Source organism: Tamandua tetradactyla, chromosome 9, assembly GCF_023851605.1.
Source record: "Tamandua tetradactyla isolate mTamTet1 chromosome 9, mTamTet1.pri, whole genome shotgun sequence".
NCBI classification, from domain to species: Eukaryota; Metazoa; Chordata; class Mammalia; order Pilosa; family Myrmecophagidae; genus Tamandua; species Tamandua tetradactyla.
Genome location: NC_135335.1, coordinates 54,841,727 through 54,902,778, shown reverse-complemented (window position 1 = coordinate 54,902,778; position 61,052 = coordinate 54,841,727). Strand labels below are relative to the sequence as shown.

Below are 61,052 nucleotides of genomic sequence, written 5' to 3'. Positions count from 1 at the left end.
TGTCTCCCCAACACACACACCTGCACTCCATGCAAAGCTCTAGCTGCAATAGCTCCAGGACCTGCCAGGGGGCTGCGTTAGCTGGAGACAATCGATTCCACCAATGGTTCATACAAATTTTTATACATTACCTTATAAATTGCAAACACAGTTGCTTTGGTGGACCCTCCCTCCGTAATTACTGAATCAATGATAAAACAAATGAGACAAACGTATTATTTTTCCCCAAAATTGGTTTCATAAAACTGGCACCAGCCTTCTTTTTTGAGGGGGCTGGGGAGGTGGGGGAGGGGGTACTAGTTAGGCAAGGTAATGGGCTAAAGCATTGTCCTTATTAACAAAATTTGAAAATGTGGCAGCCACCCTTCTCCTTGAAAGAAAAGCACATATTCAAACCCAAACACAGAACTGGTTTCCAAAGTTTATTAAAAATCAAAGAATAGAAAAACTTTACATAAAAATATGTCAATTTTAGCTTCCACATTGTTGTCCACACAAAAAAAATCGAAACATGATCTCTTTTGTTGAGCCTGTAGCACGTGACCGCAGTGGTAGCCAGGCCAATTCATTTGGTTCACTGTGAGGGAAACGGGCACGCTGCCCGCTCAGGACGTGCGCTTGAACCCACGCCATGGGTGCGCCTTAGTGTAGGTTTACAGTCGATATTGCTAATGCGTAGAGATTAGTACAGGCCTACGTATCAGTTTTTATAAATATTTCTTTATCAATAGGTTCACAATTTAAATATTTTAAATATTTTTGATAACTTTCGATCATCAAGAACTGCAGACAAAATATGTGCTACTCTATTGTGGAATGCTTCCTGGAAACCCTGCAGTCGCTCGTGGCCGGCAGCTCCCGAGGGTCCCTCGGGCCAGTCCTGCTCTGGGGGCAGCGCCTGGCACTGGAGTTTCCCCTCGACAGGTGCCCGTCACATCCAAACATCACCTCTAAAAAGTCTCCACTTGTGCACACCAATTACATGTCGAGGGAATACACTTTTCACCTCAATATTCTCCACTAGTGGACCCCAAACACCGACCCACCTGTTGGGCCCCAGGCCCCTCGCTTTAACAACAGGAAGTCAGAGGCCCACAGATGCAGCCAGCTCCCAGGACAGCTGCAGCACGACCAGTACATGGGCGAGGCTGGATGGATGGGCTCTTGTTCAAGAAAAAGGTCACAAGGACAATAGCTGTCATGGCAGAACCCTTGCATAGTGTACCTGTACGCATCTGATGCTGGGCCAGCCGCTCGGGGCGCCGCGTGGGGGGGGGCGCTGCTCCCTGCGACATGCTCCCCACGGTGTAGGGAGCAGCTGCAGTACTTCTCCTAAGTTTGCTCTTAACAGAACGAACGCATACTGCTATACAGATTCCTGAATGGAATCAACATAATTCCTTTCTCCACATTCCTAAAACTGGGCACCATTTTCCGGAATGATATTCACCAGACCCCCATTACAGGTTATGTTACTAAAAATGACCGAAATTCTTCAAAGTTCACTTTTTTTTTTTTTTGAGATTTTATAATGTGACAACCTTTTCTCCCCTTAGAAAGTTATACTTCTGGCACTTTAAATGCTGGATTTGTTGTCTAGTTTAAAAGAACCAAAACCAAAAACATTAAAACTGTGGTCACAGCAAGACAGCAAAACCAGCCGGGCAGTTTGTCAACAGGTCGAGGAACCAAGCCCCCTTGTGACCCTGTGAGGCTGGCTCTGCTCCTTCGCCTTGAGCCGAGAAGCCACATGTTCGACCAAAAGAAAAGACATGAAAAACCGAAAACAAAAACCCCTTCTTATGATGTTCCTAGCGACGCGCATGAGACAACCAGCCAATGCGACGAACCCAACTTAGAAAATGCAACTTGGGAAAGGATCTAAGGTTGTTTAAAAAAAATTCCCTCCTCCCTTAAATATAACTTATGTGAAAATATGAAATTAAATAAAAAATATCTGAGTTATTGCACAAATCATATGTTTTCAATATTTACATAGGAAAAACACAGTTCTGAAATTCGAAACAAGAGTATGAGGGCAGTAAAACAATCAGGACTCCCAACCCCACCGTTGAGGAGAGAAGACCACAAAGGGTTCAATCTCCTCTGCCACGTTGACAAACATAGAACGAAAATACCAAAACCACAACGGAACAGCCTCAGCGACGGCAGCAACGCAAAAGCACTTCATGTCTTTGCAGTTCTTGACACAGAGCTGCTTCGGCACTGAACGGGACCATCCTGGGAAGGCAGAGAACGACGTCCACGGTGAGTGAGGCTTCACAAATGGGCACAGCGAGCTGTTCCTGAGCACGACGTGGCCACCAGCACACAAAGAACATGCAGAGTGATCGTCAGCAGGCACCTCAAGCCCCCACAGGCTGGCGTGCTGGGTGCTGGTCTCCGCTCCCTGTGAGGGTTCCCAGGCCGCTCGGCGTCCGGCGGTAAAATGGGAGGTGGGCGGGGCCGGAGGGACAGGAGCCCTTATCTGCTGAGACTGACAGGCAGACTGTCCCTCGTGTGTGTGTGTTTTTTCCTCCTCCAGCCAGTACGGTTGTACTGGTGGTGTCCCCTGTTGCCCGCGGGCGGCCGCACACCTCCACTGCCCACAGAGCTGTAGGTGCCGCCTTGGCTGTGTCCATGCGAGCCTTTCACGGACAGTTTCATGCCATTGTGCTGCTGGAGAGAAAGATGGGTGTAAGCACTGGGACCATCCCGGAAAACCAGAAACCACTCCCATGTGAGCATTGCATCGGTGGGCTCAAGCAAAGCCCATCCTAAAGGCAGAGTTGAGGCCACCTCAGGTTCAGCAAATCTCTAGCAAATGGACGTCGGAAACTAGTCAGAATGTGTGAATGCTGCACAAACCTGCTCAGCACTGGTACACTAAGTACTTCAGTCAACAGAAGGTGGCACTCTCTAAATTTCAAAGTAACCATTACGTTTGAGACACACAGCATTATTCCCACTCAGTGATGCACAAGTGAGAAACAGGAACCAATTCATGCTCAAACGCATTTAGGACTTCACTTCTAACTTGCCTTATTTGTCCATGAAAATAAGGAGGCCCCTCTTCCTCTCTGCAGTCAGCCCTACCATCTGCACTGACACTCTGCAAACACCTGCGTGAGTCTCTAGCTAGCTCTTCACTCTCAGCATCTGCCAATCTTCACATAAGGCTGCATGTGCCCAGGTCCATTCCTAAAGCATCTGTCCTATCATGCCAAATCCACAGGCACAAGCAGACCAGAAGAACATGCAAACTGGCTTCAGGAAGGTTTCACAGCAAAACAAACAGCAGAAGAGGGCAGAGAAAGGAAAGGCACAGGAGTACTGAAGGCTGCTTCTCCTTCCTGCACAGATGATCATTTTTCCCTGAGGATTTCTAACATAGGCTGGCAGGGAACAACTAGCCATGCAATGACAGCTTTTTCTGTGGCAAGGTGGGTAGATCCAAGGAGGAAAGTTCTATTTCTTCATTCTTAAAAAACAAAAAATAATCATTGGGAATTAATGACACAGGTCCAAGAGTCAACCCTCAGGCAGCCAAAATTCACTAGCCAATATGCTTAGACAAGCAAGAAGAGCCAACTAGAGGAATACACGCTGACAAGCAATGTAGCAAATACCATGAGCCCAAGGGGGGACACTGGCCTTCAGGCCCTTCAATCTGATCCCTGCTGGAAAAGTCCATGCCCCCAACCCACCAAGGGCAGAGTCGTACCTTATGATACAGGTGAGGGCTGGAAAGTGCGTTGGGAGATGCCGAGGGGATGGCCGGGGAAGACATGTGGTGAACGGCTTTCAAAGACGGAGTTCCTTCAAGCCCCACTTGTCTACACGGAACAGGGGCGACCCCGAGGGTGGGGGGAGGTATAGTGAACCTGGTCTAGGAAAGAAACCAGAAACATCCAGTAAGACAACATCAGGCAAAATTCAAACAATCTGGGTGATACAGAGAAGCACAGTGAAGTCAAGATGGTGGGACATTTTGTGAATAGTCCACTTGCTTACAGGCTCATTAGAGTAGTTGCTACAATCTAGTAACATGGTTTTAAACTGGAGACATGCATGCCCTGAAATAATGGCTACAATATGATGTACACACACTGACTCAATACAAATTAAAATTCATCAAAGACCAAAGCAAAGGTTCAAACAAGATTACAGTCTCCAGAATAACCAATGTTACTGGGTGTCTGAGAGCAGTGGGGAGATCTGCTGCCCAAGACCAAGCCCTTCACGGGGCCAGGCCGGTCCTGTCGGCTTCGGGGAGGGAGACCTCCCCACACACTGTCAGGCGGCTGGGATTCTCTCTTGGAACCTCATGCGTTTACCCCAAATACCCCTGGTGGGGGGGCAGAAGCCGGGGTCTCTGCCAACGGCACATCACAGCCTGGGTGACTCTGCACGGAGAGCAGGGCAAGCCCCTGGCAGAAGCCCCAACAGCCAGTCCCAAGGCCCCACCCCATGAGAGCCTCCCTGGGGGCACCAAGGGTCTTCCCTGGGCCAGGGGCAGGGCTGACTTGCACCCAGGAGTAACTGCGAGGACTGGCCAGGACCCAGGGAGGGCCAGTCCTCATTCCCCAGCCACTTCCTTGCCCAGAGAAGGATGGGAATGCCATCCAGCTCCAATGCACCGCTGTGTCTCCTCCCTGACCAGAAACAGCCCCAAGCACAGGGTTTCATCACCTGCAAACTGCACAGGTGAAACTGTACATAGGGTGCTTTCAAGTGGGATTTTACTAGACTTTTCCCATAGTGAGTAATTGTTTAAGTCAGGAAGGTCTTTGAACCTTGCTTGAACTTTGAATTTTCTTACTATTTCAGCCTCACTACTAGCACTCAGTCACTACAAGCCCAACTTCTCCTCATGGATAGTGCAAGTGCCTGCGCGCTTAGCTGAGGGCATGAATGAGGCTGCCAGCAACTGCACGTCCTGCTCCCACTCGCAGCCGCCGCAGAGAGCAAGGGGAAGTGGCAGCCAGGGACAGCCCGCGACGGCCCTGCCAGGGGCTGGCAGCAGGGTTGCCCCACGGCAGGGCTGAGTCTAACAGCGCTGTGATGTGATGTGGACGCTGCTTAGAGGCTGCAGGACATGCTCCATCTTGTGGCTGCTGTGGTGATGCCTTCGTGCCCTGTGCCACACGCCACGTGCGCAGCGACAAGACTTCTCCATGCGCTAACAAAGGACAGCCCACAACAGAACATATTTGTATCATTTTATGCTCAAATAATACCTTATGTTCTAGAAAGTAGTTTTACTTTGCTTTTAAGTAAATGTGTTGGGGGTTATTTTCACACGCATACATATTCAAATGACGTATACTTGAGACGTACATACAGTATTAAATAATCAAAGTTATTTTAGACTTTTCATCTTGTCTAAATAAAAAATTTAGTAAGCTTGTTCTAACAGAAAAAGTCCTAAAAATAATGGCTAACAAAATAAAATGATGAGGGCAGGCCACAGTGGCTCAGCAGGCAGAATTCTTGTCTGCCATGCCAGAGACCTGGGTTCAATTTCCAGTTCCTGTCCATGCAAATAAACAAACAAACAAAACAAAATGGTGAAAGTCAAAGTTTACATAAAAACTTTCAAAAAATCTAAATACAGGCATTACAAGATGAAAATAGGCATGAGTGTCTGTTTCTGCCCAGTGAGAGGGCAGGTGGACAGCACCTGAGCCCCTCTCTGACCAGCCCAGGCAGCGGCCTCAGGTTAGGGAGGGGGCTAACCTGCAGGAAGGAGGACCTTCCCCAAAAGCCACCCCAGTACTAGAGATCAAAGAACTTCCTCATCTCTACAAGCGGTACTACACGGACCTCAAAGACAGTTTTAGAAACTATTTTTTCTAGGAAAACAGGGATTACAGCCAATCCATAAATATTGAGAGAACTTCCTATATAACCAGACAGAAGTGCCCTTTAAAAGTTCTTGTCCTAATTCAAAAGAACCAGCAACCTCCTACAATGCATTCAAACCCCCAACACCGTACCTGGCTGTTGGCTGTCATTACCAACGTCCGAGAAGCTGTGGGCTGGGCTTTGCCGCTGGGCACAGGCAGCGCGGTGGGCAGGCTAGCCACCAGTGGAGTCGGGGCTTGCAGGCTAAACTGGTAAACGCTGGGTGTGGTGCAGGGAGGCGTGTCCGAATCCTTTAGCAGGAAAAATAGACAAGAAGCTACATCACAAGGGTCATGAGAGGAAGCTGTGCCCACGCCGAGGCTAGCTGTAAAAAGTTAGCACACGTCTACAACTGCTGGGCAATGGCAGCCCAAACTCTCCAAATTCCCTTCAAGTGACTAGGAAACTGAAAAAGCTTACTAAAGGAAATAAAGAAAAGACATCTGAACTTAAATTTTTTATCTCCAAATGGGATTTAAGAAAAAAAAATTCCAGAAAGCCCACTGTGGGCAGCTTGGGGGGCCACCTGTCGCGCTAGCCCCGGGACCAGGGTACAGCACTCCAAACCGCCCCAGGAGAAGGCACAGTGGGGAACCCTGGCGGCAGACTCCAGGTTTGCCTCACAAGAACTTCTTTGGCCTAATTTAAGAAGTGACAAAAGCTCAGGAGGAAACATAGGTCTTAAAGTCTACCAAGAAAATGGCGCACCCAGCAGAGGCCCGGGGCACACTCACGATGTCGCTTCCAGAGAGGGAGGACACAGACGAGGCAGAGGAGCCAGAGGAGAGCAGCTGGGGGCTGGAGAGGGACAGCGTCAGACGCTGGCTATAGGGCTCGGCGTCTCGGCTCTGGGGCTGCTCCCCGTTGCACACAGCGATCCGCTCTTTTATCTTAATCCTGGTGTCTGTGGGGGGAAGACAGTCTCGTTCCTAGCTCACCAGCTGGCACAGACCCCATGGCCCAGCAGGGCAGCTGCCAACCCCACGTGCTGCTGAGCCCTCGAAATGCCGCGGATGAGATGACAGCGGAACTTGAGATTTTGTTTAGACTTAAATTTTTAAAATGATAATTCAATTACTAGAAAACATTAAATATGCTGGGAACAACTTGGGTTTGTGGGTCCTTCTAACTATAAGTGTTATAAGTCTAAACGCATATCAAGGTTCCCAACAAATTGTGTTAAGTGTAAACACACTGGATCACAAATTAATTCCTAGTACCCAAAAGCCTGTAAAACTGCTCAGTGATAATTTCTTACAAGCTGAACTGTTAATGTCTTGCCTGTGTTGGGTTGAATAAAACATATTATAATGAAGTTAATTTCACTGCTTGGACCTCCACTAACACAGCACCTACAGACTAAGATCACAACACACACATCCTGCCACTACAGGACAGCATGGGTCCACGTCTCAGGGTTTTAAATCCAACTGAAAAGCTAGACAGTTTCTTAGTTTGAACTCTCTACCGTTTAGGGACAAAAGATGCTTCTGCATTAGTCCTCAAAAATCCAGAGCAATGTGCCGGAATTGGTTTTCTTACCAAGAGCAGGTGATGGGCTGATTTTGCTGCCCCATTTCTCCTTGATCCACCTTCGGTAGTCAATCACTTCCTGAGTGACTTTGATGATTCTTCCTAAAGTACTGCAAAATGATAAGGTTTGCAATAAATACCATTCGACAGACATCAGGGAGATGATAACGCCCTCCAATCAGCTACCACGTACTTCTGAAGAAATATCATCTTGTTCAGCAGAAGAAAAGCTAAAATAACTTCACAAAATACCCACAGCTTCTGAAGTTTAAACCTATTGCACTCTTGAGCTCATGGCAGAGAAAAAACAGGCCCGATTCTATCCAAGTCCTTGACCCTACATCCAGCCACGAGGGTCCCAAGCTAGGAAGCAACTGCCCTCTTGCCTACCAAAACCACCAGCGCCAGCTTCTGTCCCCACCACCTGGGTGCAAGTGCACAGAGCTTGCCCACAGACCCAAGTGTCTGTGATGGGGCCTGGCCACAGCCCAAGCACGCTGTGCGGGGAGTCCGTTGGACCCAGGGGCACCCCACCACAAGACATGCAGCCCTGCGGCATCCTCAGTGCACTGACAATGTGCACCGATCACAGCGCTTCTCTCCCCGCTTCCTGACCATGTCCCGGCCCTCAGCCCCTTAACCCCCAGCCTCTGCAACTGCATAATCTGGTGTCAGAATAAATAATTCTGGTTCCCAAAAGAGACAAAGAAAAATGTTCCAAAAGGGAGCATGCGGGGCAAATGCACATGAGAGCAGGGAGCACGGACCTGCATTCACGAGGAAGCTCAAGGCCCGCCTTCTAAAGGCTGCCTGGAGAAAAACCCACCATGCTCCAAAGTCCTAAAAGGCAGAAATCACCTCCCTAAGTAAAACGCCCTGAAGATAATGTTAACTCCCCAAATAAGACCAATTTTAACTTTTGACCAAAGGACCAAATATGGCTGTGTCCTGCTCCTCTGAAAGGTCGTCCTCACCATGAGTTTCAAATGCAACTTGAGCAAGGCACGCCCTTCAGGTAAGCCCCATGGGTGCAAGGGGCAGGCGCGGCGTGCTGACTCCCAGGGCAGGCCAGGTCCAGCACACCCAGCCCCACTCCACTCACCTCTCGGAGTCCCTGTTGGGGTAGGATCTCGCCAGCGGGGACACGGCATGACTGAGAACGATGTAGGCGTAGTCAAAAACCTGCTTCACCTGCATAGCCCCGTACGAGCTCCGGCCAACGTCATTTCCTGAAACGGAAGGGCAGCGGGCTTACTGGCCACACCAGGCACTTACCCGGACTTTCTGGATCTTCTCCACGAGCCATTCTGAAGTGGGCCTCACCCCTGAGAGTCTGTAGAGCCAGCTCAGCCAACGAGGGGCACAGCGGGCACCACCCGCAGGCGCGCTGCACACCCTCAGACCCGCCTCCACGACGAGGGACCTGCTCAGGCCGGGGCGCTCCCCACACGGAGGAATTTTTGTTAAAAATGCATAGAAGTGCAACAATAAAAAATACCAAATACAAGTGAAAAAGACAAACTGGGGGGTGGGGGTGGGGGAACAACTCGGATGACAAAAGTTTCCCTAACATGTGCAGGATTATCACAAAATCGACAAGAAAACAGACCTGCAGACAAACAGACAAAACACGTGGATTTGCACAAAGAGAAACACAGATGAGAGGTGTGGCCGCAGCTGCCGCTCAACCATTTCTGTGCCTATCTACGAATGACTTTATCTCCAACACTAAGAGAGACAGCTAACAGATGCTCAGTAAACATTGGTGGAACTGATAAATAATGTTATGTTTACTCCCACTCCTTGTGGAAAAAGTGTAAATTAGATGTAGATTTCCAGCGTGATCTATCAGGTGAAAGCCGCCAATAGGATCAAAACTGGATAACCTGGGGCCTGGCTCCGCATCCATCAATGCACCCCAGCCCAGCAGAAGGAAAAAAGCAAGCTGCAAATGCGGTTGTATTGTCTAATGCCACCTAATCAGTAAGATGGCAAGAAAAAATAACAACATCCTTGTAGGAAAAAATTGGAGAAATATTCACATCATAATGGGATGGGATTGTAGCATACTTCATTTTTCTATTATATGCCTCTGCAATGTGAATGCTTTACGAAGAACAAAATAATAAAAATACTTTCATAACTGGAATAAAAAAGTTCTTAATTCTTACTTCTGACCTTTTTCTGGTTGATTAGAGAATGCAAAGACAGTAAGTTAATTTGAAATAGTAAAGAATTCTGAGAAAGTGTCACCATTAACTCTTCCAGCACAGGCGGCAGACTCCAGACAGGATATGCTGTCCCTGACCCCCACAGGGCTGGCACTGCTGATGCCACTGGGCCCAGCCCCTTACCGGGTAGCAGGGGGTCCTCAATGCACAGCATGGATGGGCGGTAACCACTTGTCATGGCTTTCATGATCTCCTCTTTGGCGATGTAGGCACCTCCTTCTTTTATTCTAATACCAGTTTTCAAGTAATTAAAATTTCTCCCATATAGTTCAAAAAATTCTACGAGAAGCATTCCAAGGTTTTCATCAGCTCTCCGGGCATCAATTCTCGGATGCAACTGTAAAATCAACACATGGGGATTATCTTCTGGAAGCCTGGGGGTCTGCCCCATGGCCATTTCTCCACTGCCAAGGACATGTGCTCACCACTAGCATCCAGGAGCCGCAACAAAACCTGAGCAGCCTCTGCCAACCCAGAGAAACAAAACCTGAGCAGCCTCTGCCAACCCAACAAAACCTCCACACCTGAACTTCTTATAGGCTTCACTGAAACTGGTCATACAAAAGGCAATTTCCTACAAACACATATAGCTGATTAGCCACAGGTTACAATCTATTGACAGATAAGCTGGCCACAGTCGGCCAAACTTGGTCATCTGGAAGGTGGATGTAATTTTGCAGACTGTGGTCAACTTAATTTTGTTATTCTGAAATACAACCAACAGGGGGCAGTATTAGCTCGCCAGTATCGCAAGTATCATGTCAAACCATAACGGGAAATGATTAACTTAGCTGTGTGTAGGCAATTAGTATTAAATCATAATATTTCCAGCAATCCCACTTCCCTGCTCTTCATACTTCAGCAGGTAAGTAACTGAGCAGGTTAAGCCTCAGCCTATGCCAACCTGTGCGCCCCCTGATCTGAACTCATGACTCCCAGTGACTGAGACCCAACTGTCCACAACGGTGGCCTCTGGCCACAGGGGGCATTTCCTAAAGATAATTAAAATAAGGAATAAAATTTAAAATGAACAAAATAAAAGGTCCCCAGGTCAGTCACAGAGGCCACGTTGCAGGTGCTCACTGGCCACGGAGACATTTCCACTTGCTCGGAGAGCCCCAGGGCCAAGGCCCATCCGAGGCACGACACGACTGGTGGCAGAAGCCCTGGCAAAGGCCAGTGGCTGGCCACACCTGTGACACGGGGCTGTCTGGAAATGCTCCTTCTAAGGCCCACAAGGATGTCTCAGGTTCAGAAAACTTGGGCCTTCTGAGAACACTTCCCAGGCCTCAGCAAGATGAGCTCAGGGCTGCCAGGGGTGCGGCTCTGTGGCCTGAAGGACGCAGGGCACTCAGGGGTGGACACGGGTCCAGCGACCCCACCCATGCCACAGGTGAGGATGCCCCGAGCAGACGTCTGCACTGCTCAGGCCTGACAATGGTGGCAGGGGCGGACGCCACTGTGATGACGCCATTGGACAGCTTGCCTCATAAGGAACTGAAGCTGCTTTAGACAATGTCAGAAAATTGGGAAGAAGGACCGTAGAACATGGCGGAGGGGATGAAACTACAGTTGGAAAACAAGTGTGCCCGCCATTCTCACCACTTTTAAAGCACTTGTTCTAGGATCTACCTGAAAAAGGAGGCACAATAAAAGTAGCTTTCTCAGCGCTTCTACTGCACATTGGCAGTGATGACGAGAAAACCACTAAATTCTGGACATGAAACCCTCCCTAAGCACAGCCACAAGTACAGAAGTAATAGTAAGTAGGGAAGAATACGGCTATGTGGCCACAACAGAGAGGCAGGAGCCTATAAAGAACAGGGAATCCTTCATTAAAGAAAATGTAAATGGAATAATTAAGGTTGCAATTAACTTACAGGCTATTTTATGGGCCAAAAGAAAAAAAAAGCATAGATATGTTTGTCAATACATCACAGCATTTATCATTTAGGTAGGTTTCCTATTAAAAGGTTTTTCATCCTATTATTCAACAAAGTAAGGATGATCTAAAATTTAAGAGAAAATATTAATGTTTCATCAACCTGAGAAGGAAGCCTCTCTTTATTATCGTACATGGTGCTCAACTTTTTTCTAGGTCAAATTTTTCATGTAAGTCACAGCAAAAAAAAAAAAAAAATTTTTTTACACTCTATAAAAGTATGGCAGTTTTAAACATACAAAATATTCTCCCTTGAATTTGGATCAACCTATATTTGACTTACTGGAACCAGGGAAGCCCTCCCTACCCCAAGAGTGGGAGCAGCTAAGCCATGAATAAGCTCTGAAGGAGCAGTGGACAAGTGACTCCATCTATTAAAATCCCAAGCCAACTTGACCTATGATCCCCAACAGGGGCCCAAAAGCCAGTACTGGTGGAATTCCTGAAACCACTGCTCAGGGAATCCAACAAGAACCTGCTCTTACCCAACCTTCAGGTAAACGCTTCCCAAGAGAGAAAGCATACGCACCTGCAGAAAGCTAATGGCCATTAAAATCAGGCTGTACGAGCTAATTCCACCTGTAAAAACTTCATTCAGGTCCCTCTGCAGGAGGAACTGCTTTAATACTAAAATCAAATAAGGCAGCAACGAATATTTCTGTGAATTAAAACAAAAAGAGAAAGAAAATATGTACTAATTAATTAATATGCTTTTTTGTTTTGTTTTGCATGAGCAGGCACTGGGAATCGAACCCAGGTCTCTGGCATGGGCAGGCACCAGGAATCGAACCCGGGCCTCTGGCATGGGCAGGCACCAGGAATCGAACCCGGGCCTCTGGCATGGCAGGCACCAGGAATCGAACCGGGGTCTCTGGCATGGACAGGCACCAGGAATCGAACCCGAGTCTCCGGCATGGGCAGGCACCAGGAATCGAACCCGGGTCTCTGGCATGGCAGGCGAGAACTCTGCCTGCTGAGCCGAGCCACCATGGCCCAACCAATTTATGCTTTAAAGAAATTTCACATAGCAAATTTCACAAGGCAGGCAGGAAAGCTTACTCCCTCTGACTGCCCACCTGAAGGTCAGCTCCACCACTCCCAGCCGGGGTCTGGGAACCAGTGGGGGCCCTGAGCAGGGCCAGCAGGGTGAGGGGCCGCCCTACAGGCAGGGCCCAGGAGGCCAACACATCCAAGGTGCCTCACAGGCGACGCAGCTGCAGGTGAGGGCCCCCACCCCACACCCGGGGACTCCTAGGGGAGAGCAGCAGAGGGGAGCAGGAAGGAGCAGTTAGGAGGTAGGGCCAGCACACTGCCACTACATCTCCCAGAATAAGGGAGGGGGTGGGTCTTCCCGCGATGGAGGCAGAGCTTGGTGTGAAAGGCGGCAAGGAGGTGCAGGGCGGCCCAAGAAGGAGGAGGGGGTGGGGGGCTGCTGGGGTCTGTCCCATGTCCCACGTCCCTGGGTGAGGGACTGCTGGGTCTGTCCCATATCCTTGGGTGAGGGACCTGCCAGGGTATGACGATGGCCGTGGCCCACTGGGGTGGGCTCGAAGGAATACCGACGCAGAGGAAAGGGCACACGTGAGCACGTGGTCCCCTGAGGCCATGAGAAGTCGGGGTCCAGGTCACAGTGGTGCTGTGCTTGTGTAGAGAACCCCTCCATCCATTTGAGAGGAGGAAGGGCTCACCATCCCTCTGGGCAGCGGACTGGCCAGGGCTCACAACGCATCTGCTCGGGAGGTGGTGTGGGATGCCCCCCTGCTCGCAGCCACGGGCCCTGACTGGGGCGTGGACAAGCTCGCCGATGTCACATGTGCCCTTCCTGAGCAAGAGCTCAGCAGACACTTCTGACAGAGCCCCCTGACATAAGGTAGCAGGCAGTTTGGGGACCTGCAGCATCTCTATAAACGGCAGGTAGGTGGGTACCCAGCTGCACGGTCCGTTATCAAGGGCTACACGAGGACACTGCACAACAGCCAGGCCAAGTCCCAGCCAAGGGGTGACACACCTTCATGTAGTTCTTGATGAACTCGGCTGCCCGCACGCCCGTCTCCATGTTGAAGCTGATGTCCACTTTAACTTCAGTCTCCTGGTCGGTGAGCTTTATTATGGGCACCTGCAGAGGTGCAACGTAAGACTTGTGCTTTACCCCATGATTCCCCACTCAGGCCTCAAAACGTTTCAAGAAAACAAACAGAAGGGGTCTAGGGCCCGTTCACCCTGGAACCCCCAGCCCTGGAGCCAGCTGCCCCACACCACCTGGCCCTGCAGCCTGGTGCAGACCCAGGGCTGGTGACCCAAGCTCCCTGTGGCCATCTTGGGGAGGGGCAGGAGTGGGGGGAGGCGGGGAGGGGAGGGGGAAGGGCGGGAAGGGGCAGGGCGGGAAGGGGCGAGGCGGGGAAGGGAGGGGGCCAGGAAGAACCTGGCACTGGCAGCCAACACGGGGTCCCCATGCTCACCTTTGCTATGATTTCTGGACACATTCCAACTGACCTCAAAGCTATTTCAGAAACTAAGTTTTGAACTACTAACTAGCATTGTCCTAACAAGATACTCTGGGTTTTCATTCTCAGGACAATTTTAACCAAAAAACTTTTTTTTAATTTTTGTTTTTAAGATGAGAGAATAGTTTGGAAATACTTCCATCAAGAATTACCCCCAAAAGGCATGTGAAGCCCACTTCATGAAGGGTGCCCAGGCCATGCCTCCTCCACCCCCTACCATATACCTGTAAAGTGCTCCTCAAGAAGGAAAGGAATGCTTTGCTTCCTTCAGTCCATAACAAATAAAAATTGATGTTCTCTTCACCAAAACAACCAGGGACTAAAGCTTTTTAAAACTCTAGTGTGGGAAGTCAGTGTAAAAATACTTCCTTTGGTACACACCTGGACTGGGGCCCAAACCACAAACCTTGGCCCCACCCCAATCAAGACTGAGTGAGACACCCCCCCCACCCCTCCAAGCTCTGCATAACCAGAAAGTACTGGCAGGAACATGCTTCTCTAAGCTTGAGGAAACAGTGAAAGGATGCAGCCACAGGCAGGCGCAATCAAGAAAGAGCTACGTGAAAGCAGGGGAACTCGGGGGCCCGACCGGCAGCCCCCCTCAGCAGCTCGGCACAGGACTGGGTCCCAGTGCCAGAGGGTGCAGAGCGGCCTCCTAGGCCTGGGCCGATCTGACCAGTGGAGGCCTGAGTGGCTTGTCCTGCAGAAGGCCGGGGACAGCGGGTGAGCCTGCTGCAGGAACCAAGAGGAACCTGCTTCCCAGGGAAATGGACACAGAACCGTGCCAACGGGGCCATTCCCAGGCCACACGTGCATGTCTAAGACAAGAGGCCCGAGACACAACCGTAATGTACCACCAAGGACCAGGGAGTCCCAAGCTCTGGCCTGGAGCCACTCTCCAACCTCTTCGTACGCTCCTCGTACAGGTGGGTCCTGAAGGACAGTACGTACAGACTCTGAAAGGTGGTGTTTTTGTTTGTTTGGTTTTTGTTAGCTCCAGGCATTCAAGGAAAGTGCTGTCATGATACTAAGTAGATACGAGCTTAAGGAGCAGATCCCTCAGAGTACAAACTCCAGTGATAACATATGGACAGATAAAAATGTCCAGGTCTCAACAAAAGGTTACAAAGCATACAGGGAAACAGGACGCGACGGCCCAGGCAAAGAGAAGATGAAAGCATCAGAAACCATCAAAGAAGAGGATTGACCTGGGAAGTAGCAAAGACCTTAAAAAATGGTCCTAAACAAGCTCTGAGAGCTAATGGAAATATGGACAAAGAACTAAAGGAAATCATGAAAAACAGAGATGATCACAAAGAGAAAGTCAACAGACAGGTGGAAGTGATGAAAAGAAACCAAGCAGAGCTGAAGACCCACTGGGGCGAAGATTCAGTGGAAACAAAGACAGGACCACTGCAATCTTTCATTCTGATCAGCAGAAAGAGGGAATGAAGAAAGTGAGAAGACAGAGGTGGGCTCTTTCTCTCAGACAACACAAGAAGCAAACTCACTGCCCTCCCCCTCTCTACATGGGACGTGACTCCCAGGGGTGTGGACCTTCCTGGCAACATGGGACAGAAATCCGAGAATGAGCTGGGACTCAGCATCAAGGGATTGAGAAAACCTTCTCAACTAAAAAGGGGAAGAGAGAAATGAGACAAAATTAAGTGTCAATGGCTGAGAGCTTCCAAACAGAGTCGAGAGGTTATCCTGGAGGTTATTCTTACACATTAGATAGATATCACCTTTATAGTTAAGGCATAACAGAGAGGCTGGAGGGAACTGCCTGAAAATGTAGAGCTGAGTTCCAGTAACCATGTTTCTTGAAGATGATAGTATAATGACACAGCTTTCGCAATGTGACTGTGTGATTGTGAAAACCTTGTGTCAGATGCTCCTTTTATCTACGTATGGTACAGACAGATGAGTAAAACATAGGAATTAATAATAATGGGGGAACAAATGTTAAAATAAATTTAGTAGACAAATGTTACTGATCAATGAAAAGGAGTAATAAGGGGTATAGAAAAAAAATAGGGGAAATAAAGGCTAAAACATATCGGATAGATGGAAATACTAGCAATCAATGCGAGGGAGGGGTGAAGGGCATGGTATGTATGAGTTTTTTTCTTTTTTTCCTCTCTATTTCTTTTTCTAAATTGAAGCAAATGTTCTAAGAAATGATCATGGTGATGAACATACAACTATGTGATGATATTGTGAGTTACTGATTATATACCAAGAATGGAATGATCAAATGGTAAGAATGTTTGTGTTTGTATGTTGTTATGTTTAAAAAAATAAAATTACAAAAAAAAAAGGAAGTGAGCAGAGCCTGAGGAGTTTTGGGACTCCATCGAGCATGCCAAAATCTGCATTATGGGGGTCCCAGAAGGAGAAGAGAAAGAAAATTCAAAGAAATAATGGCTGAAAGCTTCCCAAATTTAACGAAATACATGAACATACATCCAACATGCTCAAGGAACTCGAAACAGGATAAGCCCAAACAGACCTAAACATGCCACATTCTAATTAAACCGTCGGATGCCGAAGACACAGAGAGAATTCTGAAAGCCACAGGACAGAAACAATGAGTCACCTACACGGGAGCTAAGGAAGACTGAGTGATCTCTCATCAGAAACCACGGGGACAAGAAGGCAGTAGGTGGTGTACTTAAAGTTCTGAAAGCAAGAAAGTGCCCAAGAAAAATGGGGCAGAGATTAAGATAGTCCCAATTACACAGAGGTGGGAGTTCACCACCACCAGACCAGTGCAACAGGAGATGCTAAGGAGAGTTCTGTCCGCTGAAAAGGACAAGAGATCGAAACTGCATGAGGAAATAAAGATTTCCGCTGGGAGTGACGTCACAGGTAAATCAATACCAGTCCTATTGTATTTTGGGTATGTAACTCCATTTTTCACTTCCTTCAGGATCTAAAAGCCAAATGCATAAAGTGTAATTTACTATAAGAACTACATGACCGCGGGGCTGGGGAGCAGAGGAGCATGAGAACACAGCATATTTACAGTACTGAGCTTAAGCTGGCATCAAAACAGGCGAGCTGTTACACATCTGGGGTGGAACACTGAGGACACATGCTAACTACAAAGAAAACAGCAGAGAATATGCAAGCTCAAAGAGACAGAAAGAGTTCAGAATGCCACAGGTGGGAATCAGGGGGCCTGGGGAAGCTACTGCCTCCAGGTGTAGGTGTCGGCTTCCGGAGATGGGGCTGATTGACGGATGGAAGGTGGTGAGGGCACCACAAACTGCAAATGTGATTAAGGCCATCCAAGGGGAGCCTGGAAGTGGCTGAGACGAGGAAGTTTATGTTGAACACGTTTTCACAAAATAAAAAAAAAAGGACAACTAAAGAAACAATGACAATTAAATGCAATACACGATTCCGGGTGGGATCCAGCAAAGGGGAAAAAGGGTCAAAGAGACATTATTGGGGCAAATGAAAAAACTGGAATATGAAACATGCTTTATATCAATGTTAAATTTCCTGAACTTGACAACTGCACTTAAGATGGTTACATAAGTGAAATATCCACATCCTTAAGAAACGTGTATGGCAGTATTAAGTGTTCAAGAAGCACAATGTAAACAATTTATACTCAAGTTCTCAGAAAATGGATAGGCAGGCACACAAATGAAAGGAGACAGGTGGACTGGCACAGCAAATGTAGCAAAACGTTAAAACTGAGGGATGGGGGGCAGGGGTGTGCTGGAGTTCTCTGGGTAGGTTTGCATTAATTGCCGGGTGCAGTGGTACCAGAGAGGGGCCAACCAACCCACCCTGATCCTGAGTTTGAAATCACTGAGATCAACAAGGTAAGTATGTCCCAAGAACACAGAAAAATAACAGGTTTTCCAAAATGATTCATCACAAATTGTTTCAAAAGAAGCCCAAGGCCCAATGCCTAAGCCTCAGTGTTGTAACACCACCACCGCTAAGAGGAGCTCTGCATGTCCCCACAAGCACCTTTCCCACATGCCTGGGCCACCTCTTTCCCAAAATCACTCCTGGTACTTACCTGCCTTATACCCACTCTTTCTCACAGGGTAAAGCCCCCAATACTGAAAATTAATAAATTTAAAAAACGCTTTTTTGGTCATTGTTCAAACTACACAAGCTCTCGATTTAAACCGGCTTTCTCCCCAACTGCTGCACCCATGCTGAAGAGAGCACTGAAAGACCGCAGACAGAAAGGAGCAACAGTGGACAAGCAGGGTTTGCCTTGTGTGGTCTGCACTGACCCCTAGCAACAGAGCAGGTCTACTGAACACCGGCTAAGGACTAAACCAAGTCAACCCAAAAGGCACGGTCAGGCCCAACCCCTGTCCTGAGGGTGTGAGCCCAGAGGTAAGGAGGCTCTTTGAAGGTGTTATTAGTTAAAGGGCTCAAGTTGAACAAAAGTGGGCTTTAATCCCACAGGGCTGACGTCCTGTAAGCAGAGGAAACTGGACATGGAGAGAGAACCTACAGGGAGCGACCAGAAGCCAGAAGCTGGAAGTCAAGGGAACCCAGAAGGGAAGGGAGAAGATCCTGCCAGGTGCATGGCTGTGGGACAGAAAAGTCAAGGAGCCCCAAAGGCTGCGGGTCAGCCAGAAGATGCCAATCCCGGGAGGGAGCATCTGGCCTCTGAAGCCCTGAGCCAATCAATTCCTGTTGAAAGTAACCCACGGTGTGATATTTGTCTTTAGTAGCCAGGAAACTGAAACAGTATGGCATGATGAGGCACCCATCGTAATTTCTGACAATCAGCTCAAAAATGAAAAGGACATTAATAACACTTCATAAAAGCTGGGACACTAGTTTAAAAATGAAATGCTATGCCTAGAGGACAGGGGAGATAGTAACTGTCACACAAAAGAGATTTATCTGTTCCTAAACCTTGGTCTTATATAAACCTTAACAAGTATACCTCAAAGCAATCTCATCTTCCAAGATTTCACCCCAAAAAAGGATTTTTACATATGTGCAGTTTTTGGACAGAACAAAGGAACAGAAACACTTTTCTTCCTTAAGTACAAAACTTAGCAAAGGTGGATTGCGGTAAACGCCACGTGTCAACCACCCCACGACCCAATCCACGACAGGTGTCGACCCAGGTACAGCCTCCTCTCCTTACAACCTCACCGGGCGGCCACCAGCACACACCCTGGGGTCCAGCACAGGCTGACCTCACAGATCCCAGGTCAGGACGTCAATGCCACGTTCCGCGCTGGTAATGAAGCAGAGAAACTTCAAACTGCCATAAGCGCTAGTGAAATGGGCTGCGTGGAAAGGCCTGAGGGGACACGGGGCAACTCAAGCCACCGCACACATACCGTCGCCTTGTCAAGGACTTTGATGGAGCATGGCTCGGCCACGTTGTGTTTCCGCAGGGCTTGCTCCAGCAGCTGCAGCGGCGGGCGCTCCCACTTTCCAAAGACCACCAAGTCTATGTCACTTGACAGAAGAAAGTGTTCGGTCAGTTCCTGCCCGGGGGCTGAGGGCCCCCTCCAAGGGCAGAAAGGGACCCCATTAAGTGGGAGACAAAGGCAGCTTAGGAACTATGTGACATAAAGGTAAAAAGCAGAAACATTAGAAGACGTCCCCCACTGCCAAGCGGTTCAAGGAGCGTGGTGACAGGGCCTGCCCCTCCGAGGCCACACCCCAAGGCCACACCCCGAGGCCACACCCCAAGGCCACACCCCGAGGCCCTGGTGTGTAGCTGCGGAGGCAGCGACTCCCCACCTGCCCCCACCAGGCAAGGGGACCACAGCCTCTTTAGCCTCCAAACGCTAATCAATTGGGACAAGAGAAAGGATGGTTTTTAAATGAAACGACAGATAAAATTTAATTGCATGGGTGGGCCACAGTGGCTCAGCAGGCAGAGGTCTCACCTGCCATGCTATGCAGGAGACCCGGGTTCGATTCCCGATGCCTGCTCATGCAAAAAAATAATAATAATAATTGGACATGCAGAGTCCTTAATGTGAAAAGTTGGAAAACAATTTTAGAAGGATGCAAACCTACTTGATACTTTTCTATCAAATAAAACTCCTTACAAATTATGTTTAAATAGAAGTGTGCTTGTATTTTCATTAAAAACTAAGATCTATTTTCAAAACCTGGTACAGAATTATTGGCAAAAAACAATGCTTCCTACTGCGTCTCCTTGCCCCCATCCTCTCATGGGTCACCTTAGGTTTCTGGTGCCCAGTACTTTTGAGCACCATCAAATCAAGTGCAAACAACCAGGTCATTATCTTAATACTGAGCTGAGTTTTATTTCCTGCCGGTCCCTCTTTGTGCTCCCCAGCCTTTCCCTTTAGCTGGCACAGGCCATGCCCCTTCCTGGTCAAGAACCCTAAGCTGGACCGGGTTGGGGCCAGGTACTCACCTGGTGGGAAGATAGAGGCCTGTGCTAAAGCTGCCGAATATCTGTACCTGAAAGAAAGAGGGGCTGTCTTAAAGCACTGACACAATTCACACAGTCACAAACCATTACTTCTCACTAGGACAAAGGCCTCACTAGTACAGGGGGATAAAAATAACTATCTTGCCAGCTGGAGTGGGGAAGAAAACCCAAACAGTCTAATGATCAACTAAAATATCACCTTATTTTACCTTCAAGACCTGCCTCCCAAAATATTTTGAACTCAAAATAAACCGATGGGACAAGCACTGACCTCACCCCACCACCCACAAAAAGCTGAGGACTCGACAGGCCTCGGGCAGCCCTGTGAACGGTCACCAAGTCCCCAGGCACCAGGGTGTGAAGTGGAAAATGCTGCCCCCCATCTTCACAGATGTGGGGGCTACATGCACCCAGGTGGGTGGGGAAGTGGGATGGACAGGCACAGGAAGCCACGGATGTCCATGTGGTCACAGGTGCCGGCAACAGCCAGCATCCCCAAGTGCCCAGACCCTCCTGCGGTGAACCCCCCGGTCCACAGTGAAGGTGGCACAGGACGAGGTCTTACGAGAATCACCATGTACTGGGTGTCACCAGATGGGGGCGAGGGGGATAGAAGTTCTAACCTTAAACTTAATCTAAAAACAAGAACATAGTCCCCCCATGCACAAACCACAGCCTCAGGCCACTGGCTGGCACACTCAGCAGCCCCAGAATCCCCAGGAGGGTGCTGGACACCAGGTCCCCACTTGGGAGGTCAGGGATGGAGGATGGGGATGGGGGCTGAGGCCCTGCCCCTGGACCCCTCCTGGGCTGCCTCATGTCTGATCAGGTCCAGCCGACATAGCACCATCCCGTTTAAATGTCCTGAGACCCAAAAATGCAAAATGATATACCCACATCAGCTGTTGGCCAAAGATCTTTAATAACAGTTTCAATCCGCTTAACCACTTCTCTCCTCATAGCTGCTTCTTCAGGACAAGGGGACATGAAGTTATAAAAGTCAATTATTTCCTCATGAAGTCTAATGAATAAAAGAGAAAACATATTAGTTATAATTAAACGTAACTAGACTTTTCACCCTAACATTAGATCAGTATGATGCTAAAATTTCTTTCTGGCCACTTAAAATTCTTTTCTCTTCATAAAGTACATAAGGAAACAAAACCCTGGTGAGTGAAATCACACTGTAAGGGTTACTCCACAGCTGAACACAAGTGAACTGTGTCAATACCAAGTATCAACGCGCTTCCAAATGCCTGGAAAGACTACTGCAGTGACTTCACATTCAGAAGACGAGAGGATCCTCTGACAGCCAAAAGGTGACTTGGAATTGAGAGCGCACTAAAGTACAATCACAGCAGCTGTGCTTCTCACCTGAGGCCCCCAGCTCTGAAGTGGCCCCAGTGCCACCTCTGGGTGCCTCTGGCCACGGAACCAATGGATCTGTGTGAGCAGCCCAGGTACAGCGAAGGGGCTGCATGGCCAGAAGAGGATGTACATGTCTGTGGAGGAGACTGCTGACCTCGAGGACCCCAGCGCAGAGGGTCTGCCCAACCAAGTGGCTCCTCCCACCCAGCACCCGAAGAAATGGAGCGGGCCTGGAGCAAGAGCGCTCAAGCTAACTCAGCACCCCAGTGTTGTCTCCTGAAGACCCACAGGAGTCAAAGCCCAACGTGGGGGGCAGAAACAAGCAGGCCTCTTCCTAAACAAAGACCTCAAGCGTGTTCCCAGGAGACGCGGGGAGGCAGGAGGGAGCCGCACAGCCCTCCCTCAGGGTCACCCCAGGGCCAGGCCTGAGGCTGGTGGCCAGGGCCTGGGGAGCCGAGTCCCAGGGCCGGGAAGAAGGCAGCCATTCTCTTCTAAAGGTTTAAGGAAAAATGGAAAAGCCAAATGATCTACTCCTTGGGAATTACAACAAATCTAATTCACCTGCTTCTAATATAATTTCGTTCAATAATCAAAAAGTAGAAAACAAAATAAAATGGGGTTAAGTGGACAGCTGGCAAACAGTCCACGTAAGAGCGCGTAGTACCAAACTTCTTGCCCAAACAGATGAGTGCTCCCTAAAGAAGGTAAGCCACGTTCCAGTCTTCCGCTCTTGTTCCAGGTATGTCCACACCCTCTCACCTGAGCAGGTTTCCTGCCACACCCCCCACCTCCCTCCCAAGGACGCTATGGAGAAACCATTCTGACACTCGGCAGGAGCGCTGTGGCATGGCTGTGGGACATCGGGCACGGGAAATAAACACCACACGCCCACTCACAGCACCACTGCCTGCAGATCGGTTATGCCATCACAGGGACCCAAGTTTACCATATTTAATAAAAAAGAAAATACAGAAAATGAATACATTTTCAAATGCAAGAAAAGCTCTCCCCCAAACTTGGTTTCAATTAAGACAACAGTCCACTTTTTAACAGATCCAAAAATGTAAAAATAGTGCAACATTAAAAGACAGTTTTTCCAAAACAGCTATCAAACTCCAAGATTTCTGGAGCAAAGCTTCTATCTGTCCAAGAATGACGGATCACCAACCCCGACAGCCAGGCATTTAACTTTCTCTCTCCTATCAGCTGCAGGGGGCTGGTGTGTAGGAGGCATATCCTAACACTTCCTGCTGTTTAGCAATGCTTCTAGCCAGAGCAGGCTTGTCCAGTGAGCAGGCTGACATCCACCCACGGTCGGCAGGCCGGACCTCCTCCTCCGTGGCCGTCACGGTCACTGCAGGGACCCCCCAGGGAACAGTGCCAGGCTCAGCATCACACAGCGCAGGCTGCTGGACTAGCCATCTGCATTTTAGGGGACAGTCAGTCCATCGACAACAGGGAGACAGCAGCCTCTCCTACACCTCCCGGCTCCACTCTAAAGATAACAGTGAACAGACAGAAATTTGGAGTTATAACCTCCAGGGCACTGGCTTGGAATAATTAAATGGCTGGCCCAGAGTTGTGGGGGAAGACCACCCGCAGCTGGAGTGTTAAAATTCCATCGAGATCCCACAAATAAACACATTAAACATCCTGTACGCCAGGCATTCCAAGCTGCCAAAACATGTTACTACGGTTTCAACGCAAAGGAGAGTGCGCTGCCATCCTCAGTCCAGTGTACCTGGAATCACCAGGTAAAGGGGAAGGCAACGCTCGCAGCCACCCTGCAGGGGACAAGTCGCACCCGGAGGGCACAGGGCATGTATGCCTGCTCCAGAGCAACAACGGGGGCCCAGCTTTGCACCAGCCTCAGGGAAATAGACCAGGGGACTGCTGCTTCAGGGCAGGCGCCTGTAGAACAGAGAAGGTAGCGTGAAACCAACGACTGCTATAACATGCCAGAAAATATAAATCACAGGTACCACTGACAGGTCTTCAGTTCAGCTGAACTGAACCCTGATACATCTCCCAGGCAGAGCCCCCTTGGGAGGAGTGAGTCTGGCCATCAAGGCTTGGAAACGACCGGTGGGTGGGAAGACTCCGGCGTCCGGGCCACGACCGGTCGCCTGGGGAGCTCCGGAAAGACAGAGAGGGGCTGCGGAAGGCAAGTCAGGCAGTGAGGGTGGGGGGCTGTGGCTGAGCAGGGGAGCAGCTGGACACAGTGTGCCAGCCAGGTGGACACTGCACACCTGGGCCCTTGCCTGTGCCCAGAGATCGCGGCTGCCTGCGCCCAGGACAGCATCTACTCAGGGCCAGCCTTCCACAGACCAGGGCAGGCGCAAAGACAAACAGCCCGCTGAGGCCCTTCGCTGACCTTCCTGACATGCGTCCCTTCAGCACATCGGCAAGCACAGCACCATGGACACTGGACACCCGATAAGCAGTACTCCACTCCCACACCAGGCAACATGATTTGCCAGCAGACAACATGTAAATGGCTAACTATTCTTTTAAAATCTTAAGCAAAAAAAAAAAAAAAATCAAAAAGCAAGTAAAAACCTAAGCGGTACTAAATGACAAAATAGTCAGTGCCAACATTACACATCACTTTCGTCACCTTGTGAAACTACTTGTCGTGGTTATGACGACGTGACCACAGAGTCACATGCGGCCACCAGTGTGGGCAAAACGCACATGGTCTGATCTTTCTAGAACTTCAAATGCTGACTCTACCCCTGGCCATTCTCCAAAAGCTTTTCTCAGAACCATCTCAATGAAGAAAAGCTCTGACCATTTCTGCTCAAAAATGAAGACAAGGAAGGCAGTTCATTCTTCTCAGCAGGCCGAGCGTGTGGAGCCCATGGCGGGCACCGGCCCCTGGGGTGCAGGGCCAGCCCCAGCACTCGGCTGGGCAGCACAGAGTGGTCTGTGCGTGGCCATCCCCAGGCACAGTGGCAGTGGAGGGCAGAGTTGCAGCCTGCACACCTGGTGGGAGCGGCTGGTCTCGCGTGGACAGCACGGGTGGCGCACACTGTCCTCGCTGGGGTCGTGCCCAGGCAGCGAGAGCATGGCCTCCCACCTGTGCACCCCCACCCCCAACCTGCCTTCCGGGAAGGGCAGCAGGCCCCCAAGTGCTGCACCCTCTATGCTTCACTGTCCGCAGCTGAACTGAACCCTGACACATCTGCTTAAAAAAGGTGAAGCGAGATTCCTCCCTTATTCCGTTCTCCAAAACACCACACACATGAAGGAGAGCACAATTTCTGCAAAGTCTGAAAAACTACAAGAAATAAAGAAAACACAGGGGCCCATTAGCTACCCCAGACTTAGAGGGGGCCTTTCCAAACTCTAAAGCAAAAACAATAAAAATCACAAAGCAAAGACTGACAGAGCTCACAAATTTTTACAAAGAAATTCCATTACAAAATGCGCCACATATAAACAAAGCCCAGCCAGCACGTGTTTCGTGGTGCACAGGCCAGGCTTCCCGGAGCAGGTCACACCACTTTCCATGCCCAAGACACCAGCACTCTGTGCCCCCAAGACACTGGCACCCCCGTCCGTGTGCCCTGAGACGCCGACACCCCCATCCTTGCCCCTTGAGACGCCAACACCCCCATCCGTGTCCCGAGACACTGACACCCCTGTCGGTGTCTCCCGAGATGCTGACACCCCCACCCATGCCCCGAGAAACCAGCACTCCTATTCCCCCAAGACGCTGGCACCCCCATCCGTGTTCCCCGAGACGCCAACACCCCGTCTGTATTCCCTGAGACTCAGACACCCCCATCCGTGTTCCCCGAGACGCCGACAGCCGTCTATGCCCCCCAAATTGCCGACAGCCCCGTCTGTATCCTCCGAGACACTGCCACGGCCATCCCTGCCCCCTGAGATGCCGCCTGCAGCTCCAAGGGCCTGTCTCTGTGGGCTAGTCAACCTGCTTGTAGAAACTAAGACACATGGAGGAACCCCGAGCAGGACGCTGCCCTGTGCTGGCCCCAAGTGGCTGCACAGCCACCAGAGGGAATGAGGGGGTCTCTGCAGAGGAGGAAGACCCTGCAGCACACAGGAGGCAACAGAGCCAGAAGCGGACAGCCTAGTCCCTGCCACAACGGCGCAATTCTGCTACTTCTCCCTGAGCCCGTAGCCGCTGGATGCAAAGCTGAGGTGGGCAGTGCCACAGAGTAGCCTCTCGAGGCCAGGAGAGATGCATGCCCACCTCCTCCCCAGACACGCCGCGGCTGCGCACCTGCGGAGTGGCCGTCCCCAGGCAGAGCGGCCTGAGCTACAGGCTGGGGACACCTCGTCAAGGGATGAGGGACAGGCACTGGGCCCGGGGCTCGGGCCACCAACCCCCATCTTATGGCCACATGTGGGCAAATAAGTTGTTTCTGTCAAAACCACACACCATAGCTCTGGACACAAGTCAAACACAAACTGCTGCATTTACAAAACTAGGGTTTAATAATTTAAAATGTTAGCAACAAATTACCCTGCAGTTACCTTTTTCCAACTCCCTACCTTGTATAATAACTGAAAGAACTGCGGAACTGAACAAGGCTATGACTATATATCCCCCATCATCTCTAAAACCCACTTTTTCTATAACGTTTTTTTTTCTCTCCTGCATGGGCAGACACAGGGAATTGAACCCAGATCTCTGGGAATAGCAGGCGAGAATTCTACCTGCTGAACCACCGTGGCTCACCCTTCCATAATGTTTTAATATTTCTGAAGTCAGCAGCTTAAAATGAAACCTTTTCCTCTTTCTGAACAGGACATCCAATAACGGCCTCCGCAGGAGCCACAAGGCGCTAAGTGTAGTTGATGCTCCTGGCCTACTGAGACAACAGCTTCAAATGTTTCAGCCTGCTACTGCCATCGGTGTCCAGACACCACAGGACACAGGGCAAGGTGTCTACAAGGGCCCCCAGACAGGAGTGCAGACCAGGACTCCGTGGCCGTGGGCCATGAGTGAAACCCGGAAAGTTCTCCACAACTCAGACCTCGCTCTAAACCACACAGGTGCTGGCGGGACACATGGAAGGGCCCACCCAGCCCCCAGAGGCCTTGGGGGCCTGGCCTGAAGCTCTGTCATCCGTGAGGTCACCTAGTGGGAAAGAGAGCCTGCACCCTGCATGCAGGAGCAAGCAGTTCAGCTAGTCCAGCCTGCGTGTTGCAGGAACTGGGGGACCCCTGGTCATGGCCTGAGGTCCCCTATCTGAAGCCTCTACCAGCTCGTCTCTACTGCGGGAACTGGGGGATCCCGGGCTGTGGCCTCTGCTGGCTCGGCTCTGCTGTGGGAACTGGGGGACCCTGGCCTCTACCAGCTCACCTCTGCTGCGGGAACTGGGGGGGGCCCTGGCCACAGCCTCTGTCTCGTCTCTGCTGCGGGAACTAGGGGACCCCGGGCTGTGGCCTCCGCCAGCTCATCTCTATTATGGGAACTGGGGTTCCCCTGGCCACAGCTTCCTCTCATGTTAGCCGTGTACAGCTTGGACGTTCCACGTGGGAGAAGCATAAATTCATACATGACCTGGAAGCAAGCTGTGCATGATTCCTCTTCCGATTGTTTTATGAAAAATGCGAATGTTGAGCCCAGAGTTCTAGGTGAATCATGAAACTACTGGAGCACAGAATTCTGAAGCATTATTCTCTAGTGCATTTTTTAATTAAGAATTTGAACACACAACTCACTGCAAAGGAAACACAAGAAACAGTGGAAAACGCTCGCCCGTCAGCAGTGACAGCACAAGGCAGGAGAGTGCCGACTCAGGCCCAGACCCTGGATTTTAAATCTGGGGGCTTCTTCTAGCGAGAGCAATAGTCAAAGCTCAAATCCCATTTGTTGTTTCCTCCCAGGGAACAAATAGCCGGAAAGAAGGAATGAATGTGCCCTCCTGATGTGGTGGCAGCAACTCCAGCTCCCGAGCCCACAAGGTGTGCGCCTATGGGACCACAGCTCACAGCACCGACTGCAACAAACGCTGCGACCTCGGACAGTTTGCCATCGCACGCCTGCACAACTCACGCCCACCCCTGGGCACACAGCGAGGTTTACCCTAAACTCCCCACCTAAACCACATCAACCCCAAGAGCTCGGGAAACGTGATTTTATGAATGACAAGTCATTTCTATTTCTGTTCCCAGTATCTCCCACTACATTATAATACACAGTAGAAAATACTTGGAACCCTTCAGACTATTCTCTCTCTCTCTCCTTACTTCCCACTCTTCTAAAAACCTGTGAAGCCTTAAAACCAGTGGTTCTTCGGACATCGGAGCTCCCTTGCCACAACTCCACGACACACACGATATGCATTTTTGCCTAAAACAATGTCTTAGTTCACTTCTGGGGTTCTACAGATTTTAAAACATGATTTGATGGAATCTCAGCAAAATAATTTATTCAGCCACTTGGAGGGAGACGATCCTTTGCAAAGCACCCATTTACTGATGTGTTAATGAGCTGATGACAAAGCATTTTTGTTTTCAATTATATCACAGGGCAATTAATATCTACAAATTAATTAGAAAGCCTTGAATTGGGCCTTTAGAGGTGCTTTAAACAAAAAAACTCAAAAGAAGTGGAAGGAAACTAACTGGAATGGTAATTTAGCAAATTTGTGTCTCCAGAGTTTCTTTAAACACTGTTGAAAACGAGCTGGCTGCTAAGCTTTTAGAGTCTGCAACCAGCCGTCCCCAGGCCATCAAAGCCTCGTTTTCCACACGGGGCACTGAACAGGCTGCAGGCGGTAGGAGAAGGGCAAAGGCCCTGGGAGAAGTAGCAAGAAGCTAAGGGACCCAGGAAGGACCTGAGGGCTGGTGGAGGCCACAGGCACCAGGAGAGGAGGGGGAGGGATGCAAGCAGGGGGTGGCCTGGGAGGGCACAGCCTGCTCCGTCGCACAGGCCAAGGCAAAGCCGGGGGAAGGTAAGACCAACCAGGACAGAAGGGCTCTGCCACTGTGGAACCAAGGTGGGAGCTGTGATCCCTGCAAACTCAGCCGTAGGTCCCAACAAAGGTGGGTCTCTCCTCCCATTCTTCCCCCACCCACCCACTCCTGGGAGGTCACAGTGGCCCCAGGAGCCAGTGGATGTCCAGGGGCCTTTCAGAACTAACCCCAAGGTGAGCTGAGGCACTCTTCCTCCCTGGCAGGGCATACCTAAGCACCCTGCAAAGGCCAAGCAAAGGCCCTGGGGCCACTAAGACAGGAGAGAGCAGAACCTTGTCTTCCCCTCAAGAGAGACAGCAAGAGTTTAAACAGAAGCTTGAAATAATTGTCGGGGAAAATGAGCTTCATCTAACTGGGACTGTGCACTTATTCTAAACCTGCCACTTAACAGAAGAAAGTACCTGCCAAAATGGCTCACAGAGCAAGAACTCTTGGCAGGTCATTCAGGAGCCACTGCTACCTGCAGACCAGGACAACACCGAGTCCAGGACTCACAAGCTGCGTGGACAGATGTTCCGGAAGCAGGGTCAGAACTACTCACAGCCAATAATATGTCACCTGGCAGTACAGCCAAGACCCACCCCATGCCACAGGGACTGGCTGGAGCCCTCTATGGAGGCAACAAGGCCTGGTGAGCCCAAGCACACACCTGGGACCTGACACCCTGAAAGAGGCGGCACCTGACTGAGCCATGGTGTCTGCTCCCCTGCAGACCATTGAGGCTGGGAGGGAGAAACGTGCCTCCATGAAACTGCAAGCCACATCTGAGAGCCAGGACAGGTCCCCCAAGCCTTGTCTGCTCTTTCAAGTAACTGGGTCACTTTTGAAATGAATCAGCTGTTCTTCCTGCTACTTTTCCAGATGTCCTTCCACTTACTGGGAAAGTAAACCAGGGAAACCTTTCAGGAAAGCGATATGTAAAAAGAACCCATGGGTCTTAAACACTCACATCCTGGAATTCTGTGCCATCATGTCCACAGACCAGCACTTCCATCGGCCCCTGCAAAGCCTTTGGGGCAAACACTATTATCTCCCCTTTGCAGATGAGAAAACGAAGTGTTCACTCAACAGGTGGTAACATGCCCAAGACGCCGTGAGGCCCTCAAGTCCAGAGCCAGAGCCCCTACTCCTGCGCTCCTGGCCTGGGGCTGTGGTCAGGCGCAGAGAGCAGTGGATTCCTTATGGCCCTTTGGCAATGCACAGCAGCTGCGCACACAGCTGTCCAAGTACCAGGCAAACAACGTGGGTCAGGAGATACTTAAAAATTGCTTAAAAGAGCTTTCCAATGACGAGGAAATGCTTGTCTAGAATTGGGCTTGAACAAACTAGAATCAAAATGATAGATTTCTTATGTTTTTAAAGTAACATTAAAATGGAAAGAAAATATGAAGTCTTAACAGTGGCAAAATTACAGGTGGCTCCTGTATTTTCCAAATTTTCAGCTATCAGAACATTATTGCTTTTACGATCACAACCAAAGCCAATGTGTTATCATCGACACCAACCTCCAAAGGCTGAACAGACACCACCATGCCCCAAGGGTTTTCTCAAAAAACCCTGGGCTCCCTCAGCCCTGGCCTCACAGTCTGGCCAGCACGTGCATCCCTCATGGCCTCGTCCCACCCCACAGGCAGCCTCCCAGCACCCCAAGATGGCCCTGACACCTGTCCCCAGCACAGCCCGAGTCAAGGGTTGAGAGGCCAGGCCTGGTGCTCGCCTGACACACCCCACGATACCAGGGCCCCTGAAGAAGCCACCCACGAGAGCAGATAACCACTGAAAGGGGAAGTCAGAGCCCAGCAGACCTGGGAAGAAGGGGACATGACCCCAAGCACTCCCCTCTTGACGGCTGAGGAAGTCCACGGCTGGTCCAGGCCGGCCAACTGGGCCAAATGCTGCTCCAGCCCCAGTGACACCACCGCAGCAGTGCTGCTGCCGTAGCTCACGGTACAGCCCGCACACCAGGTCCAGGCACCCTGTGAATCCCTGCCAGGCGTGACCGCTACAGCCACCACCACCCAAACTGCTGCAGAGGCCCAGGGAGCTTCCATGGCAGCTGCGTACACTCAGGTGGGCAGCCTCCGGCCACACTGCACCTGCCGCTGCTCTGCTTGCAGCCATTGAGAGCACTTCCCTGGACTCCCACTTCCCGGGACCTCCCGCTTTTCCAAGCCTCCGGCTCCCCAGAGCCTCTGGCCGCCTGGCAGCCACCCCCAGGCACAGCTCTGAACACTCAGCCTCCCAGGTGTCACCACCCAGTGCCCTCAGGGTAGAAAAGCCCCAGAGGGGGCACCTGACCCTGGGGGTTTAGGTCAACCTTCTCTCCCCAAGAGCAAAAACCACTCACTAACCCTGGAAAGCGTCTCCTTCCCTAGGACCTGTGGATGAGGCAAACACTGACCTGCAGGAGCCTCGGCATTGGGAGGCAGCAGGTCAAGGGAGGGGGCACCACCTCCATGGGCCTCCCACCCCCAAGCAGGTCCACCCTGTCCACTGACGCAACTGGGTAAGGTCTAGCTCTCACTGAGCCTAACTGGGGTGCGGGTGGGGGTGGAATACATGCGTGGAGAGGCAATAAGTAAATACCAAAAAAGCCAAACATGAGATTCAAAAGGTGAATCTCTATGTGGCTATCAGGTCAGACTCCAAAGAGTTGGTGTGGAGCTGAGACAGGGCAGGAAGCAGCCAGACCTGCAAGGATGAGCAAACAGAGCAGAACAAGGCTCACGATGGGGAAACAGCCCAGGAGGCTCCAGACTCCAAAAGGAGGCAAGCACGGCCAAGAGAAGGGCAGACAGAGCCACCTCTCTAGAGAGTAGAGGAAGCAAGGCCCACACGGCAGGAAAGAACTGGGCCCTGCGTCAACAGAGGGTAGAAGTATGGGCCCAGCAAAGGCGGCCTTGGTCAAGGAAGCGGCACGTCCCAAGGGTTGGAAGCCAGGTCAACATCATTCGGCATGTTCCAACAGGCTGGGATCCTGTGAGCTGATTACAGCACCAAAAGGTATCGGGACATAGGGTCTTGGGCCTATGAGCTCTGCCTGCAAAATGAAAAACTCATGAAACCCACCAGCACGAACCTTGGAAGAACTCTGGAATCAGAAGGGAGCCTGGGCAAAGTGCTGGAGCCGAGTGAGAAACAACCAGGATGGCACAGGGGCCCAGCCGCCAGGGTGCCGTGCCTACTTAGCTACTTTGCAGCCACAAGACCCTGCAAGCACACGGACCATGCCAGGGCCCACATGCTGGGGTTGCGAGGAGTCGCCACATAAAGCAAAGGGCCCAGGACAGGCCTGGAACCACGGGATGGCCCAGGACAGGCCTGGAACCGCCGGAGGGCTGAACGAGCAGTAGCAATTAGGGTTTCAAGACAAAACACAAATGCCTAAGTCTCAGACACAGAAACGGCCTGATGCAATCAGGAGATGGGAGCACGCATATGAGTGGGAACCTTCCAGCTGCCCTTGCAGCAAGCAAAGCCACACGGCTTCATTTAGGCTTTTATACAATTTTTTGCAATGACTCCAGTCACTTAAGATTCTCCTAATCCTTTTTATTTTCTTAGTCTTGGCAGCATCTCTTAGAGACCACTGTTTCCATCTGATATTGAACCCTACTTTCACTTTTAAACAAAATTTAGTAAGTTTTGTTTAAAGATAGCATGAATCTAAATGAAAGAATTTCTGTTTCCCAATTCCTTTGTGCATCTACTCGAAGCTTTGAGAGGCCTACAGTGTCAGTCATTCACTGTGGTTTGGTTACTGGGTGGTGAGAATGAGTGATTTTTAAGCTTTCTATTTCAAAGTTCTCTCCACTGATTTTTCAGGGAGCAGAATCAGCTTCAACGACTGCCCACGGGTACAAGGCCTCTCAGGAGCACCTCCGGCATCATAGTAATCAGCAGCGGAGCTCGGACCAGCCCACGCTGCTCAGCCAACGCCCCACGCCCGCCACTCACCAATGACACGCATCTTTGCAGGATCTGTGTCGCCCACATGACGCAGAACTTCACAGCAGTATCTGCAACCTCCCCAGAATCCCAATGTATGTTTCCTGGTCCGAGAAACTGAAACCCAAGGTCATGAAGTATTTCTTACTCATATTTTACCTTTTTGGACAATGTCCTCTTTGCCCTATGTTTTAAGTGGTTGAAAAGATGGACTCTGGAGTCAGAGTTTCCAGTTCCTGGGCTAGCTCTTACTTTCCAGGTGTGTGATTCGGCCGGCCACAGACCCCGGGCCTTGGTGTGAGGAGAGCCTCTTCCTTGGAGGGTCTCAGGCAAAGAGGCACGGGGGCTGGGGACTTGGGGCTGAGGGCTGCCTCCAGCCAGTGCTCCCTGTGGCCAGCTGTGACCATGACCACGCCGAAGCCCATTCACTGAAATGGTGAAAATGCTGCCCAGAACAGCCAGCCATCAGCTAGGCCCCAGAACTGGACTTCCTAAGCTCTTACTCCAAAAACAATTTAAAAAAACGTTTCTAATAATTTTGCAAGCTTCAGTGCACCTCGAGCCTTACGATGCCCTGACTGGTATCTTAACAGTTCACGTTCTTTCGAATCCAGCTTTGGTCCTACATCCATTTTCCCGTCCATCATGCTGGTGTATCACCTTCTGAAGAGTCAAGTTGTCAAGGCCCAGCACTCTTTAAGAATCCCATCTTTTGCCTTCTTCCAAGAGGTAACGTGCACTTCAGAACAGCTCTACATTTCCCAGGTCTTGCAGGTACCCTCTTTCATATTTGTGACCATCATTTCATAACAATCCTTTCGTTTTTGAAAACCTGTTCTGTTTAGCTTTAGAGAAGCCGCCATAACCCAGCTACGTGCCCTGGGCCGGGCACCGCTGCTAGCCCACCAGGCTTGGCCCACCCCACCTCCCAGGAGGCATGGGCTGCGCATGGGCTTTGGCGTCAGGAGGCCGTGCTGGCCCCGGTCCTCGGGGCCTTTCCTCTACGTGCAGGACGGCCAAGCGCGAGTCCTGCTGACCCCTCTGCGAGCCGAGGGAGGGTGCAAGCCTCAAGGACACCAAGGTACAGCTCCGGGAAAACAAAACTGCCGAAAGACAACAGCAGTCCCCACGACCACGTAAATCCAGGCTGCTGCGGGGCAACATGAGGGGTCCTGGCCTCCGCTCTGGGGTCGGCACCAGGAAGGCAGAGCCCCGGCCAGACCACACGCGCCGGGCCAGCCAAGATCTTCCTGTAGGAAGGGGCGATGGGACTCGCGCTGTGGCCTGAGTCGAGAGGTAGTAAGAGCGCAGTAAAGCTTCGTGCGCCCCGAGTCATGGCTGGTGCTGCCGGGGTGCAGATGGTCCATGGACAGAACCACCCCCCATGTGTCGGACCAGAGCAGTGCTGAGCCCAAACGCTCGGCCCGTTGTGCTCAGCCAGTACCCCCCGATTTATGCTTCATGTGTTAGGAGAACACTGATGTTCTGACAAGGATTTTACGAGAAACTTAGCAGCACAATTTTCTAGAGCTTTCCAGCTGTAACCTACCGAGTAACACAGCTTTTACTGTTGTTTGAGTTTGGATTTATTTAGGCAACAGTTACTGAATCAAACACTGTGTCTCAAATAAAGAGTCTAAAGTTACTCCAGTTCAGTGCTGTCCAAACATACAGCTCTTTAAATTTTAATTAAAATTAAATAAAATCAAAATTCTGCTACTCAGCCATACTAGTCACATTTCAAGGGCTCAACAGCCGCAGGTACCTAGCAGCTGCCACACTGCAAAATAAGGCAAAGGTAAGACATTTCTGTCATCACAAGAAGTTCCACTGGAGAGTGCTGCTCTGGCTCCATTTGTTTTGCATTCCCCACCCCTTAATCTTGCTTTCCTCCACTATACACAGAATATATGAGATGCCGGAAAGAGTGCAGAGAAAGAGCATGTTATCCACTGCTGCATTACAAAAAAAATCAGAAAACTTTAAACAAGTATATTTAGCAAGATGTGCATAACTAATAAAACACGTATTTTACAACTCTGCAAAGGAGTCTTATTAAACTGCAAAACAGACATTACTAAATCCTGTTTCAATTTTTAAAATAGAAGGCATTTTCCCCTTTATTTCCACTGCATTGTGTCACCTCAGCTTCCTGCCTGCGAGACTGAGAACGACAAGCTCTTTAGCAGTTTCGCCAACAGCCGAGCTGTGGCCCAAGGGGAAAGTGTCTGTATTTGCAATAACCAGGCAGAAGGCTCTTCCTGTCCAGTTGGCAACAAGTACCTAATTTTTGGTTTCAGTTTCCTGCAAGAGGAGGAGAAAGGGAAGGAGGGGCCTTTCCAACACCACATCGTAGGCAATTCAGCACCTCACGTGACAATTCACAAAGCACTTCCAAATCTTCCTTGTTTAATATGTGCGCCAGCCCCAAAAGGTAAAGCGCTGCTCCACAAGTGGGGAAACTGAGGCACAGACGTTGGAACCCACAGTGAAACCAGCCCAAACAAGCCACACGAGTCAGGTAAAGCAAACACGAGGCATGGGCCCACTAAGGCTGCTCCTCAGGATGGGCCGGCCCCAGCCCCACCAGCTGAGAAGATGCACCCTAGCCAGAGGGTCAAGTAAAGAGGAGAAATAACTTGATTTCTCATGTCCCTTAAATAAATCACTGCACTGTAACAATTCCTTCAGGTCCATGGGACTCCAAAAATTTTATCATGATTTGCAATTTCATTCAAACATGGAAAGATATAAGCCACTTACACCTATACATGCTTTCACTTAGGAAATTTAACTCCAATCTTTAATCACTGGAGAGCCCTGCATGGCTGTATGCTGCAGTAAATTTGGGAAAGAAAAAGGTGTGTGGCTGATCATCAACGATCATCCATGTAGGAAGCCTTGGAGCCACTCCACCTACCTACACAGAGACGGACATACCTCAGCAGAGGTCCACTCTGGCCCACGGAGCCTCAACGCCATTTCCTCCAAGTTGCAGTAAACGGGCAGCACCCTCCAAACCCAGGACCCCGAGGGAGCAGGTATCAGTGGCAATTCCTGTGGCCAGTTACAAGTCATTTCCCATTGCACTTTACTGAGCTTCTAAATTTCTGATGACTGGCTATTAATTTTTGCAATACTTTAAAAAAGGATAACTAAAACTAAATGGGGATGCCTTTCAAAAACTATGCCAATTTTTTTAAAAGTTTTTCTCCTTTTGCAATTTACGTATTTCAAGGCATAAAACAAGTTTAACCATAAACTTCAGGAAGATGGGCAAAAATATTTTAATAGACTTTAACTGCTCTGCATGTAAAGAACTTTTTCAGAGTTAGCCAAAAAAATTAAAAAATTAAAAAAAAAAAACCCTCCAGAAATTCTAAGATGAAGAGCAGCTGTCTTTTGCATTTGGCCTACCAAAGCCATGTCAACTTGCCACCCCTGCCTGCCCACCTAAGCGGGAAGGTCCTTGTTCCTGTACCTGCTCCAGGACACTTACCTGCAGCACGTGCTCAGGCTGGGCCCAGAGGCAGAGGAGAGCAGTGCTCAGCTCCGCAATGACAGTAAGGGAAGCCCATAAAAGGCAAAAATTCAGATGGTGGCTCAGCAAGAGGCAGGGGCAAAACACCCCACGGGAGACGCCGCACCCCCCATCCCATCCCCAGGAGGGGGCCTGGGCAGGCCACCATCCCCTTGCCTGAGTTTGCAGAACTAGAGCTCTGGAGTTCCCCGCGAAGGAAAGACAGGCTGCTGTGTACCTCAACTGGATTCCAGTGGAGCCACCACCCCCACCTGCCCAGGAGCAACACCTTTACCATGCCAGCCAATACATGGACATGCCCTTGCAAGCCTCTGTATTTCCAGGTATTCGCAGGGCTGGAAAACTTCCCTAACTGGAGTATTTCTAAAAACAGCTCATTAAAGAGAGGCGACAGAATCAGGGACTCATGGCTCTGGTGCCCTGGTTGCCTGCGAGAGTTGTGCAGTGACAGGCCAGAGCAGAGGACCACTGCAAAAGCCATTGCGATGGGCGGGAGTACAGCCGAGGACAGGAGTGCTGGGAAGGAAAACTGCAGACTGAATCAGCATTCTCACGAGGTCAGGAGGCCGAGCTACAGAGCACGCTGCCTGAGGGGCAGACAGGCCCACCCGCTGCAGAGCACACACCCATGTCAGGCCTCACTGCCACAGGTATGTGACACGACTGCACGGCCTGAAGACATCAAGGCCTGGCCCACCCGCACCCTGGGCGGAAGTGCTTCCTTCAGCGGGGGACCTCGGAAGAACTCAGAGAGATGCAGAAGAATCTCATCCACGGGTGCCGACTTCAGGATGGGGGGGCCACAAGCCAAGGACACAGGTGGCCCTCAGGAGCTGAGAATGGCCCCTGGCCAACAGCCAGCAAGGAAACGGGGGCCTCAGTCCTACAGCCACAAGGAACTGAGTTCTGCCAGTGACACGAGGGCACCTGGAAGCAGCCCCCAAACACAGCTGAGAGGGCAGCCAGCTGACGCTGTAGCAGTGAGGCCCTGCCGGCCAGCCAAGCCATGCCAACTCCCAGAAACTGTGGGACCATACATGGGCAGTGTTTGAAGTCACTGAGTTTGTGACCATTTGTTACAGAGCAACAAAAAACTAACACAGCACACAAGTCTCAAGAACAAGTCTGTCCAAAACTGTCAAGGGGAGGTGGGACATCCCATGGGGACAGGTACTCAGGCACCTGTCAGTGCCCACGAAGACCACTACCAGCCCTTCCTCCGATGCCGCCCACACTCGGCAACCTCTCGAGAGGCCGTGGCTGCCCAACCTCTTCTGCAGGGAGAAGCCGCTGATGGCTGACCTGCGTGCTCGAGGGGCCTCTCCACAGCAGCTCCCATCACAGCAGGACTGGGGCTTACACGACATCCCACAGGTCTGCCCAGCATGACTCAGTCACATCCCCCACCTCAGCCTGGGTTCCTGCCGCTTCATCAAAATCATATTCTGAACTTGGAAATCAACTTTTGTTTCATTTCATTTTGTTTCACTACAACCCTTCTGTACTCGCTAACTTAAAAGTCAGATACCGGACACCCCACGGTGACCTCCCCGAAAGGACAGGAGTCGTTTTCCAAGGACACAAGTGCTACTCGCTCCCCTTCCCGGGGGCTATCTCGGGGATCCACAGAAAAAGGGGATCAAAATTCCATAAGGAAGAGTGACCAGAGAAAGCTCTGGGATTTTAACTTGAAATTATGTTTTATCTTAAAGTTATGTTATATTATAGTATTTATATAATTCGTTTTTTAAAGCCATAACCAGGGGCTGCCTCCCGGATGGGGCAGCCGAGGGACCGGGCTCTGCCTGCTGGCGAAGACTCCAGCAGACCCCGCGGCCTCCACTTTTGATGTCCAGGGCATGATCGTTAAAAAAGACCATTCCTTTGCAAAAACCCTTGTGGCCTTCTACTTTCCCACAGGCCTGCCTAGGCCTTCCTGTTTAATATTCAACCCTGCTTTTTGCAAGCGCCTCAGCCTCCACCTTGGCAGCGCCTGCCCCGGGCATCAACAATTCTGACTCTGCCAGTCCCCACTGAGCAGCAACCCCACACGGGCTTGGAGCAGTTTCCCGAAAACCTTCCCTAGCTTACTCCCAGCGGCATCCTCCACTAGGCCTTCACTCCCACCTCACCATGAATGGCCGCAGCAGAGGGCTGCTGCCATGTGCCTTTGGGGTCTAGAGGATGGAAATCAGAAAGCAAGGCCATCCTGCCCCTTGGACAGGTCCCAGGGAGGACAGCAAGGGCACGCCCCGCGTCCAGCAGCAGGATGGCCAGGGTTCTCACCCCAGCTCCCCCATTAGCCCTCTCCGGGCGTCTGGGGTGGTGCCGTCCGCTCTGACCTCGTGCAGAGCTGGGTGGGAGGCCCCTCGATGCTGCCCCCAGCATGGAGGTGACACACATGGACTTGGAAGCCACTGACTGCCCGGGCACACTAGCTGCACCTGACGCAGGCCAACTTTTGGTATTTTCCCCCATGCTAAGGAGGGAATTTTCTTGGGGGAAAGAGGTTCTAGAAAATGACATTAAATACGGCCGAGAGACCTCTAGGGGATGCCAACTAGAACCATTGCACACTGCAGGAAGCCCCCGGGGGACGCAACTGCGAGGGGCAGTGTGTGTATGAGTGCTGGCCTGCAGGTGCCCACGAGGCCTTCCCTTGTTCAATCACATGCTCCGTGTGACACAGCCATCCTCAGTCGCCCGCTTTCAGATCCCTGAGTTTCCACCCTGGCTTGCACAGGGCTGAGCTGTATAACTGGACAAAGGTGCTGGCAGTGTTGGAACTGAGAGGGAGGGACCCCAGCCCCAAGCCCTGCCGGGACAGGAGGGAAGAGTCCACGCAGGGAGCAGGACCATGAGACAGTACACAGCCCTGACCACGTCCCTGGGTGAGGAGCACAGGGCGAGAACACAGCTCACCTGTCCACGCTGGTCCCAGAACAACAGTATGAGAGTTCGAGCAAAAGATCGAGGAAGAAAGAAGAGACAGCCACTTCAAGGCATGCATTTCATCTTTCTACTTCTCAATCCCAGCAGCATACCTGTCCTCTTCCACCTTTTTCTTCATCCTACTTGGTCGATCCTCTACACAGCAGAATGGTTAGATCCTCACCAGACTCAGTGTCCAAGGGCAGAAAAGAACAAGGCAGGAGGCTGCTACACAGGCCACCCGGCAAACACCCAGGTGGGCGAGGGAGGCTCAAATTGCCCACGCACCCGGCAGCGCATCCTTCCTGGAGCACTGCAGATGCGGCTTTCCAGAAAAACATGCCGAGGACCACAAGGAGCTTGAGTTGCTTTTCACCAAGGTCCTTTCCTGTGGCCAGGCAGCTGCTACCTCACCTCTGCTATTTCTATGCCACAAAGGACGGAGACTTTTTTGGTGGCCTTTCCTGTCACCTGGGAAAGTCTGGTGGCCAGGGGCCAGCTGGCCACATGGTAACAACCAACAGGGTACCCCTCTCTCCTCTCGCCTTAGAGTTCACTGCCTCCTCTCCTCTGCCTGAAACAGCTGACAGCTAGAAAGTTAAGCAGAGATAATAAGCAGGTACATGATGGCCTGGCAGGCATGGTACATGCAAACCTAGGGCAGACAAGGAGGGGTCACCAGCAACAGAGAACATTAGCCTGTTTCAGTGGACTCACACACAGATGTCCTGGCTGTAGAGCCCACCGGTAGCCCCTAGACCATATTGCCTTTAAGCTGAATCCCAACAAGTGGGTAGTGGGTACTCTGTCTGTGTACCCACTTGACAGAGATGGGGAACAGGCAGAGCCCTGAAGGCTTCTGTCGTTAGCCAAACGGCAGCAGGGGGGGCATTGTAGGGTTCCATAAGGGTGGGAGAACCTGCTGGCAGAGACCACCCTCAGGCTGGACGGGGGAAGGCTGTGCAGGACATCTCCACTGGAGGTGATAAGAGCCCGGTTGAGGGTGGGGAAGATGGAGAAGTGACTGAGGGGCAGGAGCTGGTGGGTGACGGGGTATGGGGACAACTGGACAGATGTCCAGGAGCCAAGTTTGCGGGTCAAGATCACAGATGTGTCTCTCTCTCCCTAAAGCGTGCCCAATGCTAGCAGCATCGCACCTGCACCAAGTGAGCAGGTCTATTAAAGAAACAGTAGCGTTACCTGCTGAGGGCTGACTGGAAGCCTGTGGGCTCCCCAGGAGGAATCCCAGGTTTCCAGGGCAGACAGCAGGACCACTAGAGGCCGGCGAAGGCAGGAAGGGCTCAGGACCACCAGGGGCTGACCCAGGCCCTACCCATGGGGTCCTCTGACTTTTTCTACTGAGAGTCAATTCCAGAAACATGACAGGCTGGAAACCCATAGGGTCCTTCCAAAACCACCTTCAGGAATACTGCGCTACTTCAGGAGGACACCGTCCCCAGCCACCTCTTCTCAGAAAGTCTGACAAGTGGGAACTGGAGAAAGAGAAAGGAAGGGGAAGAGTGGCACTGGGGATGGGCCTCTACTGGGGCTTGAAGTTCAGGCTCAGGGGTCAGGGGATTTAACCCGACACAGGTGAGTCAAGGTACAGGACCCGAGATTACAGCAGTGTATTGCATACTTTAAAGTAGGAACAATTTAAATGTTTTCATACTTCAAATAAGAAATAAGTACACCTACAAGGAAAAAAGCTACCTTTAAGAAGTACTCCCCAATACACAGCAACTGAGTCTGTAGGACTCTAAGACCAATGACCCTAGCACACTGGGAAATCCTCAGGTGCCTTTTACATCAGCATGAAATTACACCAGGAGAGCTTACCACTCTACATTGGAAATACTAACATAAAACCCATATACAATTGCTTTATTTCCAGAGCTTCCCTCAGAAAAGCAGAAAAAGACAGAGGGGCTGGTCAGCAGCATCACACCTGAGCACCTCACCTGGGCCACTACCAAACCACACACATCCACCACGTTTCTTACATTTCTTGCTGTCTACAATTGGGCTAAACTTAAATAGAATGCTAATCCCCCTGGGCGGAGGTGAAAATATTTACAACAAAGAACGCATCCTTCAAAAGAGTGCTACTTCCAAAAGGAGTTTAAAAACTGCAGGTGGCGCTTTTAAAACTAATTTCACACAAAATTAAATTATAACACACCACGCCCTAGTCCCCCCCAAAAAAACACTTCTAAAGTAATTTTTTATTAAATCCCACCACTACAAAAAATTACTCTTCTTATAAAGGGACCTCCAAAAAACAAAAGTATACATACACACACCCACACACACCCACACACACGCATAACTATACGTATCTTTGACTTGATTCAAGTTCCTGGCAATGCTACCACGTTTAGTAACTTAACATGTAAAATTCCGTACCTACCTGCAACCAACTTTGACAAAAGACCCTTAACTTGACAGAGGGTAGATAGGAAAGTCTATTTCCCTTTCCAGTCTCAAGAAACTGAACATGAAAACGTCTACACAAAATGTTTCCTGCACTTAGTCCTAAGATCCGAGCCATTACTTTTTCATAGAGTTTAAAGTACAATTAAAAAAAAAAAAAAAAAAACTTTTAGCACAGTCTGACCTTGGCCTTACACTCAAAACTCATCCTAGAAATAAACCGGGACCCAGACAAGAGAGCCGGCGGGTGGCGCTGCCCTAGACTTTGCAGGAGGAGGGGCAGGAGGACGGCGGGGTCCCCGCCCTTGTGTGCCGGGTCCGGATACCCCGTCTCCCTCCTCTGACAAAACTCCCTGGTTCCCCCACCCCAGGAACGACCCTCTCAGCGGACCCCGCGTGGGGCTGTCCACATCTGTAGGTGCCAGGCCCCGGTCCCCCGGTGTCGCCATCCCGACAACGCTCCACCCCCCCACACCACCCCGCAGTCTGTCATTGCCTGGGCGCGGCTCCCGGGCTCCCCCCTCCAGCCCCAGCCCACCCCCGGTCTGGCCTGGCCGGCGCACTCACCCCTGGATGCCCGGGCTGTACGCGCGGCTCTTCCACGGCGTGCCGGGCCGCGGCGCTTGGGCCCCGGGGCCGTCCCCCCCGCCGAGCGCGGCCGCGCGGCTGCCAGACAGCAGGTAGTTGAGGCCGTAGGTGCTGGCCTTGTTCTCGCGTTTCCGGCGGCCCGGGTGGAACTGATGCTGCGGCGGGGAGCCGGCGGGCGCGGGGCCGCGCGGCGCGGTGTGCCCGTTGGCGGCGCCGGGGGCGGCGGCCGGGCCGTCGGCGAAGGAGAAGAAGGCGCTGCCGCGGCCCCCGCCGCCCGCCCGGCCGAGCGAGGCGCTGCTGGAGGACGACGACGAGAAGCCGGGGCTCTCAGCGCCCGACTCGGCGTTGGACGAGGACGACGACGAGGACGACAGCGAGGGCGATTTGTGCAGGCGCCGGCCGCCCTCGGCCGGAGGGCCCAGGGCCGCGAGCAGCGCGGGGGGCAGCGCGGGGGCGGCGCGGCCGGGGCCGGGCGGCGGGGGCGAGGTGGCCGGGGGCCGCGCGGGGCCCGCCAGGCCGCCCAGCCCAGCCGCCGCCGCCGCCGCCGCGGGGTCCAGCGCCGGCGAGTTGAGGCAGAAGTAGGACGCGTAGCCCGAGCCGCCGCGGCCCACGCCCTGCGAGGTCTCCCAGATCTGCATCCACAGGGCATTGGCCGGCCCCTTCTGCTCGGGCTGGATCCAGGCCACGCGCGGATCCATCCACGCGCCGCCCCCGCGGGGCCCGCGCGCCCGGCCCCGCCCCCGCCGCGCCCCGAGGCTCGGCCGCGGCGCGCGCGGACGCACGGGCGCACGGGCGGGCGGGCGGACTGACGGACGGACGGACGGACAGAAGAACGGGCGGCCGCGGGTTGCGGGCGCGGTCGGTCGCGCGTCTCGGGTTAGTCCGCTAGCTGGCTCGCTGGCCGGTCGGCGCGGTGGCGGCCGTCGAGTCGCCGGCAGGCCGCGGCTGGGGCCGTTCCGGCTCGGCACGTCCCTGCGGCAGCGCGGGCCTCAGGCGGCGTGGGACAGGCTCGGGGACCGCGGCGGCGGCGCTGCTCTGGGGCCGGACGGGCAGGCCATGGAGCGCGGCCGGGCGGGGCGCCGAGGGGGCGGGCCCAGCCGCCGCGCAGCCGGGGATGGGGGCGCCCGCGGGCGGCCGCGGCCCGTGCGCCGGGCCCTCGGTCACGCTCGCGCCGCTCGGCGCGGGCTCCTGCAGCGGCGGCGGCGGCGGCGAAAAGACACGCTGGGCGGGCGGCGGGGGGCGGAGGGGGCCGCCGCCGCCGCCGCCTCCGCGCCAATGAGGGGCGGGGGCGGGAGGAGGGGCGGGGGCCGGCGGAGGAGCGCGGCCTTCCTCGCGGGGCCGGGCGCCGCTGCGCACGCGCGACCGATTTCAAATCCTCCCTGGACAGCGCCGCCTTGGTTACTGCGCTTGCGCACGCGGGGTCGACGGGAGGCGCGGCCGGGAGGGGTGGTGGCGGCGGCGGCGGCCCGGCCCTTCAGACCAGACGGGGTTGGGGCGGGAGCGGAGAGGCGGGGCGCCCAGCCCCTCCTTTCCCCGCGCCGCGTCACCCAGCCCCTCCTTTCCCCGCGCCGCGTCGCCCAGCCCCTCCTTTCCCTGGCCGCGGCGAGGCGACATGCGCGCTAGGGACCGGCTGCTCGGTCTGGCTGCGCGTGCGCCGGTGCGCGGGGCCGCCGCCGCGGGTGGAGTTTTCCACGTGCAGGGCGACGTTCGCGGGCGGCCGCCGGGAGGCCGTGCCTCCCTCGAGCCCGCGGGAGCGTCCGGCCGCCGGCCGCCAGGGCGCGCTGGGCTGGGCAAGACGGAAAGGCCCCTGGGCATTCCCCACCCGCTCCTCCTCTGAGGGGTTGGTGCGCAGCCGCCCGCGCTCCGGGAACTCGTGTCCGCGCGCCGCGGCGCTCTGGAACTACCCACCGCCCGCGGGGCTCGCGTGCTGTCCCGTCCCGGAGCGGGCACCCGGGTGTGTGGGGGGGAGGCCCGCGCGACCCTCTTCTTGTCGTGGGTTCTCCCTGCCGGCGCGAATGTTTGCTGTTAAAAAGCATTCCCCACGCAGCGAGTGAAGTCTGGCTTGGTAACTGGTTAGTTGGAAAGCTTTCCCTGAACCCGGCTGCCCGCGCGGCCCGCTCGTTGACAGGGCTCGTGGGCAGGGCCCCTGGGCTTTGGTGGTTCACGCCCGCGTTCCGTGGCCCTTGGACAGAGGCTTGATTGGGCGGCGGCGTTGTTCGTAGTGCCACGTTAGCCACACACTCCGTGAAGTCCAAAGCCCGTGGGGTCGGGATTGATGTTTGCTGGTGCCACGCTAGCTTGGACCTGACACCCCTGCAGGCGACCAGCGCGGGCTTCCAGGGCGCTGTGCGGGACGCCTGGGCTCTGAAACTCCTTTCCGAGTTCACCATGGTACCGAGGCCTCTTTCAGGGCATAATTTAAATGCTCTCCGTTTCCTGTCCTAGAACAGACTTCACAGCGCTTGGCAGTTTACATACCTTACCAGCGTGAAGGCCGGTGCACTGCATGCTAAGCCTTTTTGGGCAAGCGGTGGTACCTAATAAAAATGTAATATTTAGGCTCAGGCTGTGGGAATTATGACCGAGGATTAGAACATAGACATTAAGCTGCAGAAAGTCATAAACCAACAAGTGGAACAGTGGTTATTCTGGAATGCTTTGCTTCCAATGGCTGTGGCCAAAATGCTTGAACTCATCCCTGCCTCTTCCCTCCCAGCAACCAACATGTGCTCTAGGCAGTTCCTGCAAGAAACATCCGGACCACCACCTATTCCCTGCCCCACCCCACCCCTTCCAGACACCAGTATCTCTAGCTCGTTTTTTAAACAATGCCCCTAACTGGTTTCTCACTCTCGGTTCTTGCCCCCTTCAGCATTTTCTCCACACAGTAGCTTAAGCTTGTTGTTGTTATTTTGGTGGGGTCACATTTCATTATTTTTCCATGTGCGGATCCCATTATTGCAGCACCATTTGTTGAATTTTTGTTTGTTATGCTTGTTTGTTTTGGGGAAGTACATGGACCCAGAATCAAACCTGGGTATCCCACATGGCAGGCTAGAATTCTATCATTGAACTACGCTTGCATCGCCCTTAAGCAAGACTGTTTTTTTAATTCTTTAGAAAGTATCAGATCATGTCACTCCCCTACTCAAAAGCCTCCAGTGGGTTTGTCTTGCACCCAGAGCAAAAACAAACAAACACTTTGCTATGACCTGTAAGTCCCTGCATCATCTGGTCCTTCACTCTCTTCCTCCCAGGTCATCACCCCACCCTTGCCCTAATCCAGCCTCCTGGGGCCACGAGCACAGCAAGTGCACTCCTGCCTCAGGGTCTTTGTACTTGCAATTGTCTCTGCCTGGGATGCTCCCTCTCCACCGTCAGGTCTTAGCAAGGACTGCTCAGTGGCTCTATTTAAGCTGCAAACCTATCCCAACACTTCCTACCCCCTTCACTGCCTTATGTTTCTCTCAGCATTTAACTCCATCTATTACATCTTTTCTTATCTTGTTTATTGGCTGCGCCTCCCCTCCCCTATTAAAATGTCACCTTCATGAGCAGAAGCTAAAGGACTGTGTGTGACTCAGTGAACATCTGTGGAATGTCCAAGGGCTGATTGGCCCACCTGGAATGAATTTGGGCAGTTGCCCTTGCCCCACCTCTAGGATCTATTGCACAGATTGCCATGGTTTACTTCTTTTCAGCATTTTAAGGTTTTTTCCCTCACTGTCTCATGCTCTGTCTTAGCATTTTGCCTCTAGCTGATCACCCTTAATTTGCTTGATCACCCACCAGTCAACTTCTTGTAATTGCATCTGGGGTTTTGATGTTTATGGATTTGATCATAAGTAAATTAGAGGCAATATATTTCTTCATGTAAATCAAGGAACACAACTGAAAATAAAATGTGGCTCCTGAGACTCTGGGCAGAAGACAGCTTTCTCTTTCTTTATTGGTTTTCTGCAGATGAGCCTAGAACTTTCTCTGGATGCCTCTTTTGGCCAAAACCCACTCTTCTCTCTGCTGATACTGGGCAGAGGGTAATGTTAGAGATTATACTGTGGCTTTAATGATTTTTTTCTCATGAACAGATGGTTTCCAAAGTTTGGTCTAAGGACTACCTGTGTCAGAATCAGCAGTGAAACTGGTTAAAATGCAGATTGCTGGGGCTCACTCACCCCAATCTACTGAACTAACCTCTCTAGGAATGAGGCCCATGAAACTGTATCTTAAGTAGATTCCTTAGGCACAGTGAAGTTTGACAATCTCTACCTAAACCAGGATTTCTAAATTCCCAGGTGCACAGGATCTGAATAGATAACATAAGTAACTAAAAAAGGCAGAATATGTCTATCAGTCAGCTTTGCTGGGTAACAAACCAGACCCAAACTCAGTGGCTAAAACCAATAAGTGTTTACTGTTGCTTATGTGTCTGCATATTAGTTGAGTGGTTACTTTGATCAGGGTTGAACACAATTGATCTTGGCTATCTTTTTTGTCTGCAGTCAACTAATGGGTCCATGAAAGAAAGCTGGCAGGTCTAGTGTGGACACACTCACATGGCTGGCAATTGGCTGGCTAGCAACTGGGGCACCAAGGGTATCTGGGCCGCATGACCCTCAAGATCCAGCCAGTTAGCCCTGTTTGTTCTCAGAGTTCCCAGAAGGCAGACAGGCATGCACAAGGCCTCATTTGGTGAGCCACAGTGGGTGACAAGGCCATGATAAGATTCAACAGGTGGACAAGTAGCTTCCACCTCTTGATGGCAGGAGCTATAGTCACTGGGCAAGGGGTGTGATCTACTGGGAGGAAGACTCTTCTAGAATCACAGCTGATACGGACCAGGAGACCATGGGTCCTGGGGGCCACCTGCCTGAGATCAGGAGCCAAAGCCACTCATCTCCAGCCTGTAGGAATGCAAGACCTACCATCGATACCACAAACTTCCTTTCACACAAGAAGCAGGACCTGCAGAATTGAACCTGCATTCTCCTGTTAGGAGATGTGGACCTCCTGGCAGATACCCCAGCACTTGCTTGCTCCCCATGTCCTTTGGCCCCACCCCCTCTGCTCTCTTCACTGGCAGAGCCCCATTGCTGCCCATTATACGTGGAGGAGCCACCTTCTTTGGACCAGAGGGTGAATCTTGGGGATCTCAAGTCATGCGGTGGAGGTTCATTCTCCCTACCGGCACCAGGTTAAGCCCAACACCTAACTCTCTTTTAAGCAAGGCCTGTGTAAAAGGCTGCTGGGACACTCCTGGGGAATGTTCTAGGAGAGATAAGCAGGGGGAAATGTCCTTCTACCCATCCTGGGCACAGTTTAGTCTGCATGGAATGCTTCAAACTACTGTAGCCATCCAGAAGAGAGACATAAGCTCCCTGAGTGCCAGGGTGAAGTCCTCTATCTGTCCCCAGGCAGCAAAAGAGGCCGGCACTGGAGCCTCTCTCCAAACCCCTTATCCGAGGTTACCATCTCCCTGCTAGTTTCAGCCTTCCCTGAATGGGTCAGCCTCTCACTTGCTGCAGAAATCACTTTGAATACAGCAACTAATCCAGAAATTGCTAGTGTACTGTAAGAGCCAGATAGAAACTGTCAAGGAGTTGCATTTAGCCTGTGGGTAATCTTTGGTACCTGGGAAGCAAATAACTTGATAAAAGAGGTGAAGGGGATGGGGACTCCATCTGCGCTGTGCCCTAGTGAGTCTGTATCCGTCAAGAGAGGTTTCTTCCACTCAGAGGAGCTCTGTTCCCGCAAAGGTGAACACTAAATGCTTTTAAGGCACAGGAGATCCTCTTAGTAAATTTTGGGAGGGATATTTGCTGGAAAATAAGGGATCTTTCCTTTTTTGATTATGGAAAATTTTAGACTTACACAAAAAGAAGGAGGATGTGTCATAAAGCTTGTGTACCCATTCATTGCCCAGCTTCAAGATCATTCGTGACCCGTCCTGGATCACCAACTTCCCCCTCCCCAGATCATTTTGAAGCAGATCCCACATATTACTTAATCTGCAAGCATTTCAGGATGTCTTTCTAAAAGAGGATTTTTCTTTGAAAACAACCACAGAGATGACTCCCAGATATAAGCCTGGCCCTGGCACTGTGGGATCAACAAGTCCATCTGGACCAAAATGGGGAAAAGAAGTGTAACAAATAAGGTATCAGTGGCTGAGAGAGTTCAAATAGAGTCGAGAGGCAACTCTGGAGGTTGCTCTTGTGCAAGCTTCAGGTAGATGTTGCTACCTATCATAACTTCCCAAACCCCAAACAAAACCATTCCTGCCAATCCTAAAGAACACCTAGGGCAGTATATAGGATTCTACAAAGGTTCCATGCACTAAGGTAACTTTCCAGAAACTTACAACCTCCAGATGGGTCCCTGAACCAGGTAAGTCCTGAAATGCAGAGGGTCCAGCCTCTCCAGAACATTGGATAGTTCCATCTCATTACCCTATATTAACAACAGCCCCTTCCAACATGAAAAAGTTAGAATGGTCATAGCCCATACACCCCTGAAGAGTGAGAGAAAGATCAAAGGTGATGGTGGAATTATACAGAGAAGGTAGGGTTTAACAAACGAATATGAGTGCTGAAGCAGTATTTGATATTTCTTTTAGTCTCTAGTATCTTAGAACAGCTAGAAGTAAAAACCTAAAACTGGAATTGTAACCCATACCAAACTCTAAAATCTGTTCTACGACTAATTGTTGAGACATTTTGAAATTTATTGTTTTGAAATTTATTGTCACCAAAAAACAAAAGAGAAAAGAAGGAGTATAACGGAGAAGATAGGATTTAACAAATGAGTATGACTGCTGAATCATCATATTGTAACTTCTTTTGGTCTCCAGTGTCTTAGAGCAGCTAGAAGAAAAAACAAGAATGCGTGAAACTGTAACCCATACCAAACTTTGAAATCTGTTCTACAACTGCTTGTTAAGATGTATCTGGAAATTTATTGCTTTTTTGTATATATGCTATATTTCACAATAAATTTTAGAATTGTAAATTTTAAAAAAACTACAATACTAGTATCATTCCAAAGTATAAAGTAACATTGTCTTTATATCATCAAATAATAAGATCTGGGTTAAAATATCTTTTTTTATCTTGCAAAATGTTTAATCCTTTGCACAAACTAGGATTCAACAGAAGGTCTGTATCTTGAAGCTGGTTTGAGTTGTATCTTAGACTTTCCATCTGTTTTCTCCATCTTTTTTTTTTTTAATTTGTTGTTGAAGGACATGGTTCCCAAGGCTGGGTTTTGCCAAGTATACCACTCTATGGTACCATTTAACACGTTCCCTGTCCTCGGTATTTTCTGTACATTGGTAATTGGATCTAGAGTCTTGATCAAAATCAGGCTCATTTGTTTTTGGGCAATGACCAGGTGGGGGATGCTGTAGGTTTCTACCAGAGGTCTCATGGTGTCGGCTGCTCCCTCCTGCCAGGATCTTGGCACCTCTGATGAGCACTGCCTCCAACGCCAGGTCTGCTGTTCCATCAGGACTGAAGCATCACTTTCTTAACAGCACAGTGACCCCAGCAGAATCCCTTTGCACATCGTATGAGATGCAGAAAAGCAGCTGCAGATCATCAAGTCTAACATCATACTTTCCAGAGGAGGAGACTGAGGTCCCAAGTGGTCATGAGCTTTGTCCAATGACAAAAAAACAGACTAAAACTGTGGCTCCCAACCTTTGTGTTTTCATGACATCACGCTCCCTCTTAAGCATATTTATGCATTTTTTAACACCATGATATGCTCTGAGAGTGGAATTTTAGAGGGCCAAATCTGAGACTTTCTTACAACTATAGGGACTACCCAAACCCAATGAAGATGACTATAGTGGGGGGGTCTTTGCAAACCTATGCTGTAACTAGAACTATAATAAAATGAACTCATTGTGTCAGGCCTGGGGAAAGAAAATGCAACTGAGTGGGGAAATAGTCTGTAGGAAATCTATTAATGGGGAGCCCACCCCACAAATGATGCTTTGACTCTCTTTGTCCAAGATGCAGTGCCCTGACCCCATGGACACACAGAGTACTTCAGCAGGCCGTGTCCTCTGCGGTAGGACAGAGACATTGCAAGACTCCACCCAGACCTGAAAGAGTAACCTTCATTTCCCTCCAAAGCTGCCTTCCAAGTGGCTCCTCTTATACCCTCTTCCTCAAAGCAGGGTCCTGAAAATGAAAGGTGGCCTTGGGTTAACGTCTCAGTGTATCCATTAAGAATTGTTTCACTCAATGGAAACTTCACAAACAGTTGTCTAACACAACAGAGAGTTTTTTCCTCCCGTAATGAGAAATGCTTCTAGAGAGGTGTTTTAGTTTGTAAGCTGCCAGATTGCATTTTACCAGAAATGGAATGGCTTTTATAAAGGGAATTTAGTAAGTTACAAGTTTATAATTCTAAGCCTATAAAAATGTCCAAACGAAGGCATCCAGGAAAACATACCTTAATTCAAGGAAGGCCAATGGGTCAGGAACACCATTGTCATCTGGGAAGTCACGTGGCTGGCATCTGCTGGTCCCTTGCTCCTGGACTCCATTGCTTTCAGCCTGTGTTCCTGTGGGGGTTACTCACTTTGCCTCTCCAGAACTGGCTTTCATCTTTTGGCTTCCCTTGATTCTGTCCAGGTTCTGACTTGCTTAACATCTCATGACAACAGCTGCTGGGCTCCAAGCATCTCCAAACACCCATGTCTCTGTCCTCCAAATGTCAGCATTTGTGTCAGCTCTGCTCTGAAGTTTCTGTTGGCTCTGTTATTTCTGAGCTCTCTCCAAAATATTTTCTCTTTTAAAGATCCCAGTAAACTAATCAAGACCAACCTGGAATGGGTGGAGTCACATCTCCATCTAATCAAAAGGTCACATCCACAATTGGGTGTGTCACATCTCTGTGGAGATCATCTAATCAAAAGTTTCCTACTTACAGTATTGAATCAGAATTAATAGAAATGGCTGCTCCCAAAAGAGTGGATCAGGATTAAAACATGGCTTTTCTGGGGTACACAATATTTTCAAATATCGCCCCCCCTTCCCCCATCTCCTCTGCATTTGAGTCATCCAAGTCCATTTCTCATCAAGCCAAGCACCCAGACCAAACCTTGGTCAGGGCAGCCTTCCCAAGATAACACTGCCCTCCCTGCACTCCATCAGGATTACCAGATGCCCTCTTCACCCACCTGGCTTGTGAGCAGGGTAGCTGTGCCAAGGGCGATTTTGCCTTCCAGAGGACAGCTAGTGACGTCTGTTGTCTCCCCAGGCGGGCAGTTGCTGCATCCCTGCCCTGCATCCCGCCCAGCACACCCAGGTGACCTCTGTCTCTGTCCCAGAGGCCCTCCAATGCACAAGAGACGGTATGGGACAGCAACTCTGCACACATGAGTTCCTCTGGCTATAGCGAGAAAGGGGAGCTGGAGGAGCTTTGCCAGGACTGACCCTTAAAGAGGCAGGAGGGTGGCGAGAGGTAGCCCAGAGGATAGAAATGCCCGGCGGTCCCTGTATCCCAGGCCTGAAGATGGCAGCAGGGTGCAGAGAAGTCAGCTGGTGCTGCAGGTAAGGCCAGGCATTATAGCATGTGGAGGGGTCACAGAAGCTGTGGAGGGGTCACAGAAGCTGAGGAGGGGTCTGCTTTGTGTTTTAAGAAGCTTGGCGTGCCTTAGCAGATGAAACTATGTGGGATTAGGCTGAGGGTAGGGGTAAAGACTGGTGGGGAGGGGATGGCCCATTGGAAGAAGTCAAAAGCAAGTCATGGGCACAGTGTCAGATCTGAAAAGAGCTATTTAAGTGAAGGTAAGCAAGGGCAAGTAGCTGTACTTGCTGTGAGAAACAACCTCCCATCTCAGGGGTTTGCCTCAGAGTTTATTTCTTGCCTCTGGGTCCACTGCTGCTCGGTGCACACAGGGTTCTGCTCCGTGCAGCCACCCAGGTGCCTAGCCTCCTTCACCTGGAAGTTCTGCCACCCCCTGCCTTAGGGATCCCCTGCTGGTTCTCTGTCAGGGCCAGCAGAAGAGGGAGAATTAGGATGGAGGGAACCCCAGGAAGTTTAGGGGCGAGGCTGGGAGGTGGCCCACAGTCTAGCAGGCAGAACTCAGGCACGTGGCCTACCAACTTAAAGAGAGCTAGAAAATGTCCAGCTGACTGCCCACAACAAATGGAATGGGGTTCAGCCACAAAATATCAAGGAGGTCAACTCACTGGGGCTCTGTAATTGATACAGTCTGGAGGAAAGAGAGAAGGAGGCTCAGGAGGGCATCCAGTTTCCACCACGGAGGCTTAGGGCAGGGGCCTTGGGTGGTGAGCACAGGGTGGCCCTGCCTTAGCCAGGGCAGCCACAGCCATACTCCAATTAAAGCAGCACACAGTCCTTCACCCTCCCTGCCTGTTTTACTGCATGACCTGTGTTCCGTTTATAGGCAAAATGCTTCTTTATCTTCATAAAAGCAAATATAAATCTAGTGTGTAAAAGGCCAATGTAAAAATAACTGGAAAGGGATACAGAGGGGAGACTTCTCACTTACCCCCTTCTTATCCCTCTCGGTCTCTGTCCTTGGCCTAAAGCAACAAGAAGCAATGACTGAGCGTTTAGGCTTCACTCAGCTTCTCTACAGGCACCGCCTCCCCTAGAAGCTTCTAGTCACTTATGTCACCCTAATTTTCTTGTGACCGTCCTCAATTGAGGGCATGGCAGCCCAGGGACATGAGGATTTAGTAAGCTATGGCTGCACACAGATAAGCAATCACAGGTAAGCAGCTTTAGGTGTGTCCATCTCGGGCCCATCTGCAGATATTTCCCTCTGTCTTAGGGGTTTTTAACCAGAACTTCTCAAATTCAGCTCTGTTTTTGGGTGAAGAGCAGGGGCTGTGAAGCCAGTTGGTCTGGCTGGCTGGCCTCAGTTTCCTCCCTGCAGGATGGGACAGTGGTTGTTCTTTAGGCAGAGGGTTGGAGGGACAATGAAAAGACTTGAGCACATGGGATGTGCTCACAAGAGTGAATGACACAGAGGACCTGTCTCCTGCATCAGCTATTGTAATTCTCTGTGACTCTTAAAGAAGCTGGCATTTTCTTCTAATCTCCAACTTGCTTCTCTCTCCTGTGGAGGGAAAGGCACAGTTGATGGCATTTGCTTCCTGCTTCCTGTCTCCTGCTCTTGGTTCAGGCTCCAACTTCCCTGTCAGTGGAGGAGAATAGCTCTCCTGCTCCCCAGCGCTAATGAACTGTTTTCTCTAACTGTTCTCCATACCCTGCACAAGCCCCTATACTTGTTTTTATTCTATGGTTCAGATGGGGCATTTGGGGGTTGGGGGTGGGAGGTGGGCAGGAGGCACCACTATTCCATTAATCGCAGAACCATTTCCTGAAGTCATTGACTTCTATACATGCCTTTTTTGTTGTTGTTGTTTTGCCTGGGCAGGCACCAGGAATCGAACCCAGGTCTCTGGCACGGCAAGCAAGAGCTCTGCCTGCTAAGCCACCATGGTCAATCCCTATACATGACATTTAACAACCAGAGCCGCTCCATAAAAACTCTGCCAGGAAGGGAAGCCCCACACAGACCTTCCTTTACATCAGAGACCAGGATGGGGAAGGCAAAGGCTCGGAGAATTGGGGCTGGACAGTGACAAGATTGAAATTACATGCCCTAGAAGCTCAGTCCTGTCTATCCCCAGAGTGGGAAAGTAGGGAGGGGAATGTGGTGTCTCCACTGAAGTGCCCTTGGCAGCTGGCACTAGGGCGGTGCGACTGGGGGGTGGAGGGAGGTGGGGTCAGAGATTTTGCAGTGGACCACCAGGATCCAGGTCTAGCCCTACTGGTCACAGTATCGAACACTTATGGACTAGACTATGTACAAAACCTTAATCTTTTAAGGGGAGCATGGCCTGGAGGAGAGAACAGGATCTTAATTTCCAGAGATGGAGGATGGTGGAGCCCAGAGGATGCTGCCTGGGGAGCGTGAGGTTTGTGGCGTCTCTTGGGCATCCCAAGGGAGTTGGCACACATGTCTGGCACTTGGAAGCGGCACACTCGGGACGGACGGCTTCATCGCTGGTGCTGAATGATGCGGCATGAGTGAGCTCACCCAGGGCGGGGTTGGGCCGTGGCGAGAAGAGGGGCAGAAGGCCCGTTAGAAGGAGAATTTGTCTTTGTGAATTAGCCGTGTGGCATCTTAAACGTGTTAACGTTTCTGAGCAGATCTGAGAGCGGTGTTGTAATCTTTCAAGGTCACATTGAGTACAATATTTGGGTAATTGCTGCACTCTGGAAACTGGCTTTCATCCATCAAGACCTGAGAAGAGCCAGGTGCCGGTTGTAGATTCTTTTCTCCTTACAGCGAAGCCCCCACTCCCCCCAGGCAGCCAGGAAAGTGCAGAGACGGTCCCACTGGAGACAGAGGGGACCGTGCCCGTAGGTGAGCGGAGACCCTCCGGGGGATGCCGTGTCCCCAGATGGGCAGGTGTGTCCAGGCGAGCACTGCAGCCCTCACACCCCACCAGGGCTGGAGAGGAAAAGGCCCCCCCTGGGAATCCCGCCTGCCCTCTGAACTTGCCATCACCGGAGGTGGCCATCGCAAAAAAAGTGGTGGAGGTAGATGCTCAGGACAGACCCACAGATGCATTCCACCACGGGGACACCCAGGAAAGAGAGTATGATCAAGTGATTCATTTGTGAGGTGTCATGGGGCAGGACTACAGCCCAGCCCTGTCACTAGAAGTAGCACAGAGGCTTTCCCAGACAAATACAATCTCAGTCCTCAAAACTGCCCCTCACTGAAGTTTTGCAAGGCATGGTAGTCTCTGTTTGGGATAAAAGTATGGTTTATTAGGGGGACACAGACATTTTTTCCTTGTTTCCCTCCCTCCTTTGCTCTCTCCTTTTCCTTCTTTCTTTCCATCTTTCCTCACTCCCACCCTCCTTCCTCCTTCCTACACTTCCCCCCTCCGCCCTTTCCTCGGATGGGGAGCCACTTCCAGAAGCCAGCCAGACAAATAGTTTCCACGGCATTGAAAGGACAGGGCACCTTGAATTCCCCCGTCTTTGTGGCAGCCAGAGCCCCAGGAGCCCTTTGATGGAGAACCCCCCGCACCAGCCATAGAAAGTGCAGTTCCAGCAACTGCCGAGGATAACAGCCAAGGGCTTCTGTGATTGGTCCAGTGGTGAACTCTAAGGAGGTGGGGGCCCTAGGGGTGCCCCCGAACTGCCAGCCAACCGGAGTGAGGACACAGTGGGAGTCGGAGAGGACCGCGGCAGGCATCTTCCTTTTAGCCATCCTGGCTGAAGACTTCACCAATTTTCTGGAGGAGAAAGTTGGCAAGGTAACAGCAGAAACACGCTAGGTATTTGTGTAGATTGGTGTGAGTTGTTAAACAAGTTATGTGTTGTTTTCATGCGCAATTAAATCCATTATCATATCAAAGCCCCAAGTTAAAAACAACATCACACCTTAGATGGTGGACTGAGTTTGGTGTGTCTAAACGTAAAGTACCTTGAAGCAATGGTCATTTTTATGGAATTCCAAGTTCAGAGTCCACCAAGACATACTGATATTTTTAAATCTGGCAAGTGAGCAGGAAACAATTTTTCCAGCAGAAAATATGGATGTGCTGTATAAACGCGATATTAAATCACAGTCACGAGCACGCAGGTCCCTCCACAGAAACCCTCCAGGTAAGTATCCTAAATTGTCTCTGGGTTTTCCCATTAATGCTTGTTTACTTTTGCTCATTCCCTGTGCTGTTTGCTAGCACTCACTACCAGCAAAGAAATGATAACAGGGACCAAATATTCAAGAAAAAACACAGGAGAGAACTTTCCTCACTTTTGCTATCCTTTCATTTATTCCCTCGAAGTGGAGGGGTTTAATTTTAGCTGTGACGTGCCTCAGCACAGCTCACAGAGCCACTACTCCATGGGAGCATTGGACGGCCTCAACTCTTGACTTGGATTCTGGTTGACAATTGTATTCAAGGGTTGGTATTCAAAGGAGAAAGTTTCCTACAGAAAGGGCTTAAAGAGGCCTGTTACTGCCTGGAGGTCGCTAGGTTACCTTTGCCTCTCCTGGACAGGCACTGTAGGAGAACCATTTAGGGGTGCTGCCTGGTGGCAGAGCTCCCCAAGATCCCAGGAGGTCAGATCTGCCTTTCTGGAGGGGGTGGGGAGAGAGGATGAGTGTCCTGTTTGAAACACAGTGGGCTCACACTTTTCTGGGCCTCCACTAGGTTGTTTAAACATCTTAACCACAAAGCCCCTTGTTAGTTAGTCTTCTTCTCATGTATGCTGCAGTAACAAAGAGCCCCCAAATCTCCATGGTTTATGAGAAGGACAGGGTTCCCAGCAGCAGCAGCAGCTCCTCAATCTGGCACCATCTGCGTGTCTTTTCCATGCAGGGGCCTGGATGGAGAAGCAACTCCGTCTCAGCCACGTGGCAGGGAAAAAGGGAGCCTGGGCTCAAACGGAAATGCCTCCACCATTCTGCTTGCGTGAGGAGGTCACGTGAGGTCATGGGTCATTGGTTGAGGCAGTCCATTGCCGGAAGACCCTGCAAGCCCCCTGGGTGTTCCTAGAATAATGGGGGGGGAGGGGCAACTGGAGGCTCTGACCTCATCTCCCACAATGTCTCTGGACAAAGAATGCCCTCTCCTGAGTGGTGGCCCCCACCCCCACCCTTCTGTCCCAGTCCACCCAGGGAAGTCACCTCTGCAATCCAAGCTGACAATTGGCTTTGTAGCCACCAAACAGAATTCACTTTATTGCCTCCACTTGGCTGATTTTAAAAACAGCCATTAACAGGTCCATTTTTTAAATCATAAAAATGTTCTTAATGCAACTGAATGTTCTGACCTCAAGATAGCTGGAAACATGTAAAGGGATATTTCAAAACGCCCAGAATTTTGCCTTCTCTTGGTGGCAGACCTCTCCTGGTTCTTGGATAGCTATCCATCCACTCAGGTACTCAATAGTTGATGATTCTGCGAACCGAACCCAAGTTCTCCGCAGGAGGCCCGCAGCACAGGTGTGCGGGGGTGACCCCATGGCCCACCCACCTGGTCCCCCAGGGATGCCCCTGTACCCTGGAGCGGTGCAAAATATTCTGGGTACGAAGTCGAAGGACAGAAAGATATAAGGCGAGGGACTTTCTTCTTCTAAAGTTTCTAAAGGGGAATGGCAGAAAAGATGCACAGTCGGCACAAATAGTTGCGGCTGCGTCTCCGCTGCCTGCAGGTGTGTGTGATATCTGCGCCCCTCCTCGCCGCCGGCCACCCAGATTTGACTGCAAGTGCCTGGGGTGTTGTAGTCAAGGTCCGGGTCCGCCATCCCGGGCCTTTTCTCTCCGGGTTACTTGCCACCACCTCGTCGGCGGGGTTACCTGCAGCCACCCTGAACCCTCCGCACCCCACCTTCACCCTGAACATCTGGGAGCTGCCACCTCTGCCTGAGAAAGCTGCCGTGAGACCCTCGGGCGGGCTTGGTTGTCGACCGGAATCCCTGCCTGCTTCCCTGATCCTTTAGTGCGCATCCAGGACGTCGCTGGGCCCCTCGCTCCTGTCCCAAACCCCGCTGCCCCGACTTGGTGCAGCCATACCCGGACCTCAGCCTGGCCCAGAGCGGTGTCCAATACAGGAAAGAACTGCCATTCACGCTGCTCAGTGCCTGCGCCGCAATCCCCAGGCCAGTCTTCCCTCCAACTGCTCCGCATCTGCTGAAGCCAGGGGCCCCTGGCCTGCGCCCCCAGCTCCCGCCTGGGGTGAAAACTTGGTGTGATTTTGAAATGTCTTCGTGCCCCTCCTCCTGAAGAAATCATAAGCACCCCTAATTCTCCAGGGGAAGAACCCTTCCTAACAGCAACTTGGATGTAGGTCTTACATAGAAAAATAACCTAAATCCCCAAAGAAAATGAGACACCATTCACTTCCAAATACTCCCTAACAGCGAATAGCTTGGGAGGACAAGAAAAGTATCCAAATGTGTAAATCTCTAAGGAGTCACCACTCAACGCCAGGAGCCCCAAGGCTCCCAGCCCAGTAAGTTCAGGGAGGCATCAACCTAGAGGACAAGAGACAAACTTTCTTTTACAAATGCTGGAAAAATTGTAAGCTGTTATTAAGTAACAAAAGATTTGCAAAGCAGTATGCATGAGCGCAAGGCAATCACTCCCATGTGTGGTATCAGCTGGGTGCCCCAGCTCTCAAAGCAAATGTCACTTAAAGTAAATACTTTGTCTTCAGCTCAACCATATCATCTTCCTAAAATCCCCTTCCACTCCTTCTGAAAGGAAACATGTGTCTCTCAAATGGAGAGATACATTTTATCATAAAGCCAGAGAGGATGATCTTGGCTATTTTTCTCCAGAGAGGCTGGCTCTTTTCAAGGCAATGCACTCAGCATATTTTAGAGACAGAGATCATAGCACGCGTCTTCCACTAGGCCCACGGCTAGCAGAGGGAGAACAGGAGACACTCCTCTCTTTCTTTTACCACGCACTGACAAGGAGGAGTTTGTGAAATTTAAAGCGCCCCATATGCATAAATGCTCTCATTCAGTTATTAGTGAATAAAGAGCAGAGTTGTGACAGACAGATGAATCCATTTCACGCCTGAACAATAAAATTACAAACCATGGGGTGTTTCTGAAATGATTTCAGGGGGAGATAGAATGCTCAGTTCCAAAAGTAACTGATTTGGAAAATGCCTAAAGCAAACAAAACATGTTGCCCAGGGAAAGGCATCTCCAGAATTCAAATTTCTAAAATAGCTGTGAACAATTATCGCCAACACTGGCACACTGTCAGTACTCTGCTAGTTAAAAGTGTAAAAAACCTAGAAAAGTCTAAGTTCGAATTGCAACTGCTTGGAACCCTATGTTTCCTGATGCCTAAAATGGGACTAAGATATTCATTGGAGAAAAAAAATGAAATTTATGGTCGATTTAAAGCTAAATACTGGAAAGATGTCATCTAAATTTGTGAGTTTTTTTCAAGAATAATTTGTTGGCAAACTGTAAAATAATGGCTTAACAGGTTAGTACAATATTTTAAGAATGATGATCAAAGTGGCAGGAAGAATTATTCATAGAATACTTTTTCTGGCTGTGAGTCATATTTAGAATCTCTCCACCAGTAAATGCAGATACTAATTTCTACCATTTGTGTTTGTACACTTAGAACTTTAGTGTAATTTCAAATTTATTTTTGTGTAAAATGTGAGAGAGGAAGCCTAATTTATTTTTTCCTGGTAGCAATTCTCTTCAGTTTATTATTTCTGCAATTATTGGCATTTGACATAATTGACATATGACATTTGAAGTTGTTACAAGCACTTGCCTTTGTTTCTAAAGTTTCTGTTCTGTGTCATTGATTTGTCAGTCCACTCAATGCTTGATAAGAAAAAATGCTGTTTTAATTATTAAATTTTTAAACTGGTGTGTTTGATCTGCTTAGGTGAGCACTACTCCCCCAAAAGGAAATTTTATTTCACACACACACACACAAAAAGCATGGCTTTGATAAGGCAGTCAAGCCAACTCACCTGGGACAGAACAGTCTCTTCAATAAATGGTGCCTAGAGAACTGGATATCCATATGCAAAAGAATGAAAGAAGACCCATGTCTCACACCCTATACAAAAGTTAACTCAAAATGGATCAAAGATCTAAACATTAGGTCTAAGACCATAAAACAGTTAGAGGAAAATGTAGGGAGATATCTTATGAATCTTACAATTGGAGGAGGTTTTATGGACCTTAAACCTAAAGCAAGAGCACTGAAGAAGGAAATAAATAAATGGGAGCTCCTCAAAATCAAACACGTTTGTGCATCGAAGAACTTCATCAAGAAAGTAGAAAGACAGCCTACACAATGGGAGACAATATTTGGAAATGACATATCAGATAAAGGTCTAGTATCCAGAATTTATAAAGAGATTGTTCAACTCAACAACAAAAAGAAAGCCAATCCAATTACAAAATGGGAAAAAGACCTGAACAGACACCTCTCAGAAGAGGAAATACAAATGGCCAAAAGGCACATGAAGAGATGCTCAATGTCCCTGGCCATTAGAGAAATGCAAATCAAAACCACAATGAGATATCATCTCACACCCACCAGAATGGCCATTATCAACAAAACGGAAAATGACAAGTGCTGGAGAGGATGCGGTGAAAGAGGCACACTTATCCACTGTTGGTGGGAATGTCAAATGGTGCAACCACTGTGGAAGGCAGTTGGGTGGTTCCTCAAAAAGCTGAATATAGAATTGCCATACGACCCAGCAATACCATTACTAGGTATCTACTCAGAGGACTTAAGGGCAAAGACACAAACGGACATTTGCACACCAATGTTTATAGCAGCGTTATTTACAATTGCAAAGAGATGGAAACAGCCAAAATGTCCATCAACAGATGAGTGGCTAAACAAACTGTGGTATATACATACGATGGAATATTATGCAGCTTTAAGACAGAATAAACTTATGAAGCATGTAATAATATGGATGGACCTAGAGAACATCATGCTGAGTGAGACTAGCCAAAAACTAAAGGACAAATACTGTATCGTCCCACTGATGTGAACTGACATTAGAGAATAATCTGGAATATGTCATTGGTAACAGAGACTATCAGGAGATAGAAACAGGGTAAGATAATGGGTAATTGGAGCTGAAGGGATACAGACTGTGCAACAGGACTGGATACAAAAACTCAGAAATGGACAGCACAATAATACCTAATTGTAATGTAATTATGTTAAAAC

The 61,052-nt window shown here is 50.6% G+C and overlaps 1 protein-coding gene across 2 annotated transcripts; it reads right to left on the bottom strand.

Annotated features, from left to right (window-relative positions):
• Nucleotides 1–409: 409 nt before the first annotated feature.
• Nucleotides 410–42,993, bottom strand: TENT4A (terminal nucleotidyltransferase 4A). 2 transcript variants are annotated; one of them, XM_077116821.1, is made up of 13 exons: nt 42,275–42,993; nt 21,430–21,553; nt 20,515–20,561; nt 19,457–19,577; nt 13,622–13,729; nt 12,143–12,271; nt 9,795–10,008; nt 8,543–8,669; nt 7,450–7,550; nt 6,642–6,811; nt 6,000–6,158; nt 3,725–3,889; nt 410–2,679 (listed from the first exon to the last, which is right to left on the bottom strand). In XM_077116821.1, exons 1-13 carry the CDS (start codon nt 42,991–42,993, stop codon nt 2,485–2,487), a joined length of 2,379 nt encoding a protein of 792 aa, XP_076972936.1. In that variant the 3' UTR covers nt 410–2,484. The 2 variants fall into 2 exon arrangements, with proteins under 2 accessions (XP_076972936.1, XP_076972937.1); XM_077116822.1 differs by having other exon boundaries at nt 410–2,676.
• Between the last annotated feature and the right edge of the window lie 18,059 nt (nt 42,994–61,052).

What these genes read in the sequence shown, in the direction of transcription:
- TENT4A (XM_077116821.1), bottom strand. Translation starts at nt 42,993, where the DNA reads ATGGATCCGCGCGTGGCCTGGATCCAGCCCGAGCAGAAGGGGCCGGCC. An exon ending in ATCTTTGGCCAACAGCTGAT is followed by an intron (nt 20,562 to 21,429) that starts GTGGGTATATCA and finishes TCTTTCTTTCAG; the next exon opens with GTACAGATATTCGGCAGCTT. An exon ending in TAATGACAGCCAACAGCCAG is followed by an intron (nt 3,890 to 5,999) that starts GTACGGTGTTGG and finishes TTTCTTTCCTAG; the next exon opens with ACCAGGTTCACTATACCTCC.